At 35.1% G+C, this 71,723-nt stretch overlaps 7 protein-coding genes, 1 non-coding gene and 1 pseudogene across 11 annotated transcripts in view; 6 read left to right on the forward strand and 3 right to left on the reverse strand.

The window, feature by feature from the left end:
- Positions 1-19,096: 19,096 nt before the first annotated feature.
- Positions 19,097-34,498, forward strand: LOC114168817 (uncharacterized protein At4g15545-like). Its single transcript, XM_028053777.2, has 10 exons — positions 19,097-19,518; positions 20,972-21,040; positions 26,239-26,292; positions 26,409-26,472; positions 26,606-26,671; positions 32,117-32,374; positions 32,621-32,666; positions 32,757-32,835; positions 32,925-33,049; positions 34,267-34,498. Exons 1-9 carry the CDS (start codon positions 19,228-19,230, stop codon positions 33,021-33,023), a joined length of 1,026 nt encoding a protein of 341 aa, XP_027909578.1. The 5' UTR covers positions 19,097-19,227; the 3' UTR covers positions 33,024-33,049; positions 34,267-34,498.
- LOC146880930 (uncharacterized) lies at positions 27,528-28,925 on the forward strand (annotated as a pseudogene). The gene is made up of 2 exons (XR_014986473.1): positions 27,528-28,651; positions 28,888-28,925. The product of XR_014986473.1 is annotated as an uncharacterized LOC146880930 (transcript).
- Positions 34,499-42,813: 8,315 nt separating the features above from the next.
- On the forward strand, positions 42,814-44,035 carry LOC114170724 (protein EPIDERMAL PATTERNING FACTOR 1-like). Its single transcript, XM_028056271.2, has 3 exons — positions 42,814-43,026; positions 43,313-43,362; positions 43,481-44,035. Exons 1-3 carry the CDS (start codon positions 42,927-42,929, stop codon positions 43,676-43,678), a joined length of 348 nt encoding a protein of 115 aa, XP_027912072.1. The 5' UTR covers positions 42,814-42,926; the 3' UTR covers positions 43,679-44,035.
- Positions 44,036-45,613: 1,578 nt separating this feature from the next.
- LOC114169825 (cationic amino acid transporter 8, vacuolar) lies at positions 45,614-48,029 on the reverse strand. The gene has a single exon (XM_028055147.2). The coding sequence runs from the start codon at positions 47,949-47,951 to the stop codon at positions 46,173-46,175; it is 1,779 nt and encodes a 592-aa protein (XP_027910948.1). The 5' UTR covers positions 47,952-48,029; the 3' UTR covers positions 45,614-46,172.
- Positions 48,030-52,713: 4,684 nt separating this feature from the next.
- On the reverse strand, positions 52,714-53,904 carry LOC146880931 (uncharacterized). Its single transcript, XM_085668709.1, has one exon. The coding sequence runs from the start codon at positions 53,902-53,904 to the stop codon at positions 52,714-52,716; it is 1,191 nt and encodes a 396-aa protein (XP_085524835.1).
- Positions 53,905-54,198: 294 nt separating this feature from the next.
- Positions 54,199-55,324, reverse strand: LOC146880932 (uncharacterized). Its single transcript, XM_085669179.1, has 2 exons — positions 54,974-55,324; positions 54,199-54,828 (listed from the first exon to the last, which is right to left on the reverse strand). The coding sequence occupies exons 1-2, from the start codon at positions 55,322-55,324 to the stop codon at positions 54,199-54,201; spliced, it is 981 nt and encodes a 326-aa protein (XP_085525305.1).
- Positions 55,325-62,787: 7,463 nt separating this feature from the next.
- Positions 62,788-64,794, forward strand: LOC114170722 (uncharacterized). The gene is made up of 2 exons (XM_028056268.2): positions 62,788-63,124; positions 64,249-64,794. The coding sequence occupies exons 1-2, from the start codon at positions 62,859-62,861 to the stop codon at positions 64,682-64,684; spliced, it is 702 nt and encodes a 233-aa protein (XP_027912069.1). The 5' UTR covers positions 62,788-62,858; the 3' UTR covers positions 64,685-64,794.
- Positions 64,795-66,408: 1,614 nt separating this feature from the next.
- On the forward strand, positions 66,409-66,480 carry TRNAE-UUC (transfer RNA glutamic acid (anticodon UUC)). Its single transcript has one exon. It is a non-coding gene; the product is annotated as a tRNA-Glu (tRNA).
- A 2,208-nt stretch (positions 66,481-68,688) lies between these two features.
- The window catches only part of LOC114169048 (pentatricopeptide repeat-containing protein At5g27110-like), a 3,755-nt gene continuing 720 nt past the window's right edge, over positions 68,689-71,723 (forward strand). Inside the window, exons 1-2 of one of the 3 annotated variants that reach the window (XM_028054066.2) lie at positions 68,689-69,214; positions 69,320-71,723. The exon at positions 69,320-71,723 is cut by the window's right edge and continues 720 nt beyond it. In XM_028054066.2, coding sequence (XP_027909867.1) covers positions 69,195-69,214; positions 69,320-71,723 — 2,424 coding nt within the window. In that variant the 5' untranslated portion in view covers positions 68,689-69,194. The other 2 variants (XM_085668702.1, XM_085668701.1) reach the window with 2 other exon arrangements.

Here is a 71,723-nt window from a genome sequence, read left to right on the forward strand (position 1 = left end):
GCAACTGATTTGGCATACTCCCTAATTGATTCTAGACCAGCACACTACCACAAGCCTCACTTTTCTCAATCCTCATGACTCAATGCAAAACTACACGATCATGCCTCAATCAAGTTAATCAACCTTTTCGCCTCGTTGGCACTTTCGTAGTAAACCCATTACCTCTGAATCTTCCCTCTCAATCACTCTATAAAATTTATAATTTAACAAGTTACTCCATCATTAACAAATGATCCAATTTATCTCAAACTGAGGTCGTTACACAGTACCTTACAACACCATACCAACCCAAGCTACGTTGCCCCAAAATTTACTACTTCTATTCCTTTGGCCTAAAATTCATATTTGATAATCTCTATCTCACCCCGTATCTCATGATAACGCGCTAGCCCCTGTCTCCTCTTTATTCCATCAATAAGCCGATGTATTTCAACCCTGCAGCTGATTCATAATAGTTATACTCCCTACTTGCAACGCATGTTCCCTCAATTCTATCATGCTACGTTCACCTCCACCTTTGTTCCAATTCACTACACACATTAGTACCAATATATCGTTTCTACTATTTCGTCCATGATTTTCCAGTATTACTCACATAACTAAAACCCTCTCTTCATTTTACAATGTCAAGTATTATAGACAGCCCATGTGCCTTGTCACCGCCTGGCGGTAGGCTTACCACCGCCGGGCGGTGCATCAGAACCAGTCGAAGACTAGGTTTCTCTCTCTATCTGCAATCTTTTCCGCCATCACCAAGGTCCAGACCTATGTCTACGACACTCAAATACAACAATACACATACAATGGCTCCACTTCAGTTTGTAACTCAATTCATACATGTTCTTAACCTCTACCCTCATACGTACCATCATGAGCGACCCATCCCAATTGGGTCTAAATTCCACTATCATGCAATTCTAATCAGTTTTCATATCAACATCACACGCAATAAAGTCAGCAAGTTGGAATTTCAGAAATTGCAATGACTTTTCTCCCCAACAACATCAAAATCAGTCAAGCACTACAAGCACTGTCAAGCCGCCTGGCGGATATTCATCCCTGCCAGGCGGTTTAAGTTAGCAGAAGCCACAACCACACATAAATTGATGAACCGCCTGGCGGCACATGCAAGCCCGCCAGGCGATTTCTGGGCAGAACCCAGAAAACGCAACAAAACGATACATTCAAGGCAAAATCCATACTCTTATGATCCTACAAGGTATATTATGATGAATGTAATAAAAGGCACGCGAAAACAACTCCCCTTACCTGGAATTCGCGCTCCAAATTGAGATTCCCACTCTCCTTGCACACCTTTTCCCTTTGCTAAAAGAACCACTCTAATTCTTCTCTCGCTGGCCTCCTTCACGCACCAGAATTGTCCCTTCTCACTCTCAGAACTATTTGCACCTTTCACAGACTGATTTTTCCTCTCCTTCTCTCTTCTCTCCCACGCCTAATGTACCCTAATTATTCTCTATTTTACTAAAACGAATTTTATTAAATAAAAATATGGTTAAGGCCATTCAATGGTTATCACCCATTAATTTTTCAGCCCCCCCCCCCACATTGCCTCTCCAATATCTGCTAGGTTTCCCAATCCTTTCATATTCATGCTCAAAAGAAATTTAGCAAAAAGGAAACTATTTAGTTCTCAACAAGGTTTGAACCCACTCTCATGCACATACCAAGCCAAGGCCAAACCACTCAACCAACACATGTTTCATGATGACTCCCACAATTTTAAGGATTTATCATCATCCATACGCATTCAATATATAAACACACAAAAATGCATAATTTAAATAACACCCAAGTGGCACACATAGGACTTGAACCCAAGTCCTCACACACAAGAAGGTACTCTCAACCACTTGAGCTAGTACTTTTCCACGTCATAGTTCTCCACGTTTATTACTTTAAATATTCTCATTACCCGTCCTAATTAAATAATTAATTAAATAACTATTTAATTTTCCCGGGTCTTACATTAAGGACCATTTTTTTGTGGCTAAGCTCCCAAAGTTATATTCTGGATTCTTCCTTGATTGCCTTACAGGAGCTTAGTCATGAATTTTGGGGCTCAACTGCACCATTTTTAATTCTTCAAGAAATTGCTGCAAAATCATCAAAAATTCATCAATTTCTTATTTTCCTTCTTTTTAATACCTCATTCTATAATTATAAGCTACAATGGATTGTTTACTTAAAAAATATGATCAATTAAAGCATGATAAGTGTCATGTTTATATGAAAACTTTACACAGACACTTATCATCCATCAACTTTTAAATGTTGTTGCTTTGATTGGTGGAATTCTTTTGATTGATGTATTACTATTTGCTCCTTAGTTGCAATTTGTAGATGAATTTTTTTAAGATTATCTATTATAGATAGTGGTTCATTGGCAACCTCCCGAGTAGGCTTAGGAAAAGGTGGAAGAACTTATATCTAATCCTGTAGTTAGTTGATATGGTAATGATGAAGGTATTCCTAAACTCAAAGCAATAATAAAAAGGAAAATGGTATAATTTTTGTTGCTTTACCTATCAACCATATTCCTATATTTGGCTATTTGATGTCTTTTATTTAAGATTGATAGTTATTTTATCTGCATAGCAAAATAATTACTTTTGTTTTAGTAACATAATAATTCCCTTTTTGAATCATTTGTCATTGTTTTTTAGGTAGATTGTTATTAGATACAAATATATGTTGGTTTTTCTCTCATCTTTTTTACCCACTAATGCATCGCAAAACTTTTTCTTTGTTAAAAAAAACTCAACTTATGCATTAAGGTTTATGTTTTTATAGGACGAGGAAAATACAAAAGATCATGAGCGAAAGGGAAATAAGTAATTGTTATTGGAAAAAATTGATTATGCACTTGATATGTTCCTAATTTATGTGTTAACACTATTTCGTTGGATTCCTCTTAGAAGATATCACATGGTTTAGGCACCTAGTATGTTCATTAGAGGATAGGTTGTCATTGTGACTAGAAACTAAACAATAGGCCAAAATATGTATTATGTGATTTTATGTGACCCAATATAATGTAACAATTGACATGTCTGATTATTTCATGTATTCTTTCATCTTAATTGTTATATATGATGTGTGCGATCTGATAAGAAGATACATTCCACTTATAAAATGATTGAAATTGGAGTCCCGAAAGTTGATCACCATTTTATTTTACTACAAAGTATGGTGATCAATGTTGGATGAAAATGTTAAAATCCTTCTTGGGACAATCTAATAGCTATGGTTGATAGGTAAGCCGTGCCAAAGCAAAAATAATTAACAAAAAAAGCATCAAATTTAAGTTATTTATGGTCACAACAAACTTAAATTCGTAGGTTTTTTTATTTAGAAATATGTTAAGATTTAAGTTTTTTAGACAACAATAGACTTAACATTTAAGTCTATTGGTCAACAACAAATTTAAAATTTAAGTTTGTTGGTCCATAACAAACCTAAAATTTAAGTATGTTGAATCTAAGTCTTTTCTAAAACAGACTTAAAAGGCTTATTTTGTTGTAGTGGTTACAACTATTTTCATTTATAAGTTATTCATTTTGTCATGTCAATGAATGATCTTAAAAAAATGTGTGATTATTTTCTTTGTCAAGCAGAAAGATTCATGAAAATGCGGCTATTATGTCATGTCTTGGATGAAAATCATCATTCGAGCAAGAATTGGAGACGATTGGACAAATGTAATAATATATACCTTTCACATATTAGAAATCATATCAAACTTTAAATATTAATATCCATACATAATAAAGTTGTGTTGTTTTTTTCAACGATTCAAGAATCCATCACCCATAACAAATGACACAATGAAGAAAATAAAATAAGAGTGGACACCATATCTACTGGAACAATTGAGTTAGGACCTGCTATAACATTAGTTACTTTGATTGAAAATTATCTAGGACAAGATTTTGATTATGAAAATTTTAGTTGTGTTAATAGTTTTAGTTTTGATAGTTTTAGTGTTAATAGTTACATTGTGTTAATCGATTTAGTTTTGATATATAAACTATGATGGGAAATTTCATGAGCTATATGTTGTGCTGGGATATTATTTGCCATTTAGGTTTGGGTCAGTTGTAAATATAAGCGTGGTGGATCACTGCCTCACCTATGACACCCACAACCTATACGATGTCACTTTCCACACCCACACCATCCACACCCTTCTCACTATAATGAACCATTGAATGGTAATTAACATTACCATTAAGCCTCATTTTCGTTTTTGGTCCTTAACCTAGCATTAAGACACCATTAAAAGACCAATTCTAGGTTAGAAGAAGGGTTTTGCAAGGCTGTCATTGTGCTTAGAAAATAGAGTACGAAAATTGAGAGTTTAGTGAGGATTGAGTAAGGTAAGGAGCTGCATTGAGAGAGTCAAAGGAAGATCAAAGGGGAACTCACAACAATTCCAAATAAGCTAAGGAAACCAGGTTATGGGAGCTAGAACTCGTTAGTATTGTGGTTGAATTTATATTGCCTGATATACATATAACATGATATTGCATGATTCCCCCTGCTACGTTTAATTTTCTGGGTTTTTGGAAAAATTTCAGAAACGCCTGACGAGTATTCATAGCCGCCAGGCGATGCATGCTGGTTTTTGTGGTTTTCTGGGTTCCTATGAGGAATCGCCTGGCGGTGAAGCCATGTGTCGTAGGCGACACAAGCTGACCAACCTAATTTCTGGGTTTTTGATGAACTGCCTGTCAGTGATGAACACCCGCCAAGCGACGCAAACCAATTTTGGTTAGATTTTGATGTTCTTGATGTTTTGGGATAACTCTAATTAGAGGGAAAGCCAATTTTAATTGTTAAAGGATGATTTGATGTCAAGCGGCATTTAAATTCATGTAATTGGAGGTGTAATTGAATGGAACAGTGGGAAGATGATGTTAGGGTTGGAAATTGGGTTCTTGATGTCCTAAGGAAATTGATGGTTCAATTGTATTGGAAAGAGCGAATGGATGGGTTTGGGATGAGAATCCTTATAAATATAAGTGAATTCGAGTGAGGATTTGGTGAAATCTGCAATGGAGGAAGACCAAGGAGTGTTGGGGCTTTGCAGGTGCAAAGGGAGGATTTTTGGGTTCCTAGAACAACAGGAATCGCCTAGCGGCGCCCAATTGGTCGCTAGGCGCCATACCAGAGATGTGTGGTGTTCTGATTCACAAAAAAACGTTGTTTTTTGTATTTTTGTGGAACAGAAACCGCCCGACGCTGGCTTTGTACCGCCAAGCGCAAGGCTCCTAATTGTTGGGCGCTAGGCGTCACCATTTTTTCTAGTTTGTGCAATTTTCATAAAACTGCATTTTCCGGTTCGTTAACCGTCCGATTTAGGTGAAATTTTGACAGGTGGTCCATAACATGTAGTTCTTCACTTTGAACGGTGGAGATTTTATTTCGAGGTCATTAGCGAGAGATATATGTTATGCACGATTGTTGGTTTCATAGTTTATCTTGTAAGCGAATTGATCATATGTGCGTATAAAAGAGTTATGGAACGTTAAGGGGTACTACAGGGAGATATCATAGATAATGTAAATATTAAAATGCTGCCAGAACCATAAATGAATATATACATGTATTGGTTTGAGGTGGGGAACACATGAATGTTACCTAATTGTTTTAGAGCCCTTGGAAGGGAATAACTTTGTGGCAAATGGCTGAAATAATATGGTTGGAGTTGGGGATACCCTTACATGTATATGAAAGTAGCACATGGGTACAAGGAATTTTTATGGGAAAAGAGGTGGAAATTTTGTTGTAGCACTTACACGAACTTGGGAAAAATCAGGCTACAGAGGGATAACCAGTACAACTCGTTGTACTGATGTATCGCCTGGCGGAAGTTTTGGAACCGCCATGCGGTAGTTTCAAAACCAGTGGCTATTGGAATGCGTGGCACCTAGCGATGAGATGTGTCCCGCTAGGCGATAACTGCAGGCATGGGCATTAGAGGCGTGTTTGCGCTTAGCGATACATCTCACCCGCTAGGCGATCTGGAAGCAACAGCGCTTGACGCCTCGTGAGCAGCGCCAAGAGATCTGGTGGCAACAGAATGATGTGTCTTTACTGGTATTTGTTTGCATGGTCTACAAGGCTTCTTTGATACCTCAAATGTGGGTTTGTTGTTGTTCCTTGAGTTGTGCCTCGAAACGTATCCCTTGAGTTGAGCTCGAGATAGGGGTTAAGCACGTGACATTCCTCGAGTTGAGCTCGGGATGGCGGATGAACACGAGGAACCCTTGAGTTGATCTCAGGTTGGCGAGTGTGGCCGATGTGAGTGTGCTGGTTGTGGCCAGTACGGATGGGTCCAGATAGATTGCCCTCCTCAGTAGTTAGCTAACGAGTTTGGTAGTCTTAGGATGTTACGAACTATGTTCGTATTTGGGAACTCCACCTGCGTTACAGTGTATGATCCATAATAATGGTTTCCCGCACGTGTTCTATCGGTTGTGGCCGATAGGTATGACAGCAAGACACCTTGGGGTACTCACTAGAAGATGTAGAACATGATTGACATGGTTGTGGCCATGTGGTGTGGAATCAAGGGAAGGGATTCCTTTGGTGTGTTTGTGTGATATATATATATATATATATATATATATATATATATATATATATATATATATATATATATATATATGTGTGTGTGTGTGTGTGTTTATATTTATATGTTTATTTTGTTAGCTCACCCTATCTGCTTGTGTTTGGCGATGATCGTATACGCGGTATACGTGAACAGATGGTGTTGCAGGTGGATCTAGTGAGGCGTAGAGCCAGAGTGGGGCTAGTCTTGGGGCGATTTTCTCAGAGTTTTTACATTGTCTTTATGATTTCAAATAAGTTGTAATTATTAATATTACTAGACTATTTGATAATGGTAATAGTAATTATATTCAGGGATTTTGGAATTATTATTGAAGTAAATAAAATTTTGAAATTTCCCGTGTTTTTGGGAAATGGATTTACAATTAATGAGATTTTAATTTCTTATTTTATTTTATTATTTAAATCCGTAATATTCGGTATGGATGTTACAAAAGGCACCTTCAATCAACCATGAAATCCACAACAACCACCAACGAACTGGGGTTTTTGTTCTTTGTGAAATGAAGAGGAGAGATTGCTTTGCTGTGAAGAGAAAAGAAAAAGGGTAGCGACGATGGTATTACTAGGGTTAGAAAATGAGTGTTTTAACTCGTAGAAAATAATATAATGTTATGAGTCATGTATTTTTTATTTTTTTTTTCAAATCCATACCCGACCAGTAATACCTGTTTTACCCACTTTTATTTATCCACTTATACCCGCATTCATGAAAACCCAACTTGTCATCAATATTTTTTTTCAGTCTCTTCAGGTGTAGTTGGGCTAAGATATTTTGCTCACCCCTAAGGGTGTCAAAATGGGTCGGGCCCGACGGGCCGGTCCGCCAACTCGACAAAAAACTCATGGGCCGGGTCAAGAAAATCAACTTGTCAGCCCGAAACAACCCGGCCCGCCAAGCCCGTTGGCCCGTCGGGCCAGCCCGCAAGCCAAAATGGGCCAGCCTGAAGCCCGTTTAACTTACTCTAAAACAACACGTGCAATGCAGCTCTTGTGTTTTAATTTTGGTGCTCTCCTCCCGCACACAGTTCCATTCCATTCTCCATCCACTGCCCAGTTTCTCTCTCGCTCGAAATTAGTGCTCCCTGCACACGTTTCTCCTCCACTGTCACTGGCCAGGAGCACGAAGCTCATTCACCACGTCACGTTTCTCCTCCACCGTGACATCCACCACGTCGCCTCCCTACGTCTTCGCGTTTTCCTCCTCTACCCTTTCTAGGGTTTGCACACTTCAATTTTTTCCCAACCCAAACCGCGCAACCCCGTGATTTTGTCATACTTCACCTCTGCAACGAAGGAATTACAATGTTGCCCCCTAATTCTGTCATACTTCACCTCTACAACGAAGGAACTCCATTCACTGCCCGATTAGGTAATGTTGCTTCCTTCCTCATTTTTTTCTTTGCAGATTTGATTTACAAATGTGACTGCAGTGCTTTCTATTCAATTATTGTTCCTTCGTCTTTTGTATGCTAATTTTTGAACCCGATTTTATATAAGCCTAAAAATTTGATGTTTTGCTTCTCTGTGTACGAGTTAGCTCCCCCATTGGTTTGTGGTTGTGTCAAAACTGCACTGTTCAGTTATCTTTTCACTCTATAGGTTAACATTCTCTGTTTAATTTTACTTTGAAGTTTTGTGATTAATTATAGAGTTCAGGGTGGAGGAACAGAAACAAATCCCTTTTGAAAGGGTTGGTATTTTGTGTTGTGATAATTTAATTTCCTTTATAACAGGTCATTGTTGTCTTCTTCATTAAAGGAGAATTTTATTTGGTTATCTATTGGGATATTGTTCACTGAACTAATTCTGGAATAAAAATCCTTCAAATCTGATTTTGGACCTCCAATGATACATTTGGGAAAAAGCTGGCGGACTGGCCCGTCAGCCCGCGAACCCGCCAGCCCACGAGCCGGGTTCACCAACAGAACCCGTTTTTACCTTACGGGCCAGCTCGGCCTGCCCCGAAAAAAACGGGTCACCAACGGGCCGGGTCAAAACGGGCTGGGTTGGCCCGTTTTGCCACCCCTACTTGAAAGTTCTAAACTTATTAACATTTGGGTCTAATGCATTTTTCAAAAAAATGGGTCTACAATAATATGCGTTCTCTTTTTGCAACTAGAGTAAATTAAGACAATTGGATGACTAATATTCCTGGTCAACTCTTTCCACTACTAGACTTGAAATCTGCCATATTGTTAGCAAGTACCATATCTAAGCTGGAAAATCTTTTATTTCTTCCTTAACACTACTAGCATTAAGTTTATTTTTTAATTGCCTAATAATTTACACTAAGTTTACTAACATTTTTATGTTGAATAAAATATTTATATTACTTGTATCTTCTCTTACAAAAACTATGATAAGAGTGATTTTAAACCTAATCCTAAGTTTCCATAGTAAAATAAAATACCACTTTTCCTCATGAGATTAAAAGTAACAAAGAGCTTAATAATAAATTCAAGATGCAAAGTATGAGAAGTCCATAAGAGATTATAATTGATTGCGGGGAATAGAGAGCAAAAAATGAAAATGATTATGAAAAATAAATAAGAAAAGAAAAGAAACTAAATATTACAATGAAAATTAATAAATTAATTACTAAAATTTTAAGCTTTTTAAAAATGTCACAAATAAATTGTTGAAATTTAAAGTGTTAAAAATAAAATAGGTATGTTATAATTTTTTCCATAAATTAATTATTATTTTAGAAAAAATAAATTTTTTTCTTTTCTTCAGTAATATTTCTAGTCATCCTCACGAAATAGAGATACCATCAACATGAGAATGTGATGTTCATGATATTAAAATATAGGGATAAATATGTTTTTTGTCCTCAAACTTTTAATGGATTTTGTAATCAATCCCTGTGTAACTGGAGCCTATTTTAGTCTCCCAACTTTTGTAATGTTTGGTTTTAGTCCTTTATATGTGACGACGTTATCAGCTTGTTAATATGTTTAACGGTGTTTCAGAATGACCATTTATTTTTTGACACGTCATGAAACATGTGTCAATTGAAAATAATATACTTTATTTTTAATAAAAAATTAAATAAAAGAACTTAGAGTGGAGCATAACGGGAGTCTTTGATGGTGCTTTCGAAGATGGCCAAAGACGTGGAGAAAGAAAACTTGCCGCAACAGCTTTGGTGGTCATTTTGCGAAAACTCACACGAAGGTGGGCTTGTGAGAGGTGGTTTGTTTACGCGATCGGGTGTAGGTGATTTGAAAGGTGGGTAGTGTTATTGAATTGGAGATTTATGTGTTTTAGAGTTTAACATTTGGCCATGTTCTTAGGTGAGATGAAATGCCATGGTTGTCCAATAGGATTTGTTGGAGCTAGGAGAAAGAATAGTGAATCTACATTTTCATAAACATCTTCTGCATCCTCACATATGGGAAGTAAGATTTGTGGTTGTGGGTAAAAGTTGTTACTTCTCAAAGCAAGCACTGTGAAGAATAATGAGAGAAAGTTTTGGAGATGTCAGAACTCGGAAGTATGTATGCGAAATGTTTCGTTTGTGTGTGGTTTGTTTGTGTTATTTGTGTATTGTTTTTCATTGTAGATCGAAGGACGCTATAACTTTTTCCAAGGGATAGATGAAGTAGGACATGAATTTGAAGAAAAGGCAGGAACATAAGAAGAAATTGGACACAAGAGTGGATGAGTTGTTGAAAAAGAATGCAAAGCTGAAGAGAAAATTAACTATAGAAAGAAAAGTTGGACAAATTAAAATGTTTCTTTTCATTTTGTCCCGGGCATTTACATTCATGGTTTGTGCCATATTTGTGCTACAAAGAAATCGTAAGGGATAATGTGCGCCTAATCTCAGTGGAACTAAGTTGTATTTGTTGTCTGTAGCCATCCTTTCCTGATTTCCATTTGATCGTTTATGTAGAATAATCCTCCAATATGCACTGCACATTATGAATCCAATACTTTTTTTGAAGGATTTTATACTTTTTATTGAGAAGTTTTTTGTATTCAGAAAGACTCTATTGTTTGAAACTGTCAAGGGAATCCATCATACACTATTTGTGAATTAGCTAATGATGAACTGCGAATAAAACATTGAATATAGCCAATATCCTAAACGAATTTATTTGTTGTAATCATATGACTTATCCTAGTGCAAATTTTTAGTATTGGTTAAATTGTATAATACTCCTCTAATATGCAATGCACATTATAAGACCCAATACAAATTAATTTGCATCTATTTAACTGTATGAAATTTGAAGGTATTTTTTTTATGTAGTTTAAGTTTGGATTTAAAATTTCATTAAATACATATGCATTTAGTTTGGCATGTACGTGATAATCATTACTTTGGCATGTACTATGGGTTTCTTCTACATTAATGGGCATTATAGTAGACTAACATGTCTCACACCACATATGCCAAATTCTTATTAGATGATTTGATGTAAGAACAATGTGTGAAATAACTTTATGCGTTCGAGGGCAAGGCAAGTGTTGCTTCTAGCATCTATCCATTTTTGAATGAAAGGTGTATCATATGTCTGCATAATTGAAACCAAAAGAGAGAAACAAAATGAATCATTGTTCATAATTGGACAGGGAAAATATATGCATAATCTCCATTTTTGTTTCAAACTAAAAACCAATCAAAAGTATCATTGCACAGAAGAAGTTCTAGAACACTACATTTTAATTATTCCCTTTTGTGAAAACTAGTCAAAAGTTCTACACAAAATATACAATCACCACCGCCACTCAAGTTCTACACAAAAACCAATCTTACCTTAGCTGTTGACAAAAAATAAAAAGGCAATTCAACCTACCAAATTTAAAATACTTGAAGCTCGTGTTGGCTTTCCATAGCACACAAATCAATACCATATACACTTAATAAATTAATCATGCCCTTTAATAAAGTAACCTAAAGCAATGCCAACCATTAAATTAACATAAAGAGAAAGTCTTGTTTCATTCATATGGGTTATTCGCTTGTAGGATGGTTGGAACTCCCTTGAGAGCATTAAGGTTGTGTTCCTCTCACTAATTTAGGGTCAGTTGGCTTCTTACATGTATTTCCTCCTCTATTTAGTGTTGTTTTCCTTGCGACTTTTGAAGAAGCTGACAACTTCCCATTTGGCTGGGCAGAAGGCATGTTGGTCATTTGGATCTCTTGCGACTGCCACTAACAACTGCCTACCATAACTTGTTTTTAGGTGGCAGCTATCCAATCATATAAAGGGTCTACATCCATTCAAAAACCCTTTCTTGCACCCATCCAGACACATAGAAACTTCCAAAATGTGGCTACAAAGTTGGACAAGGTTGATTCAACTTGATTTTACATGTTGCGTTCTTGACAAACTTAATTTCTCTCCCATTTAAAATAGAATGCTCCATGATAGATTGTTTAAAGTCCTTCAATGAACAAAACTCCATACCTAATGTGAACTTAAATTCCTTACACATATCTTCAGCTTTGAACCTTGGAAATTTCTGCCCTCTATGACAACCATTATCACATCAATGTCCATATCAGAATCAAGCTCATCACTATTGTAATTGTCATCCATGATATGGTTATCAACACCAATGTCTATCTCAAAACAACCAGTACCAACATCTTTAGAAACTTTTTTCTTTCCTTTATTCTTCCAATTTTCCCACCTCTTTAACACATTTGCAAAATTTCTACGAGGGGTAGTATGCACTCTAAATCCATCATCATCATTTAAATCTCTCTTCTTCACTATCTTTTAGAAGTATATCTTCATTCTCACCACTACCCTAAAAACCCTATTCTTCATGTTCATTCTCACCATCTCCTTGAACACCCTCTTCTTCTTCATTCACATAACCATCCTCAACATCCCCTTTTTCATTCCCACCAGTCTCAACAACATGTTCTTCATTCATAATAGCCTCAGTACCCTAATCCTGCACATCCACATTTACTCCTTCACTAGTGGAGCCTTCAATCAATTCAACTACCTGTACAGAATTAACAACATGGTCAACATAAATGTCAACCTCCTCTTTAGTATTTTCTGCATACATAGCCAACTCCATTGCATGACTATTTAAAATCAAAGGCTTCAGTATTTTATCTGTACTTCCTATCTTCTTAATTGGCTTCCACCAAAGCTTCACTTCACCCACATATTTAAACTCTTGAACTATCCCCAAAGCTTCAAAATAAGATCACATATTTGGATCTATACCGCTCACCAAATGCTTCTCTCAACCTTCGTAACAGACCCCCCCCCCCCGCCCCTTAATCTTTACGAAGTTCCCCATGTGATGGAAGAGAACACTGAAACCCATGCCCTATATTTTTATACACAAATTGTTCATGGTCATGTAGAGATGTCAATTTGGCCCAACCCACAGGGCTTGGCCCTGACCCATGTGGGCTAGGGCTAAAAAAGCCCACAATGAAAAAAAGCCCCCCTCAAAGAAGCCCAAAAGGCCAAAAACTCCACAAAAGCCCTATGGGTTAGGGCCAACCCATGGGCTTTCATCTTCAACACAAAAAATATATTATTTTTTAAAATATATTATTATCTGTGGGACAGGCCCAACGAACTAGACAAGCACAACGACCCAAATAGGCCAGACGACTCGAACGGGCCAGAAGAATCAGATGGGCCCGATGACCTGGACGAGCAAATGACTAAGACGGGCCCGATGACCCAAACGGGCCCGACGACTCAAACGGGTCCGACGACCAGGACGAGCCTAACGACCCAGACGTACCTGACGACCCAGAAGGGCCTGACTACCCAGACGAGTTCGACGACCTGGACGGACCTGACGACCCGGACGGGCCCGACGACCAAAATAGGCTGACAACCTGGACAGACCACACGAGCCGAACGAACCTAACAGCCCGAACAGGCCCAACAACCCAAACAGACTCGATGACCGGGACCAGCCTGACGACCAGGACGAGCCCCATGACCTAGACGAACCCAACGACCTGGACGAACTCGATGACCCAAATGGGCCCAAACATCCAAATGGATACAACGATCTGGACAGACCCAACGACCCGAACGGGCCCGATGACCCAGACGGTCCTGACTACCTAGACGGGCCCAATGATCTGGACGGGCCCGACGAACCTGACGGGCCCAATGACCTGAATGTACCTGACTACCTGAACGGAGTAGCTGACCTGGATGAGCCCGACAACCAAGACGGGCCCGACGACCCGGACAGACCCAAAAACCAGGATGGACCGATGATTCAGACGAACCCGATGACCAAGATAGGTCATCGTATTCGTCTGGGTCGTCGGGCCTGTTTGGGTAGTCTTACCGTCTAGGTCGTCGAGCCCGTCTTAGTCGTCGGGTTTGTTTGGGTCATTGGGTCATCCGAGTCGTCTGGTTCGTTGGGACCGTTCGAGTGGTCAAGCCTGTTCAGGTCATTGAGCTAGTCTCAATCATCGGGTTCATCGGGGTCATTAGGCTTGTTTAGGTAGTTGGGCACGTCTTGGGTTTTGTGCCCATCTAGGTCGTCAGACCTGTCCAGGTCGTCGGGCCCGTCCAGGTCGTTGGGTCCGTTTGGGTTGTTGGGCCCGTCTGGGTTGTCGGTCCGTTTGGGTGATCGGGCCCATCCGAGTCGTCGGGCTTGTCTGGGTCGATGGGCCCGTTTGGGTAGTCGAGCCCGTCTGGATCATCAGGCTCGTTCTGGTCGTCGGGCCCGTCTGGGTTGTCGGTCCGTTTGGGTGATCGGGTCCATCCGAGTCGTCGGGCTTGTCCGGGTCGATGAGCTCGTTTGGGTAGTCGAGCCCGTCTGGATCATCGGGCTCGTTCTGGTCGTCGGGCCCGTCCTAGTCGTTAGGCCCGTCGAGGTCTTTGAGTCGTCTTGGTAGTCAGGCCCATCTAGGTCGTCAGACACGTCTAGGTCTTCAAACTCGTCTAGTTTGTTGGGCTGATTTGGGTCTTCGAGCCTTAGGGCCCGTCCAGGTCGGTGAGCCCGTCTGGGGCTTCGGACCTCCGGGTGATTGGACATGTTTGGCTCATCGGGCCTGTTTGTGTCTTCGAACCCGTCCGGCTCGCTTGACTTGATCTTTGACTTTGATTTGATGTACTATTGTTTGGGGGGGCCTAACCCACCTTAGCCCTAGCCCTAACCCACTAGAGAGGGGGATTTGGGGGCTAAGGCTTTTTTTTGACCCCTTCATTTGGGACCCCCCTAAAAGGGGATTTTATGAAGAGTGGGTCAAGGTTGGCCCATGGGCTAGGAGCCAAATTGACGCCTCTATAGTCATGAACAATCCTTAATGGGAACGAAACATGGAATCATATTCTAAAGCACACAAAAGATCAAGATACGATTTCAAGGGATATGATTTTGTTCACCGATAAAAACCCTACAACTTTCAATCAAAATAAAGATAGAAAGCCAAATCTTACTTGGACAGTAATCACGATTTCAAGGGATTGTAGTATTTTGACCACTATTCTTCACCAACACACTCTTTCACAACAATGGCCTTTCGTCAATACCCTTCGCTTTTGTTATTTTAATTCTAAATTCTAATTCTAATTCTATTTTTAGGGTTATTAGGTTTTTCAAATTGAGATTTTAATTAAATAAACGCAAATTATAATTCCAACACATGTGTATGACGTGTAAAAAATTAGAGTACAACATGGAACGTTGTTGTACAGGTTAACAAGCTACTAACGTTGTTACAGATAAAGGACTAAAACCAAACATTACAGAAGTTGGAGGATTATTGGCTACAATTTCACACATGGACTATTTCAAAATCCATTAAAAGTTTGAGGACAAAAAACATATTTATCCCTAAAATATATTTACAAATAATTTTTTTATTCCTTTTTTGTTAATTTTTAAATTACTTGAAGCGATTCAATGTTTTTTTTTATCAAAATTAGCATTATGATTATGCTAATTACATCAATAAAGCAAAACATCCTTATTGACAACTTTAATTTTAATGAAAAATTATTTATCCATTTCAAGAAATTTAACGAAAAGGATCAAATTGCACCATTTTTTTTAATATTGGGATCAAATTGAAACTTAAAAAAACTAGAAAACCAATTTGACACTTTTGAATAAAAACAAAGACAAAAAAGTAATTAAACCTATAGTTGTCAAAACGGGTAACCTGGCCCGACCCGGCTCGACCCATCACGGGTTGATGATTTAGTGAGCCAACCCAACCCGGCTCACTTTTTAGCGAGCCAAAAAAATTCGAACTTGGCCCGGCCCACCACGGGTTGGCAGGTTAAAAGGGTTGGCTCACGGGTTCACTTAATTAAAAAAAAATACAAAATAATTTATGTGTTGGATAAAAAAACAACCTAACATGACCCAAATATAAAGGCCAACTTAATAAAAAAAACTTAATAAAAAAAATAAGGTTAAATTACCTTTTTAGACCCTCTATTTGTGACAAAATTTCAGTTTGGTCCTCAAGTTTTTCGTTATCTCAATTTGGTCCTCATTTTCTTAAAAATGACTCAATTTGGTCCTCACCGTTAACTTTGACCAGACAATGTTAAAGTCAATGCCACGTGTCAATTCCTGGTTTTTTTGAATTTTTTAATATTTTTGTAATATTTGTTTTAAAATTTTTAATTTTTTTTTTAAATTTTTAAAATTTTTTTTAAAATTTTTTTAAAATTTTTAATTTTTTAATTTTTGACATGTGTCACTTCACCGTTGTGCCACATGTCAAAGTGACTCAATTTCGTCCTTATATTTGTTTTTAGTTTCAATTTAGTCCCCATTTTTGTAAAAATGATATTGTTCCACCTTAGATTGAGACTGAATTTAATTTATGATGATATTCTTAATAAAATTGACATTTTTATTAAATATTTGTAGAAATATTTTTAAATAAGTTTTTTTTAGTTTTATTATTAAACAAAGTTAAACCCCAAACTTAATTTCGAAAATTAACAATTTTGTCATCATATATAAAGGCATCAAGTGTATCATATCATTATAATTTTGTAAATAAATTTTATTTACTACAATATAATAATTTAATGTAATTGCGAAGAACCTTTTTTATTACCTATATATTGAAGTTCAAAAGATGAAAGAGTTATGTTAAAATTGTTAATTTTTGAAATTAAGTTTGGGGTTTAACTTTATTTAATAATAAAAAAAACTTATTTAAAAATATTTCTACAAATATTTAATACAAATATTTAATAAAAATATCAATTTTATTAAGAATATCATCATAAGTTTTATACAAAGATTAAATTGAGTCTCAATCTAATGAGGGACAATATTGTTTTATTTTTACAAAATTTGGGACTAAATTGAAACTAAAAACAAATATAGGGACCAATCACTTTGACACGTGGCATAACAGTGAAGTGATAAGTGTCAAAAAAAATTTAAAATTTTAATTTTTTTTTAAAAAATAAATAAATAAAATTAAAATTAAAAAATATTAAAAAATTCAAAAAACAGAGAATTGATACGTCGCATTGACTTAACCACCGTCTGGTCAAAGTTAACGGTGATGACCAAATTGACTCATTTTTAAGAAGATAAAGACCAAATTGAGATAACGAAAAACTTGAGGACCAAACTAAAATTTCATGACAAATAAAGGGACCAAAATGGTAATTTAACCAAAAAATAAAAAACACTTGTGTGATCTTTTTATATGCGGGTTGGTGAGTCAACCCGGCTTACCACAGATTCAACCCGGGTGAGTCAAGTTTTAGATGAGTCGGGTAAAAAATCAACCCGTATTAAAATTTGTAAAAAAATTTCAACCTAAACCAGTCCGATCTCGTGTTCCAACCTCTAATTAAACCTAGTTGAAATGAAGTAAAATTTTATTTTAACATCATCACGTGACTAAACAAAAAAATAGTTACTCAACTAAAATATCATGTTAATAAAGAAATACAGACTACAAAATCAAGTTCTAAACCAGTTTATTTAAATTTGAAATAAGTGTTATTTGACGTAATTTTTCTTAAATAATTAAAATCTATAAATGATATAAATATACTTTGATAATATTATAATTTAAATTAAGAACACTTCTATATACATTATGTTTTAATTAATAATTATAATATAATAATTTAATAAACATATTTTGAAAAGAAAAATTGGCGGTTATATCTGAAGTTTGAATTAATTCATAAAAAAATGGGGGAAGTAACCAGAAGAAGGAAAAGGCAAAAAATTTAAAAACTGGGCAAAAGGCCGTTTTGGAGGGAAACGAACTCAAAATTAAAACGAAGACAAGGACACTCAGAAAAACTCAAAACGCACACATAGCCCATCAAAAGAAAAAGACACCAGCTGTCTTATTTTGTTTTAAATTTTTAAATTTAAACTATCCCACTTTTTCAAATTTAAAATAAAATAAATATTTTAATCTATCGTCACAACATCGAGACGCATAATTATTAACATGAATATAATATAAAAATGCAAACAAAATAGAAAAAAAAAGAAAGAAATTTGATAGTATATTGTTTCAAACCAAAAATAAAGGTGATTACAAAATCCCTTTATTTTATTTACAAAAATTCAATTTAAGCACTAATTTAAAAATTGAAGATTTGATTATAAAATTTGAAAAGATAAAAGAATAAATGTCGGATATATTAATACTGTGGTAAGGGAAAAAAAAACAGTTTATTGGACGACATGAACGATTGCTTTCCACCAGAAGGTCAAAAACATATTTGTAATAATCTATATGTCTATATACATAATTTTCAGGTAAATTATTTTATTATCTTTAGCAAAATTTAAATTTTAACATTAAAAAAAAATGAAACACGACTATATAAGACTAATAAAAAACAGAAAAAAATATTATTATTATAATTATAAAAATATTAGAGAAACGATAATTATTTTATTATAATTATAAAAAAATAATTTATTTTAATTTAAAAAATATATAATCTAAGAATTAATTAAAAAACAAATGGGACCATTAAAAATAAATTCTTTATATTCAAATATAGATATTGAAAAAAAAAATTAAGAAAACTAAGAATATGATTGCGATAATGGGTGCTTTTCTAGTAACACAACTCAATTTTTAATTTAACATATATGTGTATAATTTAATTTATTAAAATAAAATAAGAATATACTTTTCATAACTACGAAAATATTCTACTTACACAGTTTTATTTTTTTTAACAAATTTATATTGTTATATGAAAAGATGTATATATTTCTAATTTACTTTCTACTAAATATAAATAACTTTTTTTTATTCGATGAAATTTATTTATTACTACCCTATCTCTCACTGTCTAATTTCTCTCTCTAAATTAACCCTTACAAGTATCTTTTTTAAATCATTATTGAAAAATTAAAATTTTCTTTTTAGTTTTCAAAGAAAACAATAAAAGAAAAGTAAGGATATCTAAAGAAGGAATAAAGAAATGGAATAATAATAATAATTGCTTAGTTCATTGTTGAATGACGAGGGTTGGGGCCACCGATTTGAGAATATTTTAGTTTTCCCTCGTTCATTCCAGCTCTGCGACAACCTCAACCTCCACCAAACCCTTTCTGTGGAATTGCGGTTGCGAGAGGGTTGAGGGCATGTCGCAGAGCACGGCGGGTTCAGTGAGCAATGCGGTGGATTTCGACCTCCCCGACGAGATTCTCGCCGTCATCCCAACCGACCCTTACCAGCAGCTCGATCTGGCTCGCAAGATAACCTCCATGGCCATCGCTTCCCGTGTCTCTGCTCTCGAAGCCGACACCTCTCGCCTCCGCAGCAAGCTTCAAGAGAAGGACCGAATCATCCACGACCTCGAAGAACGCCTCTCCTCTCTCACTCGCGCCTGCAACCAATCGGACTCCACTCTCAACAACGCCCTCAACGATAACGTTCGCTTCTTGTTATCCCTTTTCACTTCGCATATTTTTAGTTTTTAAATTAATTACAGATTATTATGTGCATTGTTTATGGTCTTAATAATACATGTATAAACCTCTATATTTTTTTGGTTGTCAGCTCTGGTATACCGCGTTGACCGTGTCCATGAAGAAAAACAAAATGACCTTATTTTTCGAAGGGGAAATTTCGTAACTTATGGTGGGGTGTGTTTTGAGACTACTTGATCTGGTAGTTTTGAGACTCTCTCACCTAATGAATTAGTCTTTGGGGGTGTTATGAACAAAACAAGATAATCCTTTTTTTTTTTTTTTGTTTTCAAAGGGAAAATGTTCGTAAGTTATGGTGAGGTGTGTTAGAGTCACAGGTTGAGTATGTGAGCTACTGGATCACTCAAGCTTGAGCTCTCCCACCTCGTGGATTAGTTTTGTGGGCTGAGATGAAAATCTCATATTAATTACAGATATAGCTAAATTATAGTATATTAGTGGGTACAAATGTTATTGAGTTATGCTTAAAAATCTACTTTATAAAATAGTATCGCAGAGTAATTTAACGGAATTAGTTGGAACTACTGTGCCATATGCGGTTCTGTGCTTAGGTCTAACAATTTAGGGTCACATTATGGACCATCAGACTGAAAACAACTTATAATCTATGGTCTATTTTTCATATTTTCTCTCAAATGTTTGTACACGTCGTTGTGCTATGTACTCAGATGTGTTCAAATAAGCTCTTCCAGATGTAGACTTAGCAAAAGCTTGAGAAAGGAAACGTGTGTGAGTGATATTTACTGTAGAACCAGCTCTTACTATGAAAATTGGTTTTACATTAACTGGGGGTGTACTGATTAAATTTAAAGCATTAATCTTTTGTTTTTAAAAGACTGACGGGGTTAAACATGAAAGATTGTTTGTTCTAAGCGAACTGAACTAAAGGTAGTGGGTTTTTTATTTTGAGGCAAAAATTATTATTTCAGATTATATTGGTATACCTGTGTGCATAAAACTGGCTTCTTTTGTACCCTGTGAACAATGGTGACCATCTATTATGTAAAATTGGCTTCTTTTGTACCCTCAAGAGATAAGCATTGAGAAGAGTGGAGGCAGATGAAAGGAGGAATGGATGTAGTGGATGTGGGATGGTTATTGTAGATTGTTGGTGCTGGTTGGTTATCGTAAATTGTTGTGTTTAGTAGTTTGCAGTGGAAGGGAAAAATTATTTCTTTTCTAGTGTTCTAGTGTCATCCTTTAGTAATAGATGTCAGATAATATACTTTTAAGTAACTAAATATATGGTGAGAGGAAGAGAGGATGAATGATAAACTTGGCTTTGACTCTCTTGCTTAGTGCGCATTTGTGTGTTTGAATAATTTGCACAGGTTAATATGATTGTGTTGTTTAGAGTTGATGATGAGTGATTATGTCTTCTGTTTATTGGTTGTAGATAAAGCTTACGAAGGAGAGAGATCAATTGGCAGCAACGGTGAAGAAGCTAAGTCGAGACTTTGCCAAGGTGAATATTTATTTGATTTTGGTCATTTTAACTTTTTTTTTTTCTGTATGTATATCATTTCTGTCTATGCTCTTCAGAAAATTTTAACTGCTGCCATTGTTTGTGCTAGAACTATGTGCGGTTTCCTGATCCCTTCCTATGTTTTACATTTCTGTGAGATGGTGAAACGTTATTGGGGGTTTGTTTCAAGTATCAATCAAGAAAATAGTTAAGCAATATTAGCTTCTTGGTTGTGATTTTTCCTGCCTCAATATTTTGTTTCAATTGTATCATTATGTGTTACATAGTGTTAGAAAACCAGAAAAATTACACAAGTATCTGAAAGCTCAAGCGCAGAAATAAAATATGTTAAGATATATGCATACAGTGCCTGGTGCCTGTGGCTCATCTTAGGTAAGTTTTCTGTCCACCCCTAGGCTCTAGCCCACCAACAAAATGTCTCCACCTGTTATCTCCCTGCCTTTATTGACTATCAACAATCCGAATATTCCCTCAATCAATTCAATGTACCGGACATAACAAACTGCCAGCTTATCCCATATGTTTAACAAACTCACCCTTTCCCTTACTCTCTGATAGGTGCCGGTGGATGGACAAAGTAAAAAACAGAAACAATGTATTAATTTAGGAAACTTCAGTTCTGAATTAGTGAGTTCAAAGTCTTGAATTCTATTGGAGTGAGAAATTGCAGAATATAATACAAGTTCTAGACAATTCAAGAGTGCCTAGTCTCACCCACAAGTCATAAATAATTTTCCCCATACATCATCTGCCTCCTTCTATCTTCCACTCATGCTCTCTTATCTTCCCTCTGATACCCACCACATACACATTTACTTTAGCTACCTCCTACTCGACAACTGCCCTTGGCATTTATTTTAAATATTTGTCCTTTTGGTTATGATTAGGTGTGGTGCTGCTCACTGTCCTGCATTTCTTTCTTGGACCTTCTCACATAAACTTCAGTGACACAAGGCCTTTATATCTACGTTTACTCTTCCTCCTTTAAAATCCACCTTGTCCTCAAGGTGAAATTCTGGTAATTGCTCCTGGAACTCATCCAATGAATTCCCATGAATTTTCACAAGCTGGAAGGTGCTTCCATTTGACAAAAATCTATATATTCCCTTGGTCATTCAATCACGTAGTTTGTACTTCTTTTGGTTGGACTTGATGCTCCCAATATCTTATTAGGAATGGAGGAAGAGGTTAAGTTGTACCTGGTTGCTGCTACAAATATTTTCGTTAGAGACATGGAGTACGAGATGGACATCACTCCCTTCAGGCATTTCAGTTTTGTATGTTGTAGGACCTATACTTTCCATCACTTGATAAGGGCCATGGAACTTTGGCTGGATAAGGATGTACTAGCAAGTTAGTTGGTGATAGGTTTGATACAACTTACAAAAGAAGGAAAAAAGAAGGTAGTTAGTACAAGTGCAATTACATAACTATAATAGAGTATTATAAATAGTCTTATTTGGAGGTGAGAAGGGAGTTTTATTGAGAAAGGAAGTTAGGAGAGAAAGGTTTTCTCGAAAGACCTTTGGTTTGTGTGCATTGTTGTTACCTGTTCTTACTATGTTGTTAGAACAATTTGTTCATAATAAATCATACAAAAACTGTCTTGTATGTTTTTGTTATTCTGGGCACCTATCAATTGGTATTCAGAGCTTCTTTCTTGGTCCTATGGTAGCTGTGCAGGGGCATGGTGAATACAAGAACGGAATCAAGATTGGATAGGCTGGAAAAGATAGTGCAAGAAATGGTTCAAGATTATGACAAAGCAAAAAGGGAACGTCATTAGAGGTTCCAACGGCTAGAAAATTTGATTAGCAGACTTATGATGGTGGTGGAGAAGATGTCGAGTGGGCTTATGAAAACACCTATTGTACTGTCCATGCTTATGAAAATGATCCTGGTAGTTACCTAGCAATAGGGTAGATAATCTATGCGGCAACAAATACTACATATGCTCTCATAGAAGTAGGGCTTGTGCTTCAGTTCTTGAAGAAATCTTGCAAGGGCCTTCATAGACTAATTGGTGAAGTCTGTGAGTAGAAAGGGATCATTCTTATGCCAATCAAGCTTTGGTCTCAAATTGATGATTTTTTTGTCTCAACAAGAAAGGCTCCTTCTGTAGGGAGAGTTGTGGGTCTTGTTTACCATGGCTATTTTACAATTCTTCTCTTTAAGAATATCTCAAGTAACAATTACACTAACTCTTCAATAAGAGGATGCAAGCACTAAGGATGATTGCAGGATGTACAAAAGATGATGAAATTGCCCCGGTGTTTAAGACTGTCCTAACCTCTATGGCTATGCCCAGTTTAAACACTCTTTGTTTTCATTAATGTCTAGTCCCACGCTCGAGATGTATGTATCTTGGCGTGAGGGTGTGTGTTGGAAGTTCCACATCGACTAGAGATAAAGCAAATTTATAGTAAGTGGGTCCAAATCTCACCTTACAAGCAAGTTGATTTTGTAGGGTTGGGTTAGGCTTAAAGTTCACTTTTTAATATGATATCAGAGTCATGAGTGAGAGCCTTCGCTAGAGATCATAGATCAACCAAATATAACAGAAAAACATCAAACACTGAACATGGAGACTAAAACACTTTTTGAGAAAGAGGCTCAACTACTGGCTACTGTGACCTCCTCCTTGGTTGATTTGAAAATTAATCTCCATGACAGTTTTGTAGAAACGGAGTCTGACGCAATTGGCACACAATAATTTGAAATAGAAAATGCCTATTGTACTGTCCATGCTTATGAAAACAATCTTGGCAGCAACCTAGCAACAAGGTCGACAACAAATACAACAAATGCTCTCGTAGCAGAAGGGCATGTGCTTCAGTTCTTCAAGAGATCTTGGAAGGGCCTTCATAGACTCATTGATGAAGTCAGTGAGCAAAAAGGGATCATTCTTATGCCAATCAAGCTTCTGTCTCAAGTTGATGATTTTCTTGTGCCAACAAGAAAGGCTCCTTCTATATGGAGAACTACGGGTCTTGTTTACCATGGCTAATTTACAATTCTTCTCTTTAAGAATTTCTCAAGTAACAATTACACTAACTTCTTCAATAAGAGGATGCATGCACTGAGGATGATTGCAAGATGTACAAAAGATGATGAAACTTCCTGATGTTTAAGTTGGGCATGGCCACAGAGGTTACAACAATCTTAGGATCTTGCAGGGATTTGTGTCATGGCATCATAGAATGCTTTTTAGAGGAGAAAAGAGAGGAAAAGACATTGGGTTGGTTGCAAACTATATGTTGGATATAATATCATGGACAAACATGAGTGTATATATAAATGGATCTACGACTGCCTTATACTTACCAATTCTTCAGTATTCTACCATGATAGTGTTAGGTTAGAAGTTAAACCACTCTATGCTGCAATTATAAAGGTTGCAAAATGTGAGTATCTGCAATTTTTCATGTACTATGGAAGTTTAGAAGATGTAGGGAAGCTGAAAAGAGCTAAGTTCCCGCACTGCTTTTGGTAGCATGGATTCTCAAACAAAGGACAAGTTCACCTATCGCCTTACAGTTTGATTCTAGTGTTTGGGGACCAACTGAAGATAGTTGAGCAACTTGCTAATTACCATGACAACATCACCAAGAAGAGACTTGCAAGATCAATCCTAGAGTCGATCAGGTTAGCCCAAGGTGGAGTATTTAAGAGGGCCAATCAACAAAAACATACGACCACTTGCGTAGCACCGGTGGCCACAACCTCCCACAAGAACGCCTCAAACAAACCAGCATTGGTATTAGCATAGATTTATGAAAGTCAAGGCTTCTACTAACATTGTTGACAGGTCGTCTGATGTTTTCTTGGACCTTGATTCAACTCGTGTTTTCTTAGCTAGTTATGAAGTCTCTTTCATTTCTCAGTTCAATAGTGTTCTTTAGTTAGTTATAGCATATTTTGGAAACAGCTAGTCGCACAGTTATTGTTTGTAATTCATTACATTATTGTTATATAAACACACACCTCGGTATGAGGGAGGTGTGTTGGAACTCTCACATTGACTAGGGATAACTGCCCCAATCTAAGCCATTGGTCAACCTTTCTGCATTAAAACTGCCCCAATCCTGTCCTTAATGCGTCTGTCTCTATCTCGAAAGTCTTCTCAAAATGTGGAACCTTCAGCACTGTATTGTAGTAGTCTTAGCCTCCTTTAGTTGCCCTTTGAGCTTTTTTCCCCAAGCAAAGTTTATTTTCTTAAGTTGTTGGGTGAGAGGCCAACTATTTTCCTTAATTCTTCACAAACTTTTTGTGGTATCCCATTAACCAAAGAAACCCTCTTAATCCCTTTACACCTCTCTCTCGGTGTATATATATATTGTTTTGTTAGCTCAGCTGCAATGCCTTCTCTTGAAACCATCTGTCCCAAGTACTAACTTCTCTGTGCTAAAAAACACCTTTTTTTTTTTTATAGCGAACAACATATGTTCTGTCGAATATCTCTATCTCTAGCTGTGAAGTATGTCCCTTTTTCAAAAGAGAAGTGTTATTTTACAACTCATTTTGGTATAATGGGAGGTCTTTCAAACTTACCTGTTCGGATTTTTTCCTCTGTGTATATTTATTTTTCGATTAAATTACATTGTTGCTTGGAATTATGTTCAAATTACACTACCCTTCTCTCCATTCTTAAAATTACTCCTTCCCCGTGAAGCAGGTGTTATACTTTGATTCTATTTCGTACAATTGAACCTTTGAGTGTGGTAAGAAACTACAAATAAGTTTTCCACAGTCTTTTCTCTTCTCTCCACTAATTTCAATATCATGGACAACTAATTTTGAATACCATATTACTGATTTTAGGACTTAAGAAGAAGAAATGAATTGTAAGCTTTAAGGAGAGGAGTGCAACTTTCTTAACAAAAGGAAGAAAGTGTAATTAAAGTAGCTTTAAGGAGAGGAGAGTTTGTACATTTTTTTATTCACTAATAGGCTTTGTATGTCTTTTTCTTTATGTCATGATTTCTAACTCAATGATTGGTTAGGACAAATGTGTTTCCGTGTATATACAAAATTGCATTTATTTTACTCTATTGCATGCTTGTTTTTCATTGTAAGAGTACATATGTTGACTTGATTGTCAAAATGATTTTACTTTATATCTTTCCCCCTTACTTTTATGTAGATCTCACATCTTTTCTTTTTTTTCTATGTTCTAGTTGGAGACTTTTAAAAAACAATTGATGCTGTCTCTAACTGATGACCATGCACCGGTAAGACATCAGTGCACTAACCTAGCTATACTTATAATGGTTATACTTGCTTTTGTTGCTGAAAATTACCTGTTTTATTATTTTCCTAAATAAGGTTGTCTTTGCTCTTGTTACAGCATGCTGAAACCATAGATATTGGAACCTGTGATCAATCAGTTCCAAAGGCATATCCTGATAAGGGTACTCTCTATTCTCTACCTCATTGATTATTTAATTATCAATTTTGAACTTATCTCTTCCTGGTGGTGTGAAATGTCATAAAAGTGTTTGTTGGAAGTTATTTACTTGTATTTCTTTTATGTATTGCTTGCAGATGATGATGGTTATGCGGCACATCAGTCATACAATGGCCCTGCAGATGTGGGTAAAACAAATGAAGGTAGATGAATTTTCCAAAGATCATTGATTCCAAACATGATAATGTTGTTGCTCAATTGTTAGAATTAACACTATTTCTTAATATAGGTATGCTATGATTCATATGAAATTATGTATGAAAGTGAACTTTAGTAGCATTGGGAAATGAATTCTCTTCCACTTCCTTGAGTATTGACTTAAGATTAAACAGTGAAAATATATTTTGAGTGCTTAAGAGACCTTTCTCATGTTCCTCATATTTTTATATATGAAAAATAGATACAAGAGACTGATTCATCATCATAGCTATAACTAGGTGCAGGAAGGTATCCAACACTCAACCCCCTAACTTACACATTAAGATTGCCTAGGTGCAGTCATTATTTCTACATATTGTTTGGCATCCTTGGCATGCTTATTTAAAGTTCTTGTATAATGAATGTTGAGATGTAATATTTTATTTATCATGTATAGGATCCCTTCTTTAGGATTAGGGTTAGGACTGGGCCTTGACTCTTTGTATTTTGCTTATTATTTTCTTATATAAACAGTAGTAAAACAGTAACAGTGACAAGTTTTCAGTGTTTCATTTATCTGAAATCTCTTCAAGATGGTATCAAGAGCCAGAACATGAGTCTGGTTCATCTTCACTGTTTGTCACAGCGACTGTCATCGTCCGCCATCTTCCGCCACTGTTCGCTGCCGTTCGCCGTGCCGTCCGCTGTTGCTGCCGTTGATGCCGACGAGTATACTCCGGCGAAGTCAGGGTTAGGTGCGCCTCGAGGAGCGCAACCCATCCTTGCAAGTCACGTCCCCAGAAACCTCCGCACGCGCCGCCTCTCTCCGGTGACCTTCAAGCGCGTGTACACCACGCGCCGCCTTCTCGGTGCCTGAATCGCGCCGCGCCACCGTCGTTCGTCTCGCCGGAGCCTCCTGGTCTTATATCTGCTTTTGGTTCTCTGTTTCGGTGACCATATCTTGAACCTAGGGTTTCTTCTCAAAAGTTAAGTTTTTTTTATGGCTACTACGGGTGGAATGTCTCCCTCTCTATCAGCTACTCCGATTATTACCTCTGCGAAACTGAACTGGAAAAATTACTCCTTTTGGTCAGCTTCGGTGGAGTTGTGGTTTCTTGGTCAAGGATATCATGATCATCTTGGAAAAGAGGTCTCTACTATTTTAGAGGAAGAGAAACCTAAGTGGTAGAAATTGGATTTTCAGTTGTGTGCTGTTTTATGGCAATCAGTTGAGCAAGGGGTCTTAGACATTTTGAGACCTTACAAGACATGCTTCTCATTTTGGAAAAGGGCACAAGATATTTTTGCTAACGACATTCAACGCCTCTTTGATGCAACTCAAAGAGTAGCCTCACTCAAACAAATCAATCATGATATGGTTTCTCATATAGGAAAGGCTAGGGCTGCAGTAGAAGAATTGAAGAGTTTTTTTGTGGCTGATTCATTAGAAGATATTAACAAAAAACTTGATAGGTTTTACATGGTCTTAATTCTGAGGAGCCTGCACTCGACTTTTGATCATGTGCGTGATCAAGTTTTAGCTGGTGATCAAATCCCTTCGATGGACAACTTAGTTACTAGACTTCTTCGTGTACCTACATTGGTCAAAGATGAAAGTTCAACAGATGTTTTTGAAACATCAGCAATGGTAGCACCACGAGGAAGAGGAGGAGGTCGGAGCAACCGTGGAGGACGTGGTGGTCGAAGTGGGCGTCCTCAATGCTCATATTGTAATAGAATGGGCCATACCCAAGACAAGTGTTATTCCTTACATGGTTTTCCCGATAAAGCTGCTCATGTGTCCAAGTCTGATCATTCAGAATCTAGAATTTCTGATGAAGAGTAATAAGAATTCTTGAGGTACAAATTTGAGAAATTCAACAATCCTGGCCCATCCTTTTCAATGTCAACTGCATGTATCTCTCAATCTGTGGAAGGTCTTAGTCCATGGATTCTTGACTCAGGTGCCTCAGATCATGTCTCTGGTAACATTTCCTCATTTTCCTCCATTTCCTCTCCCAAAAGTCCTCATCTTATTATTGTTGCAAGTGGATCCAAAGTGGCATCTCAAGGAATTGGCAAAGTTTCTTTATCACCTTCACTAAATTTAAACTCTGTTTTGTACATTCCTCATTGTCCTTACAATTTAATCTCTTTGAGTCAATTGACTCGTTCCTTAAATTGTTCTGTAACCTTTACTGCTAATTCCTTTGCTATACAGGAACATGGTACGGGTCGTCCGATTGGAGAAGGACATGAGTCACGGGGACTTTATTTCCTAAAACCAAGCTCCTCAGTATCTTGTTTTGCAACTTCATCCCCAAAACTTTTGCATGATCATTTAGGTCACCCAAGTTTGTCCAAGTTGAAGATGATGGTTCCGAGTCTCAAACACATTCAAGCCTTAGATTGTGAATCGTGTCAGTTAGGAAAGCATGTTAGATCTTCCTTCCCTAAAAAGTCTGAGACACGATGTAATTTTGCTTTTTCTACTGTTCATTATGATGTTTGGGGACCAAGTCGTGTCACTTCTTTTGGTTTTAACTATTTTGTAACGTTCATTGATGAATTCTCTCGATGTACTTGGGTTTATCTAATGAAAGAAAGATCGGAACTTTTATCCATATTTGTGTCCTTCTTTAATGAAATTAAGAACCAATTTGGGAAGACAATTAAAATTCTCAGCAGTGATAATGCTAAGGAATATTTTTCTGCTGCGTTTTCCTCATTTTTATCTTCCCAAGGAATTTTACATCAGTCAACATGTCCTCATACTCCACAACAAAATGGCATAGCCGAAAGAAAAAATAGACACCTTATCGAAACTGCATGCTCTCTCATGTTGAATACCAATGTTCCTATTCATCATTGGGGAGATGCAGTCCTCACTGCTTGTTTTCTAATCAATAGGATGCCTTCTTCTTCTATTGACAATAAAATTCCTCACTCGATAATTTTTCCAAATGATCCTTTGTATCGTGTCTCTCCATGTGTGTTTGGATGTACTTGTTTTGTTCATAATGTCTCTCCAGGTCTTGATAAACTTTCTGCAAAGGCTATTAAGTGTGTTTTTTTAGGATATTCTCGCCTTCAGAAAGGGTATAAATGTTATTCTCCCTCAACCAAAAGGTATTATATGTCTGCTTATGTTACATTCTTTGAGGACACACCTTTTTTCTTGTCCTCCATGGAGGAGAGTTCATCTGTTCAACAAGTCCTTCCTTTACCATCCTGTGATCCCTTGGTTATTCCTGAAACTCAACCTCAAAATGCCAATGACATTGTTCAACCACCTCTTCTCACATATCAACGTCGCACTCCAGTGACTCCTTCCTTGCCTGAAGACCCCTGTGACTCAAATCCTTCTCCACCAGATTCTCGAATCATGGATCCTTCATCCTTTTCATCTTCTCTTGACTCCGATCACACTTGGCCTATTGCCCTTCGGAAAGGTATTCGCTCTACTCGTAATCCACATCCTATTTATAATTTTGAGTTATCATCGTTTGTCTCCTCCATATTTCTCTTTTGTTTCCTCCTTGTCTACCATTAAGGTTCCTAAGAATGTTGATGAGGCACTTGGTCATCTTGGATGACGACAAGCCATGATTGATGAAATGCAGGCACTTGAACACAGTGGGACTTGGGAACTTGTCTCTCTTCCTCCTGGTAAGAAGTCTGTGGGCTGTAGATGGGTCTATGCTATTAAGGTTAGTCCGACTGGTGCTGTAGACCGACTCAAAGCCTGTCACGTCGCTAAGGGGTATACTCAAGTTTACGGCCTTGACTATTGTGATACTTTTTTTCCTGTGGCTAAAATCAGTTCTGTTCGTCTTTTCCTTGCTATGGCTGCCATTCGCCAATGGCCTCTGTATCAGTTGGACATTAAAAATGCCTTTCTTCATGGTGATCTGGAAGAGGAGATATACATGGAGCAACCTCCTAGGTTTGTTGCTCAGGGGGAGTCTGGGTTAGTTTGTAAGTTACATCGTTCTCTCTATGGCTTGAAGCAATCTCCTCGAGCTTGGTTTGGTAAATTTAGTCGTGTTTTGCAGAATTTTGGATTGAAACGTTGTGAAGCGGATCATTCAGTATTTTATGGTCATACTTCTCCTGACAAATGTGTTTATCTTATGGTTTATGTTGATGATATTGTTATCACAGGAAATGATATCACTAGAATTGCTCAATTGAAGAACCATTTGTTTAGCCACTTTCAGACCAAAGATTTGGGTCGTCTTAAATATTTTCTTGGTATTGAAGTGGCGCAATCAAAAGAAGGTGTCATCATTGCACAGAGAAAATATGCTCTTGATATTTTGGAAGAAAGAGGTCTGACAAATTGCAAGCCCATTGATAGTCCTATAGATTCAAATCAAAAATTAACAAGAGATCAAGGTGAACTTTTCTCAGATCCAGAGAGATATAGAAGGTTGGTTGGAAAACTCATCTACCTTACTATAACAAGACCTGATCTTTCTTATCTAGTGGGAGTTGTTAGTAAATTTATGCAAAATCCCCACATTGATCATTGGAATGCTGTGATTCGCATTCTCAGATATGTAAAAGGGAACCCAGGACAAGGATTGTTGTATGAGAACAAGGGAAGTACTCAAGTTGAAGCATATTGTGATGCAGATTGGGCTGGTTGTCCAATTGATAGAAGATCTACCACAGGGTATTGTGTATTCCTTGGAGGGAACCTTGTATCTTGGAAAAGTAAGAAACAAAGTGTTGTTGCTCGATCTAGTGCAGAGGCGGAATATCGATCTATGGCTCTAGCTACATGTGAACTAGTATGGATTAAACAACTCCTTCAAGAATTGAAATTTTGTGAAAATGAGCAGATGAAGTTATATTGTGACAACCAAGCAGCCCTTCACATTGCCTCCAATCCGGTGTTTCATGAGAGAACAAAGCATATAGAAATTGATTGTCATTTTGTTAGAGAGAAATTACTATCCAAGGATCTTGTACAGAGTTTGTCGGCTCTAATGAACAACTTGTAGACATTCTGACTAAATCTTTAAGAGGGCCTAGAATTCAATTTATATGTTCCAAGCTTGGAGCATATGATCTATATGCTCCAGCTTGAGGGGGAGTGAGGGGGAGTGTTGAGATGTAATATTTTATTTATCATGTATGGGATCCCTTCTTTAGGATTAGGGTTAGGATTGAGCCTTGACTCTTTGTATTCTGCTTATTATTTTCTTATATAAATAGTAGTAAAACAGTAACAGTGACAAGTTTTCACTGTTTCATTTATCTGAAATCTCGTCAAGAGTGAAGACTGAAAGTTATTTAATCAAACGAAAAAGGTGGAAAAAGACTGTTGTACTGGAAAATTAAGAATTTGGACTTTTCTATCTAAAACAATTTAATTTAACTGGAAAATGTTTAATATTACATGCAGGATAATTCCCTTTTGTTCTGTTTTTTTGTTCCTATAGCTTCCAGGTATTCAGGGCAAAGGTTTTCCTTGACCCCATATATCACACCACGTCTTACACCAACTGGAACTCCAAAGGTTATTTCAACGGCTGGGTCTCCTAGAGGGTATTCTGCTGCTGGATCACCCAAGAAAACTTCTGGTGTGACCTCTCCAACCAAACTTCCATATGATGGGCGTGCATCTCTCTCTTCATGGTATCCATCCAGTCAGCAGTCATCAGCAGCAAATTCTCCACCTCGGGGACGAGCAGTTCCAGGTTTAGATAATTTGTTGTTAATCTGATCTGCTGTCCCATCTCACTAATTCTGGTCCTTGAAGCTTGTGATGTTTCTTTGCTCTTAGCACCTTTTACTGCAGTTCTTGATTAAAATGTAATCCATCTTATGCTGCTGGTTATGGCTTTGTTCCATCTGAAGCATTAGATGGCCTGGTGTTTCTTCAATGTGTTTCAGTATTACAATATTCTCAGTTGTTTACTCATAATGTGTAAAAAATTGTTCAGGTCGCACTCCAAAGATTGATGGAAAGGAGTTTTTTCGTCAGGCAAGGTGAGTTCTTTCTCCATGTATTCTTAAACTATCCCTCTTCAATTTGTTTTAGAAGCTTAGTTTGTTGATTCAATGTATCACGTTTTTCAGGAGTCGTCTTTCATATGAGCAGTTCAGTGCATTCCTTGCCAACATAAAGGAATTAAATGCTCAGAAGCAAACACGGGAGGTAAATAAATACTGAATATTTGTAGTGTTGGATTTGGAACTGAAACTTTTCTAAGTAATCATTGCTCCACTTGTTCTCTGTTCCTGTAGGAAACTTTAAGAAAAGCAGATGAGATATTTGGGTCAGACAACAAAGATCTTTATTTATCTTTTCAAGGATTGCTCAACCGAAATGCACGCCAGTACTGAAAGCAGCATTGCTGGGTATTGTACGAGTAAGTATCCAAATCGTTGGCTATACTTTTTGTCCTTGTTTTTCTGCCACTATTTCTGCATCTTTTCTGTTTTGAATTGTGGATGAAGTTGCACCTGTTGTTTGCATGCTATTAATAAGGGGACAAAACTTGCATACTGTACTATTGGTACAGTTGGTGTTGTTTTTCAATCATATTGGAAATTCACTTTGGAATTTTTCGTTTTATTAAATACATCATATATTACCAAGAAGAGACTTCAAATTTGGTAGGAGAATAACATCAATTGTAACTATAGTGGAGTATATAAGTTTTGTCCTTAATAAGGCAGTATTTACTGTCTTAAAAAATCTACATTGTGTTGTATGCTATTTTGCTACTGCTGCCTTTGATAATGGGATTTCACAAAAATGACCTGATATATTGAAGTTCATTCCTTGGAATCACATTAGCCACAACCCCATTCTCAATTTTGGGATTTTTAAATATGTAGCTGTTGAGTGAATAAAAGACTTGATCTGATATTAAAATCTTGAGAATCTAACAAACACCCAAGCACTCGTGGAACCTACCCGTTAAAAGCTACTTATTAATAGTGAGAATTAAACACTAACAATATTTATTTGATGTGAGATTTAGGCATCTCATAATATCCAACCCTATCATAGTGAAGGGGGAGTTCTTTTCCCTCAAAATTTGGCTTCAGTGATAGATGCCCCATTTTGGTAAAAAAAAAAAAACCCGCATTTTCCTTGATTTGGTGGGTTATGAGAAAATATAGATGGAAAGCTGTATTTGTGTGATAATGTGATCAACTGTTACCAATTTCATTTAGATTTGTTTGTTTATTTACAAAAAAAAATGTTTTTTTAGTAAAATAAGCAGATTTCTGCTTCTTTAAAAAACAAGCTTTTATCTGCTTATTGAATAGAAGTTATTTTTTCCAAAGTTGCTTTTTTGATATACACTTATTTGTATATTAAAGAATCTTCCAAGCTTACTAGTAAAGAGATGCATTGAGCTCTATAGCCTTTTACAATCTGGTATATGAGCATTAAATTAAGGGAAAGCAAACATTTCCATTGTCATAATTTTTCACCACTCATTTCATTGACTCAATTTTATGCCTCGATTAATGATCAATATTAAGCTCTTGATATAATAACCAGAATACCGTCTAATAATGTATTATGATTGTTCAACTGCAGTGATCAATTGTTTAATTGACTGTTTTTCAGGTTACTGACCCAATAATAATAATCAAAATCAACCAAGGAAGCACTGATCTGAGCCATTGAATTCGAGAATATATACTTCATCTAGGCCTTATGTTTGTGTTTTTTATTCCCCGTTGCTTGTGTATATACAAACTCGTCATTTTTCTAAATGGCATGCACATATAGTTAAAATGCTGAGTGGAATATTGCAAGATTTTGCTTTATGGAAAAAGTGCGATGGGAAATTTTCTAAGATGATCTGCAAATGCAAATAATCTGAATGTTTTGTGACCAACGAAGCAAGGTCAGTTTGGTGGCGAAAAAGGAATAAGAGGATGACAAAATTATTAGATAAAATTATTATAAGGGGTCTCATTGTTAATATTTCTAATTTTCTGTTAGGTAGAGAGGAAGTAAATATAGAGTTTAGAAAAGAGAGTTGTGACTAGAAGTTTTCTGAATGAAAAAGAAATAGAAAAAGTAACAAAAGAAAAGAAAATAAAGAGAGGCTTGTTGGTTGATAAACTTTTATACCTCCTTCAAGTTTAATGGTGTTAGAACCAAAGATGTCGAGTCTCATGATAACAATGATTATTGAAGATATTTTCTATGCTTTTGAATCTAAAAAGTCAAATTACTAGAATCTTTTAAGCCTTGAATTCGGATTTTAAACAATTTGAGTATTTGGATGTGTTTTGGAAGTGATTTAGTTTCATCAAGGTCAAGAATTTAAAAGTCTCACCAAAGTTAGGCATAGTGTTGAAGCAATAGGAAACACCAAGTTAACAATTAAAACTCACTCATGTTAGGCAATTCTTCACTTTAATTAAGTCAAATGTTTGCTTAATTTAGTGAAGTTAAGCAACAAATCTCTATCAAACAAAGGAATTGTATTTTGTTTATGATCCTGCGAGATTTATTTATTTATTTTTTCTTCTTACGAATCATATATTTTAATATTTTGGTTCTTATTGTATGATTTTTATAGCATTTTTTCTTTGTAGCTATGTTTCTTTTTTCATTTTGAATTAATCAATTTTAAAAATATCTGATAGAGAGTATGAATATATCATCACCATATTATAAAGATATTTTTTTTAGAAAGATTAAAATAACATAACAAGAAAAATATAAACTGATAACAAACAAATATGTATATATATATATATATATATATATATATATATATATATATATAATGTTATTTAAAAACACATTAATCATATAAATATTTTTTAATAGATTAATTAATGTAAATAAAATAATTATTACAATTATATCTAAAATTATTATTTTATTGTAACTATTAATTGGTATTTAACTCATAATTATTAATAATTTAAATTACAATACTATTATATTTATATTTTTAAAATAATATAATACAAACAAATTAATATTTTAAATTATTTTTGTTTTAATTGAAATTATAAAAATCGGATATGCGACTCTCTAACATGTTGAAGACTTTTTTCTTCCTACACCCTATAATTGTCACCTGCAATACATAGTAAAGGTAAAAGAACCAAAATACCCTTGAATTATAATTTTACTCTATCCCTTCTTACTTTCACTTTCACTTTGTTGCATCATTTTGGGTTTGCACGAGCCGTTATCCACCACCGGGCCATTTTTTTTTCTGTATCTCCATTTTGTCTTCCTGCACCCCCTAACTTTTATCCCTGAGTTCATTAAAACCCCAAATTGGTTTTTGTGTCCCACTTCTCCACTTTTCTCTTCAACAAAAAACGGTGTAGTAGAAGCATTGCAACATGGATGACGCCATCCATCAGAAGCTTTATTCCCACCTCCACCTCCACCAAGTTGTTTATACCCATGCAAATTATGAGTACTATGTTGATACCTCCACATGGCTTGTTCTGAAAAGAGTTCCTCATTCTCTCAAAATCTTGATAATTTCCGTGATATCTTGGCATAAGTGGAACCCTTGCAGCTCTAGTTATTCTCTTCGATGCATTGCCATCATCAACACAAAAATAAATAAATAAACCTCTTAGATGGAGGTGAATGTGCACTTCCAAAGCTTAAATAGGAGAAGAGAAGTTCAATAACTCAAGAACATAAAACAAGAAACAAAACATAAACAATTATCGAATCGAAAAAGACATAAACAGGATGAAAGATGGTACAAGATGGAAAATAGAAGAGGGGAAGGGAGCTCAATAGGATGGCACACCACTTAGGGGGCATTAACACCCACTAACTCAAGGCAAAGAGAAGATGACACTCATAAAAGAAAGCACTCTCACAAATCAGGTCAAATATAGAGTATATAACTTCAAAATATCCAACCCTTACAATGGTCTAGGAGAGCTCCTTTTATAGGTGTGGAGAAGGGTCTCTTTACAAAAATACAAAGTACAGACTAAAGGTGCAATAACACAAAACTTAGTTTCTAGAAGTTAGGTCAAAAAGGAGGTGTCTTAAAAAGGATAGAACCCTAATTTGTCCTTCCTGCCTTCATATGTGGCACCCTTAACCTACTAGAAGAGAAGGTCAACCTTGCCTCCCAAGCCTCTCCAAAATGTGCCCCATTTGTTTGACTCTAAGGTGATGCTTTCCTCCACTCTAAGTAGTGCTATACTATTCCAAGTTAGTAGTAGTTTGTCCTACAAAACAAACAAACAAAAAATTCAACATGCCAACTTAAGTCAAGTCAATTAAGGTTAATAAGTCAACCAAAGTCAAGTCAACATAAAACTAAGCAAAAGAAAGGTGAATAAACTCTCTTTCTAAACATGTTTATTCTCCCTAAGCATATGCCATGTGCCTCCATCTTTGGTAGGGGTTAGGGGTTCATCATCCCCCCTTCTTTGAGAGAATTTGACCACAAATTATTGAAGCCCTTCTTGATTGAGTTTAACTTCATTTGAGGAAGTAATTTCTTCTTCCCTCCATGAGATTTTTCCCAATCTTTACCCTTGAAACAACCCTTGGCTTTGAGCAAGTTATCCTTCATCTCTTAATGATCACACTTATATCCTTCCTTTTTGGTGTGGAAAGGGGAGGAGTTTATAAAGAGAATGACTAACTTGCTTTAGGTTCTTTTTGTGGACAAGTAGCACTTTGGTTAAAGCTTGTCCTTTTTCTTTTTCTTCTTTTCCTTTTCTCTTTTCTTTTTCATTTTATTTTGGTCCTCATTAACCTCTTGTGATGATAGTGGTACTAAAGTGACATTTTTTCCCATGAGAGTGCAAAGTGTATTTGTTAGTATGACCATCATGTAAGGTGTGTTTATCAAATTTTCACGGGCTACCTAACAAAATATGTGTGACCTCCATGGGAACAACATGATATAGAACCTCATCCTTGTAGCTTCCTAGGGAGAAGTTAATCAGAACTTGTTTATTGACATTTATTTCTCCCTCCTTACTTCTAGGTAAGCTTATAGGGCTTGGCATGAGGAATGGTTTCTAAGCCAAGTTTTCCACCACCTTTGTGCTAGCCACATTTGTTCTACTTCCTCCATCAATAATTGAAGAGTAAACCATATTACTAACGAGACATCTAGTACAGAAAATGTTTTCTCTTTGAGTTGGTTCAAGCGCTCAGAAACTTTGAATAAATTATGCCTCACTATCAAAAGGTCTCCTTCACAAGGTTCAGTTTCAATTTTACTTGAGGAAGAAGAGTCTTCTATTGAAGGAGAAGGGGGAGATGAGTGTTCACTCCCTACCTCACCACTTGGCTTTAAGGTCATGGTCCTCGTGGTTGGGCAATTCAAAGCAATGTGCCCATATCTTAAACACTTAAAACATTTAATGGAACTTGACCTTTAAGAATTGAAATGGTGAGTATGACCACTTGGTAACTTATTTCTAATCGGTGTTTCTTGGTGAGACTTGGAGGGGATTTATCATGTTTCTCTTTATCTTTTTTTTTGTAAGTGACTATAGTAGTAGTTGGGTGAGTAACTCATCCTTACCCTATCTTTTCTTTTCAATTGAGTTTCAATCTTTAGGGTAACATGTAAAACATCTCCAAGAGTGGAGTACTCATATAACTCCAGTAGATCTTATATGTCTCTCCTTAGACTAAAGGTGCAATAACACAAAACTTGATTTTTAAAAGCTAGGTAAAAAGGGGGGTGTCTTGAAGAGGACAAAACCCTAACTTGGACTCCAGGCCTTCAACGTGACACCCTTGACTTTGACTCCAAGGTGATGCTCTCCTCCAATCCAAGTAGTGTTACACTCCTCCAAGTTGGTCTTGGCTTGTCCTACAAAACAAACAAACAAAAGAGTCAATATGTCAACTTAAGTCTACTCAACTAAGGTCAACAAGTTAACCAAAGTCAAGTCAACATAAGTCAACTTAAGAAAAGTCAACATTAAACTAAACAAAAGAAAGTTGAAGAGACCCCCTTCTAACCATATTTATTCTTCCTAAGCATGTGCCATGTGCCTCTATCTTTGGTAAGGATTAAGGGCTTATAGAAAAAGTTGCGGGAAGAAAAGGTCTTACCATCGTTGCTTGCTGCCTTGTGCACCATGTTGCATTGGCATCGTTTGAGTCAATATTGTCATCATGCATTGCCACTGTTAGACCATTTTATTGTTACCCACACTATTTCATTATTGCTTCTGCCAAAGAACACTTGAGTTAGATTTATTTTACATTCTAGAATGTATTTTTTAGGAATATTTTGGATTAATTATTTCGCAAGGTTGTCACATTTTGATTTATGGAATTAGGGGTTGTTTGAGAAAGTTCAATATCATATAGTTTTGATTAATGGTTAAAAATAATCAAGTATAAAATATGATCTTGTTTCGTTTGAAAGACAATAGTTTATTTCAATAATAGAACATGCAAGATGCAAGTGTTTTGTTTAATAAACAATATGATGTTATGGAATCTTGTTTTTATATTTGATATAGTATAAATGTGTTTGAATGATAAACACATAAAAGTAAACAAGCATCATACTATATGAAAACATGTAAATGTTTATGCTATGTTGCAAAGAATGTCTATTACTTTTTATTGCCTTACTTTTTATTATCTGCAAAAGTGATTTGATAGCGAAGGATAAGTCACCTTAGAAAATCTTTTCGACAAATAGTAAAATTGTTTTTTTTTTCAACAATTTCCTGTATTACACATTGTTAAGTTTGGAAGAACTATCTACTTTGTATGACATTACATTTTAGACAAGTTCAAGGAGAAAAGAATTATTATTGCATGAAGTGCATTTAATACATTTTTCAATATCATTATGATAAAGAAAAAAAACATTCAAAAGAGTTGAAACGCTCAAGGACAAAAATGGTTTCACAATAAATACTTTCTTCATAACTATATGAAATCACTAAAAAAGGAAGAGAGAGAGATTGTGTTGAAAAATGCCAAAACTCTACCCAATTTTTTGTGTCTACTAAAGAGTTTCATAAAGAACATTGTTTGCACTCAGTTAACAAGAAGAAAGAACAACAATCTTGAATATATAAACAAATGGTTGTCCTCTCTAGCGAACAATCTTGTGATCCTTCGATCATTATTCTCAAAATCTACTTATTTTAGCAATTTTTTTATCAACAAAAAAGAATTAAAATATAGGAAGCACTTGGGGTGCTTCAACCTATATACAGATCAAAAAAATTAAAATTCTATTAAGATGTTACTCTATTATTACACGAATATAGTGTCAAAACAAGTACACTAAGCTAGAGCTATTCTTATTAAAAAAATTATTTGATTGAAATAGAAGCGAAAATGTTTGATTAGTCTTTTCATAATGAAGATTTTCACAACAATACATTATTAGGGATGAAAATGAAGTAAAGATGTTCCCAAATAACTATTTCCATTCTATCTTATCTGCATTTATTGATTTACCCGTGAACCTTTCTAGCTACTAACTATATCATCTTCTTCCAACATTATTGCTATCATGTTTCAGGTTATGTGAGTTCATTTGGGTTCTAGAAGTTTTATATATATATATATATATATATATATATATATATATATATATATATATATATATATATATATATATATATATATATATATATTAAAAAATATAAATTTAAAGTAGATTAAAAAATCTTGAAATTAATTTGTTGTGAAACTAAATTTGAAATCCAATATATATTTGAATGGGCATTGAAAAAGAGAGATATTTATTGATGCATGAATTAAAAAGGTCATAAGAAGTTTGAAGTGAAGCAGTGAATTATGGTACAAGAAAATGGGTTCATTTATTTCGAAACCATGATCTCACGTTTAACTCAGTTACTACTTTAACTGCTTTCACGTCTGCATCTCTTCCTTCTTATTTAATTCTCTGTCCCCACTTCATTGCTTCACACCAAAATCAATAATAAAATTAAACTAAGTGAGAAATAAAAAATATATATTTTTTAAATATGATAAATAATGTGCTGGATTCTACACATCTTTTCAAATTATTTATCTGCTTTTTTTTAGCTTCTATAAACACACCCAATTTTATTTCCAATCATTCCTTAATTTCTTCTATCATTCATGTTTATAAAGTTGATTATCAATAAAAGTATTGTTTTAATTATAAACATAAACTACTTAAAATTGGTAATAATTATTTATATAAATATTCTTTTAAATTTTAAGCCATTTATATTTTGATATTACTAATTATCGGTATTTTAAATTTGGAGTTTCATGACGATTTGATTTTGTTAAAAACAACTGAGTTGAATAAAAAAAATGTATATTTAAATTATTTATAATTTTGATTTCATAACAATATGAAATTGTTATCCTAAATAGAATGTTATACTTATGAAATTTATGATAAAAAATATTTTTAATTTTTTTATAAACAGTATCATTGTCGTACATTATAATTAATTTTCACTACTCCTACTAGTGAATTTGTACAATAACTCAGAGAGCTGAAATAATGCATAATTAAAAAAAAAAAAAAAAAGCAACGCACCGACATAAATGTATGTCCAATGGTCAATATATAATAAAATAAAAAAAATGTAGTTATGTTTCTTTTAATTTTTGAAATGGGAAATAATAATTAATTGAGATCTATTAATAAAAATAAAATTTAATGATGATTTACTATAACCATCTTTGTTTACTCTACATAATAATTTGAATATAGTAGATGATATAATAAAAGTGGTAATTATATACATTCAAGATAAAATTTCAAACACTTATATTTTCATGTGTCTATTGAGAAGTTTCAAACACTTAAATAAATAAAATTTGGACTTCCTTTTTATTTTCAACTATAGTAAAAAAAAACTTACTTTTATGAATAAATTTTATTACAAATTAAATTAAATTAAAAACATAAAGTTACATAAATGTTGTTCTTATGTAAACAATTTCACTCGTAATTTTGGGTAATCAATAGTATTGGTAATATATATATATATATATATATATATATATATATATATATATATATATATATATATATATTAAGAAACTCAAACAAAATAACAACAATTAAAATAAAATAAAATTATTGATATAAAAATCAAGCAATATTTTCTAAAACTAAAACTAAGAGATTAAAAAATATGTGAGTATTAATTATAATAAGTGAAACATATTCTTTCATGAATGTAATGATTTTCAAAATATCACCTTTTATGAGTTAAATATGTTTTCACTTTCTAAACTTTGACATCTTTATTTTAAATTTTAATATATTTTGATTCCAAATTTAAAAATAATTAATTCAATCTTTTTAACACAATTATTTTAAATTATTTTGACATATCAAATATATTTTAGATTGTCATTTGAATCATTTACATTAATCAACACATCTTCATTTTAATTTCGGTAAGAAACATCATTTAGCAAATTTTAAAAAATTAATGTAATTAGATTAAAACGTATGTTTATTATTTTTTTAAATTTAAAAATAAAAATCTATTAAAATTTGAAATATAAACAAATTTTAATTTTACATCAATTTTTTTTATTAACTATTTAATTTTTAAACTGTGGCGTTAATGAGAGATAATGAAAGAGATAAATGATGTAATTCAAATGACAACAATAAATACATTCTAATGCATCATTATCATTAAAATCTTAACATAACACTGAGGTGATATCCAGAATTAAATTATTAATGTCACTTAAATTAAATTAAGTGTTCACTGCAAATAAATACAATTTTTTTATTAATTTCTATTTATAAGACAGAAAGGATATTATAAGAAAAAAAAAAAAAGGGTACAAGAGGCTCTGCAATTATCCATGGGTCCATTTCATGCTCAAGAACCTTCCTATAGTATAATTGTGTATCTTTTTATGGCAACATGTGAAGGTAATTCATAAATATGAAATGTCTCATCAAAATAATATACTTTCTTTTTATATGGATATGTATTCAATTTTTATATAATAACAAAAATAATAAAATCATTAAATTATAAAACATTTCATATAAAATAATTATAAAAATAAATCTATATTTTAGGAGAGTAAGAAACCTTGTGAAAACTTCAGAAGAGGCGTGGATCATGTGAAATGCAGCAGGTGTACCTGATAGTACATTTAAATGGACTTTTATGCATCTTCTTGTATATAATTCTACATTCACATCAACAATTTTCTCCCAAAAATTTTCATCATCTTCTTCCTATCACTTTCATGCATTCATTCTACTCATCAAAATAGTTTTCGTAGTTTCACAGAATATGAGCATTTTCTCAATTGAGGCCTTCAAGTTTTTCTTTCTACTTTCCTTCTTCATTTCACTTTCTAATGGGAAGAGTCTTGGGATGATCCCAAATCATGGTTAGTAATAATCTCTACTTTACTTAATGTTGCAGAACTTCATGCACACATCACATGCTCCAATAATGTATCACTAAAACCTTAAAGCCTTAAAGACAGCACAATGTTTTGAATCTTTTGTGTCAATAACATGCAGCTAAAAAACTTCTCAGTGAACTCTGCATCTGGTATGAAATTGAAAATTTCTAGACGGAGTGTTATATTTTAGTCATAAAAGTGTTATGTTGCTGCTTCAAATGATAATCTAGTGCAGAACATTCATGTGTGTTTTTATTTTTCTTATCAGTTAAGTCTATCAGCTTGCACCAGAAAGCAGCAGCAGCAACTACTGAAGAGGTTTGTTTCCAATAATTTCATTTCACTATTCATAGAATCCAACCATATTTAGCTATGTTTGAATAAACTTGTCCATGGACACTTCTAGTAATTATCTATGAATAATTTTTGTTTATAGAATGGAGCAAAGAAAGACATGAGAATGGAACTGTATCCAACAGGGTCTGCTTTGCCAGATTGTTCTGATGCATGTGGTTCTTGTTTTCCTTGCAAGAGGGTGATAGTGAGCTACAAGTGCATGGTTGCAGAGTCTTGCCCTGTAGTTTATAGGTGTATGTGTAAAGGGAAATATTACCATGTACCATCCAATGGTTGAGACCATGAATTTGTGTGATCGAAGTTAAAGTTCTGGAAAAATCTGTGACAGAAAATTTAACAATTTAGTTTAGAGTAGAGTAGTGTAGTGTAGGTTGGTTAGAGTCTAGTTTTGTCTTTATTAAAGACATGACAACTTTGTCAGCAAAGTAATGAATGTGCCAAAAATGAAACATGATCCATGTTATAAGGAAATGTTTGGTTACTTCTGAGTGCTGCAGTTTATGTTTGTTTACTTCTGGGTACTGCAGTTTTTTCTGATATATATGGAAGTACAAAGTTGTAGTAACAGAACCGATTTTAATTTTCCTATGAGCATATTTTACATCATATTTTACTTGAAATATGAATATTTTAATTTTTGTATGAATTTTTCTATTTATACTAGCAATTTCTAATTTTTCAATTTGAATGGATGAAAGTATAATGTTAAAAAAATAATTTTATGCAGAAACATAAAATTCAATACAATAATTTATTTCACAGTGAAACATTTTTATATTTATTCTGAAAGGAGTCGGTTTTCACACTGTACAAATAAAAGTTTCACCTTTTTAATGATTTTTGTTGAATTTAAATGCTAATTAAACTTATTAGTTGTATAAAGTGACTCTTCTTAGCTAATTATTTGTATATATTTATGCAAATAATATGACCAATTGATAATGCAATGTTTAAATTTGAATAAAAAGTTTAAGCATAAATAAAAATAATCTGGGATTATAACATCGAATGTAAAGTAAACAACAATAAGAATGTTGGACTGAAAATAAAAACATAAATATGAAAAATTAATTAAGAGTGTGAATAAATTAATGAACAAGTGGAAAAGAAATATAAGATAAATTTCAATGGTTATTTCTTTAAAATGAAAACTTACATATTAACACATTTTTATGTACTCTATTATCAAATATTCACTTGTCTTTTCTTTTTAAGGCATAAACACCAAAAGGTGTCCATTTCTAAAGCAGGAACATCATCTAAAAGTCTCCATAAATATTCTTTGCCAAAACTGTCGCCATAATCTTGATATTGGCATGACTAGCCAGTTGAAGAAAGAAAATGAAATTTTAAAGTGGGTATTGTCAATCTCCCTGGGAATTAATGTAGAATAGCACTAGTTTTTGTACTCTGTTAGTAAAGTGAAAATTTATACTGTGCATGGTCAATCTCATGAACAAAGTGACTATGTAGCTATTTACCATGAACACTAAGTTCACTTCTCTAAATAGGTGAAACACCAAGATTTAATGAACAAGTAAAATAGTACTCTTTGGAATTGTTCACCCAACTCACAACTCAATCTGTCAAATTAAAACAAACCAAAGTATGTAAGGACAAAATGGTGAAACATGGAAATCTCTGCAATTAATAGCAGAGTAACTTACAGCTGTTAAACATGACGTTAGGACAACAAATTCATTGAATGTTTCAAAATCAACGAGTATAGAAATGTATATAAAAGGGAATATAAACGTCTCTACGGTTTAAGACAAGTTAATGCCACAAGACCCATTTCATGTCCTGCAACAATTAAGACCACTGTTAATTATAAGTACAGAACAAAATGAAGCTTTTTGTACCTTCGTCTAAAACTAGAAAGTTTAAATCAAAATTTGTCATTGAAAAAGGATAAAGATTTGGGTAAGTCTTGCAAGGAATCATAATCCTGGTTGCATTCTTTTGCAAAGCTTTATGATATTTAGTGACAAATTGAAAGTCACGGTTAATTACAAGTAGCTACGGTTCTGAGAGATAAGATAGGCCTTGTTCAATGCCCCTGCAGATGACAGAGGACTGAACCTACTTTTCATGATTCACAAAATCCAAATAGAAATCAATTCTAAGTTTAATGGGCATGAAAATAGTGTAAACAAAATGCACCATGCCTATACCAAATAGTAGCTGAGTAAGATTCCATTCTGAGTACTCATAACAAGAAGTCGTTCATCCCTCTCAATAACTTCATGATGTTACTATGCTGCACTGCAGAAGTAGCACAAATCTCAGTTTTGAACTTAGAGTTTCCTTGATGAGATTATGCAGAATAACAAAAAAATAGGGACATGTGAAATGAAAACAGAGGGAAGCAATCATTTGGGAGGCAATCAAGACAGAGATGATTTCCTCTTTAGCTTTTTCTTTATCCCTTTCTATTTTTAGCATACTCTTAGGTAGAGTAAATACAAGTTTACACGCTCTAGTTTATTTTGGTTTCCTCTTAACCGAATCAAATCCTTTCATAATAGTGCTTGACACAAGGCTCAAGGTCAGAAAGAGGTTCGGAACAAACCGTCTTGGATTGCATGGGAATTTGATGTTACATTCAAAGCATCTTTAATCCCACTGTTCTATTCTGAGCTTCTTCCAACATCATAACATAGTTCCCAAATAATTAAGAATCATAACTTCTGTCTCCTTCACACGTTGTAAACACAAAAATCACAGACTAATAATATTACAAAGCAGTAGGATCTGTTCTTGCAAGGTCGCTATAGTACAACCACCTCTTCATCAGTAGCATCTTGCACTCCCTCATCATTATTCTTTCCTTCTTGAGTGTTACCTTTATTCTGATGTTCGACATCATAAGTTGCATGGACAGCGACAAAAAAATAGTACACAAACATGACAGCAGTGCAAATGATGAACCTCCAGAAAGCCTCAGTGCCCAAAGAGCCCATGAGAAAGAGGTTGGTGGCAACGGACAAAGAGGGGAGCCAGGGAACCAAGGGCACCCCCCACACTTTGGGAGCTCTCTGCTTGGGAAGCAAACTCATAGCCAAAGTTCCCAAAAACCAAACACCAGCAGCAACCGTGTAACCGATCCAACCGAGTATCCGTGAGTGCCAAAGCGCAGCCCCAACAGCAGAAGAACCAATAATCACAAACAAGCAGATCAGAACTCTGGCTAACTCACCCCTGCCAGTGCTCTCCCTGGAATAGTACCTTCTCACAAGCAGCGCAACAGCCATAAGCATGAAAATGAAGAGCGTGCTGATGGAGAAAACACTAGAGAGAACATCCAAGCTAGAGAAAAGAGCTATGACAGAGCTACAAAGAGTGGTCAAGAGAGTGGCATTCACAGGGGTTCCTGTTTTGGGGTGAACGAGGGCGAAGAAAGGTGGGATCATGTGCGACCTTGCAATCTGAGTGGTGTACCTAGATTGACCCATGGACCCAACAAGCAAGCTTGTGGTCATCCCCTTCAACGCACAAATGCTCACAAGGTACTTCGCCCAACTCATCCCAATCTGAACAAAGGCCACAGAGTAAGCAGCGTCAGGGTCAATCTCAGTGTACTTCACCATGCTCACAAGAGACAAAGCCATCAAGCAGTAGATAACCGTAATCATGCTCATTGACCCAACCAGACCAATGGGGATATCCCTCGAAGGCTTCTTCGTCTCTTCAGCCATCGTCGCCACCATGTCGAAACCGCTGTAGGACCAGTACACCACGGCGGCGGAGTTGAACACGCCGGCCACGCCGAAAGGGGTAAATGGCGACAAGTTCGACGCCTTTCCGTGGACGAACCCGATTATAATTATGAACACGATCACAAATGTGGTGATCAGGGAACTCAGCCAGGTTAAGATTGAGGTATTGCGGGTACCGCTAACGGCAATGCCGTTGGTGATGAGAAGAACCGCCACGGCTAACGGATCGAGCAGGTCGAACCCGGGTTTGAACCCGGGGATCCGGATCCGGAAGAAGTCCGGGTCGGATTTCACCATGGAGGCGAAGTAGGAGGACCAGGAGCGGCCGAGCCCGGCAGCGCCGACGAGAGCCTCCAGCAGGATGTTGCCGGCGGCGACGAAGGCGAGGAAGTCGCCAAGCTCGATGCGGAGGAAGGAGAAGGAGCCGCCGGCGACTGGAACGTCGACAGCGAACTCGGTGTAGCAGAGGGCGGAGAGGAGAGCGGAGAAGCCGGAGGCGGCGTAGGAGAGGACGATGGCGGGGCCGGCGTGGAGGCGGGCCTCCTGGCCGGTGACGACGAAGATGCCGGAGCCGACCACTGAACCGAACGCCAACCAGGTGAGGTCCCACCAGGTGAGGCAGCGGTTCATGAGGTGCTCGCTGGCGCGGGGGAGCACGAGCAGCTCGTGCGAGTCGCTCGAGCGGTTCAGAAGACGGTCCCTGAGGCGCGGACACGTTTCAGCCAACGCCGCGCGGTAGGATTTCCCGCTCTCGAATGACTTCTCCGGGAAGAAGTCCCGCTTGCTCCACCGCCAGTAGCTTCGGTTCTCCGGCGCCGACGACGGTTCCATGGGCACTGTCAGAGGAGCACAATTTCAACTTTGCTGACTTTTCACCACACTCAGACGACTTTTCTTATAATAATAAAAAATAAAATTAATCATTGAATTGCTAACTAAATTCTGAAAAGTATGTATAGAAATATCTCCATTGAATAGTAACAAATTCATTTTAATAATTTTATTTCCATCATAATCTTTCTTTTCTGAACAACGTAATTAAATAAATGAATGAAATTAAAATATTACACTAAACATTCGTTTTTCGTTTAAATCCTAATTTTAATTTTGAGAATTTGATATATATTTAATTAGAACGTAGATTTATTAAATTTTAAGAATTATATTATAATATAAAATATTATAGATTATGTAATTATAAAACAAATATTATAATGTTGATGATTGACAATAAAATCATAAAAATATAAGATACATGATAGATATAATATATGATAAACTTGTTATTTTATGTTATTCACATTTTTTTTTCTCTATTTATAATAAAATTTAACGGAACATAAAGTCAAATGACTTTACATAAATTTTTATGAAAATAAATATATATAATTATTGATCCAAAATTTTTTTATTTTTAAATATAAATATAAGAGAGTTACGGACTCGAGTGCGGAATTTAAGCGAATATTTATAGTAGATAAAAAATATTTATAATTTATACAAATTCTTTCTTGAAATATTAAAATCAACTAATGGAAAAAATTTAAGAATTGATATATATCCATATTTATGAATGTGTTAAAATGCTCATCTTAGCTCAATAATATAGTGTAAAAGTTTTTCTTCCAAATAATGACAGTATAAAAGAATGGATATTCATTCCTAAAGGAACCTGAACTCAATTATATGTTAGATACATCGAGACCAGCATCCACACATTTTGTCAACTTTTTCTTATCAATTCTTCTAATTTTCTTCAATTAAAGTAATAGTTCTACTCCTTTAAAATTAACTAAATTATGAAATTGTAATATTTTAATAAATGAATTTTATATGAATTGAAATAAGTTAAGAATATTAAAATGAATATATTTTTAATAAATTTTATATAAAATATTGGAATGCTGTAGTAATAATAGATTGTTAAGAAATGGTTAGATTAGAGAAAAGCTAAATATTTTTCGTATTAGTAGTAATAAGCAAAAGTATTTTTTAAATACAAGATAAAATAATATAAAATGTTTTTAAATTGAAGTTATAATACAAATTAGTATTTTAATGATTATTTGCACTAGTATAAAAAAATGGATGTGATGATAAATAAATATTAATTTAAAATATGAATGTTACATTAAAATTAATTTAGAGGAAATAAATTATTTTGTATGATGATTATTACAATAAAATATTTTTTTGTAAATTGAAACTGTGTAATGTATTCTCATCAGATTGTTTGTCTTTTATTAGTGGTATTTATTTTATTTATGATAGCTTTATTAATTATATAAATGTGAATTAATTTATATGAAAGTTTAAATGATTTTGTGAAAGAGAAAAATTGTGAAACTTTATATTTTATTTGGTAATAGTTTCATTGCAAATGTTAAAGATTTATTAAGCATTGATGATTATTTTTACGATGAGAATGACATTTGTGATATATTTGATTAGATCATGGAAATGGAAATTGTTGATAGTATGAATATTATTGCCAACTCAAATCTAATAATTGATTTTCATTCTATTTATGATTGTTCAACAAAATGGGTTACTAATGAATTCATTAAACTTTCATGAAAATGTAAAGGATGATCTATCAACACTTGTGTATGTTGTAAGAAGTCAAATCAAAAATAGATTTTGTTATATCTGTTAGCTATAACAATTATATTGTTCTGTATAAATATGTTTTCTGCTATTCAATTCATAATAGAAATATATCTCATTCAGTCTCATATATTTGTTCCTCACACTTTCTCTGTTCTACTTCCATACGTTTCCAACTCTGATTTCAATATGGTATTAGGAGCATAGGTTCGCCTGTGTGGTAGAAGGAACGAAATTGTTCGATCATGTAAGAAAGAGTATTGGTGTGGTGTGTGGCCATAAAGGTAGCACAATCTTCAAGGATACCAAGAAAGGGTGAAGGTGTCAAGACTTGTGCAGAGTTCTAAGGAGTTTCAGAATCAAGATGACCGGGGTGGAAGCATCATACAGGGAGGTTTGCCAATCTTTGATGGTAAGGTGTTTGGTGATTAGAAGATAAAAATGAAGGTTGTGTTTCAGTTCCAGGACATGGTAGACGTGATTGAAACTGGCCCTGAAGAGCTTAGCAGTAAAGCTACAGAGGAAGACAAAAAGAATTATAAACTGCAACAGAAATTGGACGGCAAAGCAAGGTTCGTGTTGTACCAATGTGTAAATTCACAAATCTTTAACAAGATTTCACAAGCTAAGACAACAAAAGAGGCTTGGTAAATGTTGATTAAGACGTATGGTGATGGTGATAAGCATAAGAAAGTGAAGCTGCAAGCATTGAAGAGGAAGTTTGAATTTTTGATGATGGAAGAAAGCGAGACAGTAGCTCAATACCTGGACAAGGTTCAAGAACTAGTGAATGCGATGAAATCTTGTGGTGATAAAGTATCAGAACAACACATGATACACAAGGTATTAAGGTCACTTCCTCCTAAATTTGATCACTTAGTGATAACTATTGAGGAAACAAAGAATCTTGAAACATTTCAGATCGAGGAACTCCAACATTCTCGGGAAGCACACGAATATAGAATGGATGATTGAAAGCACTATCAAGAACAAGTGTTACAACCCAAAACAAATTCCAAAGGTTTCAAGAAAGGAGGAAAGCACTAGAAGAAGCAAGAATAGAAATTTGAAGATGAGTCCAATGTTGGAAAAGATCAGAAAAGACAAGAAAAAGATGACAAGGAGTGGAAGAAGAAATTGAAGTGTCATAACTATCAGAAGCTTGGACACTTCGCTCGTGAATGTTGGTATGGTGAAGGTGCTAAGAACAGGCCAAAGAACAAAGCTAATTTGGCTCAGGACGAGGATTCTTCTGATTCAGATGTTGTGATGCTTATGGCCAAAACCAATAGCACGGATTCAGAGGAAAAATCTTCCTGGTATCTAGATTCGGGGTGCTCCACGCATTTAGGTTTGGTGATGATAGTTGCCTAAATTCAAAAGGCATTGGTTGTGTGGTGTTACGGGATTCATCTGACAGAGAAGTGGTAATTGATGGTGTTCTGTATGTACCAAGTTTAAAAACAAAGCTGCTTAGTCTTGGGCAATTGTTGCAGAAAGGTTTTATCATGGAAATGAAGGAGAATGGTCTAAATGTTTACGATTAATCAAAAAGATTGGTTGTTCATGCAGATCTATCTAAGAATAGAACCTTTCGTATTGCAATGAATACTCCAAAACATCAGTGCTTTGCCACAACAGTGAACAAAGATGAGTGGATATGGCACAACAGATTTGGGCATCTGAATTTTCAGACTTGTTTGATCTAAGCGAGAAGAAGATAGTCAAGGGGCTTCCACCAATCAAGATTCCAGAAGAGGTGAGTAGAGAATGCATACAATGCAAACAGACCAGGCCCAAGTTCCAAATTTTTCATCCCTACGAAAGCCACTGAGAAGCTAGGAGTAGTCTACTCAGATGTTTTCGGTCCAATGCAACTGGAAACTCCTAGTAGGAACAGGTACATTCTCACGTTCATAGATGATTTCACTAGGAAAATATGGATCTATCTAATTAAAAGGAAGAGTGAGGTTTTGTCGATGTTTAGAAAGTTCAAAAGCATGGTGGAACAACAGAGTGGGAGTAACATCAAGATCCTAAGGTCTGATGGAGGAGGGGAATATGCAGCAACAAAATTCAGTGGGTTTTGTGAAAGAGAAGGCATTGTTCATGAGTTCACTCCTCCCTATACTCTTCAACATAATGGGACTGTAGAAAGAAGAAACATAACCTTACTTAACATGGTTAGGTGTATTCTGAAAACTAAGAAAGTGCCAAGTTTCTTATGGGGTGAGGCAGCAAATGTAGCGACATATGTGTTGAACAAATCACCAACGAGAAGACTGAAGTTGATGACACTTGAGGAAGCTTGGACATGTGTCAAACCTGACGTTTCACATCTTAGGATTTTTGGGTCCCTATGCTACAAACACGTTCTTGATCCTTTCATAAGGAAGTTGGATGATAAGAGCACACCCTAAGGCTTTGTTCACTTGTAAAGATGGATTTGAGGGAGAGGGAGATGATGGATTTGGATGAATTTGAGAGTAAATGGTGTGTTGTTTTTTTGAAGGGATTTAAAGGTGATTAGGAGTGAATTTAGTAGTAAAGTTTGTGAGAGTTAGTGAGTGATTTGATTGATATGATAGATTAAAAAAAAAATTAATATATTTAAAAGGAGAGTTTACCATTTTGCCCTTATGTAAAAAATAGTATAAATTTGTGTTTGTATGAGTTTAATAAATTTTTAAATTTTGTATTTAATGATACACTTTAAATAAATAATTTACAAAAATTAATAAGATAAATTATTTATACTCATACTATTGAAATAAATTTTATCAAGCAATTGTGAAATTCATTTGATTTGAAAGTTAAAAATTAGTATGGAACACCAACACTTTACAATTCATGTCATTTGAAGAGCAATAATATTTATAAGTGACAATTAAGTCGGTTTAAAAAGATGAACATAATCAAATACAGATAAATGTACTGAAATTGAAATGAGAAGAGTCTTACGATACAATGATGCGACAAAATTATGTTAATCATCTAATTTGTGAAGAATTAAGTTGACATTGAAATTCACTTCTGCCATTTGCCGATTCATATCAAGAGTCAAGTTTGATAAATTATCTTCTATCCGTTGAACACGTCCTTGCATATCTTCTATTCCTTGCATTCTATTTTGCAAGTCTTGGACCCCATCCCACATTTGATGGATGATTTCAGAATTAGAGTGGAAGGGAGGATCTTCAAAATCACCATCAGAGTGGTTGGTTCCATGAACAGGGTGGTCATGCACAACATTTTGTGGTTGTAGTTGCCCTTCATCATCATTATTTGCATGATCATGCTGCCAAACACCATTGACATTAACAATATTCAATCTCTTCAAAGAACGTGTGGAAAAATGTTGTCTCTTCCCGATGGTTGTATTTGCATCTGGAGAAAAATCTACTCCACTGTATTGCATAATCTGGGTGATCAACACACCGTACGGAAGAGGAGTATCACTAGCCTTGCACTTAAGCATGTGTTGCATTATATGATGAGGCCAATTAATGGATATGTTATTCTTAAGCAACCACATCATTAAAATGTCTTCCTGCAACAGTTTAGCAAAATTAGTCATACGTGGTGTCAAAATATGCACTACCACATAATGTAGTAGTCTGTCATTTACGTTAATAGAACCGACAGTCCTGCCACGTTCACCCTGCATGTCCGGTCTCAACATGGAAGCCAATGCCATGTCTCGGTCGAAATGGATATCTTCTGGTATATCTGTAAAGCTTATCTTTCGACCTTCATACTTCAAATGGGCAATATTGTACCAATCTTCGGGTTTAAGTTTGATTCTCTTCTTGTTAACCTCACTTTGTAGGTATCCGTTGGCTGAGATCCTCAAGTTTGAGTAGAAAACTTTTATGAGATCCGGATAGAATGGTCGGTCCATAGCTACAAAGTCAACAAGGCCTTGAAATACCAGATGATGATGGAAATAAAGACCGGATGTAGTAAAGGAATCATAATCCATTATTTTGGGGTCGACAATTCTTCTTATGTAAAATTCATGTGCATAGTGTTCCATTTGATGAACATGGCTGAAGAAACGTCGTTGATCTAAGACATCAACGACAATATGTCTTTTTGGTGGTGGAGGTTCCGTGTTTGTTGCACATTCTTTGTCTTTTCCACTTTTAGATCTTCTTTTGGATGATGATGACGCCATTAAATAATGTCTTCAGATCATAAAGAAGAAAGAAAAATACAGTCATACATAAGAAATCAAATTATAGCACACAATAAACATGTGGTACTTAATCATAAGAAATTAGATCATTACATACATCCATAATGAATAAGTCTTTCATACAATCAAAATATGATAACATAGTGCAAACTCTAACAAGGTAAATGAAAACATAATTGAAGTCTAAAATAGTTCAAATTCATGACAAAATGATAACATTAAAAGATGGTAATTGATTCCAAAGTCACATTGTCTTTGGATCAAACACGGATGTCAATTACTCCCCATCATCATGTTCCATAGTTTATTCCATCGGAGATTGGTGGGCATTCCCATTAACCTTTTCGTAGCCAAAGGGTTGGTGCAAAGGAAATCATAGCACTGCTCCATAACTTTAGGCTCCGGTATATTCATTCCGCTAAGCATTTCCCAGATATCACTCTCGGTGTATTGGAATGTTCCATTGCGACGCATCATCCCCACTTGCTCTATCAGAATATCATTGCGCTTTTCAAATGCTATGACTTGTCTTTCCGCCATCATGGAAATTTTCTCAAAATGAGAGTTCCCAGACCCCATTACATCCATAAATCCATCAAGCCTCGTAGTAAGCTTGTCAAATTGGGAGTCCAATACATCCACCATGGGGGCTTTGCGCTTCGACCCCCGTGATGTTGACGTCCCGCCAGAGGGGACTGATGGCAGTGATTGAGTCGGGCCAGGACTATACTCATCCATTTGAGGGGGTGAAGGTGGAAGGTGGTAATCAACTCCTTCAAAGGTAGGTGCATCAGGTATGTACTCATTCTCATCATTGAGATCAACCTCCAAACGAGTTTGTTGCCTTTTGCGTTGTGCTTGTCTTGCCATGCGGACTCCACCACCAGTTGCTCTATCGGCTGCCTACAGTTCCTCCATCAAATCGTAGTGTCTAATGTTAGTGACCCTCCATTTCGCCGCAGATGGTTTGGCCTGCATTGATAAGTTCTTGTGTGTGTTAAAATAATTTGTGTATGTCATTGAAAACACATGCTAAGTATTTAATTACCTTGACCAAGTCTTCCCAAACTTCGGCTTCTGCTTCAAACCGCTTGGTTGATGAACTCCATGCAAATCCACTAAGTGAACTGAACAAATCATGAACCTCACGCCATTTCTCCTTGACCACTTTTTGCCTATTCTTGACATTATTTTTGGTCACTGAGACAAACCCCAATTGGTTCAGATGACTCACGATATTGTTGTATGCTTGGGTTGTCCAGCTACCATCAACCCTGTTCCCCAATCGGGCTTCTTCTAGCATCGCTGTCAATAGCTTTTCATCCATGTCTTCAGTCCATTTTGTAAATTCCCGTGATCCGGTGCCGGAATCGATACCAACACTTTTTCCCTTGTTCATGTTCTCACCTAAATAAAAAACAGTACTAATTATATGAAATTAAATAAATTTGATATACAAACCAAAATTTTTTCCATTAAATAAAGCAAAGTCATTCAACATAATTAAGTACACGTAACTAACAATTATTGTAATCTCGCCACATTTGTTCAGCTAATTCATCCCTAAAATTACACCCAAGACGATAATCATCTTCACGTGTGTGAACAATATTGGTCTCTACATGGTTTTCCATAATCTCTCGGTCAACCTCATCAATTAGCGCATCGTCATTGTCTACACCACGAAGGAAGTTGTGAAGGATGCAACAAGCTAATACAATGTCAGTCATTGTCTCCAAAGAATAATGAGGTTCACTTCCACTTGCTATAATGGGGAATCTTTTCTTCAAAACACCAAATGTTCTTTCAATGACGTTCCGTAGTGATGAATGGCGATGGTTAAACAGTTCACGTGGATTTTGTGGCCCTCTTCGTGTAAATTCTTTAAGGTGATATCTTACACCTCTGTACGGAGTCATTATTGCTCTTTTAAGCATGAATCCAGCATCCCCAAGATAGTACTTTTCTACACGAATGATAACACTTTAGATTTCTCGGACACACAAGTACATGAATAAGAAACAAAGACTAACCTTCAGGTATGATCAAGGGGTCATCTCGAACTAGAGCATCTTTCAAAATTCTTGAATCAGATGCTGTCCCTTCCCAACCAGCTAAGACATAAGTGAATCTCATATCGAAATCACATGCAGCAAAAACATTTTGTGTTGGCCAATCCTTCCTCCTTCGGAACCTTGCGGAATCAGATCTTGGGACCTTAACTCGGACATGAGTTCCATCTATTGCCCCTAGACAATCCTATTTCATAGCTAGAAAGTTAAACAAAATTCCCTTTTTGTTGACGTTCTTATTCAAATAAGATAACAAAGAAATTGGAATTTTACCTTGAAGTATGGGAAAAACCGACTATTGTTGGCCAAGTTTGGATGCACATCATTTCCGGATGGCTGAATTAAAAACTCGGACTCCAAGCTCAAAATTGCATCCAATACATTATGGAAATGTTTGCTAACAGTTGACCCAGAACGATGGAAGAAAAATGCAACACTTCTATTCTTAACGTTATGCCCAATTATGTGCAGAAATTTTGCAACTTGTTCCTCCACGGTTGACCGTATTGCATCTTTCACTAACCCAGTTGACCTTAGTCGTTGACATAGGTTAATAAATGCCTCTGGTCCCATACGAATAATGTCACGACATCGATTAGTGTGCACCAGGTAAGACATCAATTGCTCTCTGCGACGGTCTTTGTTGGGGACGTATTCCGTAATAGTAGTGCTATGATTCGAATATATAGTCAATATATTCAACGCATGTGTAACAATGCATAACATTGTTACTGCAGCAATTGCTGTACGCACTTGTAATTGTCGATGTAAATGTGTAACTATATTGAAGTCCACACCTACAACATCATCGACTACATCCTCGCCATCCAAATATGAAAGTTCTAGTTCTTCTTCCATATTACCTTGAACAAATTTAACCACTATGACATACATATAATACACATAAGCATCAACCATTTCCATATTATTATTTGAAAAAATATAAAAATAAGATCAAATTTATACAAAAGATTTCTTTTTCACGACAATAATTCAATGAAAAATAAATAGGCATACCAATTGCATCAATAATCCACAAATAACAAATATAAATACATATAAATCCATATAAATCCATAACAATAATAATCCATATATAACCACCACACAAATATAACAAAGAAAGCTTTCAAAATCTACGTACCTTTTACTTCAAAGAAGAAACAAAGTTATCAACACCAACACTCCAACACCTACATCAACCAAATTAACCAAATTGATATCAGAATTTTCGAGTTAATAAAAACCATTGTAGTCCACCAACCACAAACTACCTTACCAGTCAAAGTTTTCACACACAAAACCGAAACATGAACCAGGGTTTGAGATCCGGGAACTAATTTCACAACCACGCACAGCCTCCAATATCTCTCAACTAACCTCCTATTCTTCACAACCACGCACAACCTACGTGCCACCTCCAGCAAGGTGCAGAGTCATTCACCATCCCACGGACTGCACCATCCCACACACTACACCACCTGCAACCAAAGAAATTAAGCAGAACAGTGAGGGTGGGAGAGAGCATGCAAAAATCAGTTCCCATCAGCACCAGGAACACTACCAGTACATCAGTTCCCATCATGTAGCTTCTTGTTGGAGAGAGCATGCAAAAATGACTACACCATCATCGAACACCACCTGCAGAAAATGAACACAGTTCATACACCCACAACAAAACACTTGGACTATGGATCGGAAATGATGGATCCATGGCACTCTTCCATGAACGACGAACTTGTCCAAGCCATTCTCCTTTTGGAATCCACTCTCCCACGAGCCAACAAGTTCTCCAATGCGCCAACTCCACCAACGATGATTCTTGGATCCGGATCTGCACCATCATGGATCGATTCCGCCTCTTGTTGGATCGATTCCAACTTCTCTGGATCGGTTCCTCACATGTTGGGATCGGATCTGGTCACTGCGGATCGGTTCCAAGCTGTTGCAGAACCTTCAGCCACCGTCTCTTTCAGCCCTTGCTTCGACGACATCCCTTCCAGGCCACCAACAACCTGTAGCAGCCACCGTTTCCTTCCGCCGTTGCTTCCACCACATCCCTTCCAGGCCACCAAAAACCTCCAGCAGCCACCGTCTCTTCCGCGCTTCGATTTGGCACCCCTTTGGTCTTTTTCTCCGCTCTCTTTCGCACTGCCAGCGGCACCAAACAAATATAATCAACAAAAAAAACTCACCTCACATGACAGAAGCCACAACACCGTCTGCGTCATGCGAAAAACCAACTCTGCCTTCTCCCCTCTTCCAACTTATACACCGCACCAACCACACACACCAACCTTCTAACTTATTCAATTGCTATTTAATGGTCGCTGCAGTCAAACAAATTCAAACACAGATTGTATAGTCACAACATGTCAGGAATCCCGTCAGGAATCTCACGAATCTGTTGTGTTTTTCTCACGAATCTTTGCTTTTTTCTGAATGCAGTTGAACCTCCACTGTACATGCAAAACACGTGAAACATTTATGACGAGGGTAAATACGTCTTTTATTACCACTCTCCTTCAAATCTTTGGTTCAGAAGCGGGATGCCAAAATCCATGAATCCTTCAAATCCTCTCACATACCTGCCTTCAAATCATAGCAAGCGAACACCGTAAATCACCGCTGATCCATTCCTCTATTTTTGTTGCAACAGTAAATACATGCATGCGAACACAGCCTAAGTGTTGATTGGCTACCATGAGACAGGTGGCTACAAACTGTATGACCCCAATTCAGAGCACGTGTCCACCAGCAGAGATGTGTTTATTGATGAGTGATCTAGTTGGGACTGAAGGTGGCAATCACAAAAGCCAACAACACATCGAAGATAGTCTTAGAAGATTCAATAGAGCAAGACACAACTAATTTGGCCTTGAGAAAATCAGGACAAAGATCACGACTTTCGTCATATCTTCGAGACTACGATGTTACTCATGATACTATCGTAACATCTGACGAGAATTTAGTAAATTTTGCACTAATTACTGAATCAGAACCGATCACATTTGAGGAGACAGCCAGGGATGGACATTGGTGGAGAGCTATGGAGGAGGAGATTGACTTTATTAAGAGGAACAACACCTAGGAGTTGGTAGAGCTACCACTAAATAAGAAGCTTATTGCTCTCAAATGGATCTATAAGGTCAAGGTAAATGTTGTTAGTGAAATTGTGAGGCATAAGGCCAGGCTCGTGGCCAAAGGTTTTTCTACAAAAGGCTGGGATAGACTGTGGAGAGGTCTATGCACCAATTGCTAGAATTGAAACTATCAGATTGGTAGTGGCCTTGACAACAAACGAAGACTGGAGTTTGCATCAATTGGATGTAAAATCTGTGTTTTTGAATGGCCCCTTAGAAGAAGAAGTGTATGTTCAGTAGCCCATTGGCTTCATACAGGAGAATGATAAGCACAAAGTATATAAGCTAAAGAAGGCTTTATATGGGTTAAAAGAAGCTCCAAGAGCTTGGAACAAACAAATTGACAAGTTTCTCGAGGGAATTGGATCCATGAAGTGCATATAAGAAAATGAAGTGTATGTGAAAAGGATTGAAGTCAGCAGAATGACCTCTTTATTACAAGCAGCAATGAGGAGTGCATCGAGTCATGCAAAGCTGAGTTGATGAAGGAGTTTGAGATGAATGACCTTGGAAAGTTGAGCTATTTTCTTGGTATTGAGTTCACACAAACAACTTCTGGAGTGGTCATGCACCAAACAAAGTACGCTCGTGACCTATTGAAGAAGTTCAGTATGGAGTAGAGCAATTCTGCAATCACACCTGCTGAAATTGGTGTGAAATTGGAGCACAATCTTGAGGAAGAAGGGGTAGACTCTACAGTATATAGAAGCATTGTAGGAAGCCTGAGATATCTGTGTAACACTCGCCCATATCTGAGTTTCAGTGTTGGAGTTGTTAGTAGATACATGCAAGTCCCCAAAGTTTCACATTTGTTAGCCGTGAAGCGTATTATGAGGAATCTGCACGAGACTGAGCATTTTGGGGTGCTTCTATCGAAAGGAAATGAATAGTTGATTGGATACTCAGATGTAGAATGGTGCGGTGACAAAACTGATAGAAGGAGCACTGTTGGCTCTGTTTTCTTCTTGGGAAAGGCACCTATCTCTTGGAGCTCTACCAAGGAACCGGTAGTGGCACTCTCATCATGTGAAGCTGAATATATTGCAGCATCCGAAGTTGCTTGCCAAGCAATCTAGCTGTGTTCTCTGTTGAAAGAATTGGGAATAGATCAAAGGTGTAAGCTAAGGTTACTGGTTGACAATCAATCAGCCATAAACTGGGCAAAACACCCTGTCTCTCACGGAAAAAGCAAGCACATCGAAATGAGGTTTCATTTTATTAGAGAATAAGTATCAAATGAGAAGCTAATAGTGGAGCATTGCAAGTCAGAGGTACAATTTGTTGATATTCTGACGAAAGCCTTGAAGCACGCTAGGTTCAAGTTTCTGAGGAAAAGTATTGGTGTTGCAAACTTATCTAGTTTGGTTTGAGGGGGGGATGTTGTAAGAAGTCAAACCAAAAATAGATTTTGTTATATCTGTTAACTATAAAAATTACACTTTTTTGTATAAATACGTTTTTTGCTCTTCAATTCATAATAGAAATATATCTCATTCAGTCTCATATATTTGTTCCTCACACTCTCTCTGTTTTACTTCCAATCATTATTACGTTACCAACTCTGATTTCAATAGTGTCTACCATTTTAACCCACTTAAAATCAAGTATGAAATACACAATCAACTATAAAAAGGCATGGTTGGCAAGCATAGAGTCGTAACAAAGGTTTATGTCAACTAAGAGGAGTCTTATCAAAAGTTGTAGTGCTATTTAATAATACATAATTCCACAATAATATAAACTGATTTTTTTTCATGGTAAATTAATCAACAATTTTTTTTCATGGTATCTTATCACCACCAATGTTTTGTGAACAATGTCTTCTTTAATGTGGATTGAATTTAATGTGTTAATTATGCTATGTCTGATTTAAATCATTGCTTCAAGAATGCACACAACTCATACTTATTTGTCACTCAATTATTATTTAGATACAAATTGAATCATAAAAAAATGAAGAAGTCATTACGTAAAATTCACCCTCCACCCTAAACAAAGAAAATAACCCTTTGATACGATTTTACTTAATCAATGTCCATGCAAATAATACACAACTAATCGATGTACATGTTTCGCAATTGCATAAGCGAGAAACATAAAATTACACAAAACTCAAACATTGTATATTAGGAAAAGATCGATGGATAAAATTAGGGGTGGCAAAACGGACAACCTGACCCGTTTTGATTTGGCCCGCCCTTGGTCTGCCAAAAACGGGTCGGACCGAGTTGGTCCACCACTAGCAAACAAGTTGGATACTACAACCCGCTCCGCTTCAGAGGAGGATGACCCGTCACTTTTTTTTTCTTTTAATTTTTATTTATTTTTTTTTCTTTTAATTTTTGTACATATATAAATTTGTTTGTATAATATAAAAAAATTATTATTTTTTAATTATTTTAAATTTTAAATATAAAATAATTATAAGAAAGGAATTAATGGACTAGATAGACGGGACTATAGTGGGTTGGTAAGTTGTAAACTCCAACCTGATCCATCCTTTTTTTATGGGTTGATTCGGTAAACCTAGTCCACTTTGACATGTCTAGATAAAATAAAAAAATATTAAAAAAAAAGGTAAAAAAGGATAAAATGCGGTGATTTTATAAAAAATACTTAAAAACATTAACACATGTCAAGAATTTAAGTGAAAATAAATGGATAAAATCAATTATAGTTTGTTTTCATATTGTTAGCAGATTATAGTTTTGTATTCTAATTCCATTTGTTTTCCACTTATGTCCCTTAAACTTACAAAATATAATTACCATACTTTTAGTTAGAAATTTATGTATCTCTGTATTTAATGTTTTATACCTATAATAATAATAATCGTAAACTTTTATTAACAAAAACTTATGCCAAAAATTAATATTAGTTACTGTAATTAATAATAAAAAAACTATTAATTTAAATTTGAAAAATTTTACATTTATAATATACATTATAATGTAATAAAAAATTTATATTTTTATTATTTATGAGATTTTATATCAATCATTAGTGATTATATCTTTTTCTTTAAGAAATTATTTTTCATAACACCAATTAATATTAATTTACATTATACTCTGCTATTCATTATTTAAATTAATTTTAATTTAATTACTTAAACATATAATATAATTTTTCAATTAGTTTTTTTATAGATTGTTTTTTAAACCATCCATTTTAAAAATATTTCTGTACAAAATAAAATGGAAAAGTAGACTACAATTCAGTTCCCCAATTCTAACAATTCTTTTTTTCTTTTTTTGTGATGGTGGAACATTCATGGTGCACGTGGAACATTCGTCAGATAAATATATTAATCAATTCTTACAGTGAATTACTTATAAAAAAATCAATTTAGTAAAATTGTAACATAATTTTTGGATTAACTGAGACATAACAAAACTTACAATTTTTTTCTACAACTTTAATTATCAGATTTTTTAAAATCTATAAATTTTTTAATTCATTTTTAGTAAGAAGACAAAAAATGTTATAAAAAAAATTAATTAAGGTGTGAAAAAAATAAAATTTTAACTTAAATTATAAAAGAAATTAAATCATGAACCAAGAAAAAAAAAAAAAGGATAAGAAGAAAATTGATGCTCTTTTTTTGTGTGTGGCTTCTAATAGTCACAGAGAGGGTTTCATAAAAATATGTGGATTTATATTAGCCATAGAATTTCACATTTTATCCTTTGCTCATTAGCGTTCTGCAACTTGCGCCATGGCTGCTGCTGCTACTACCATCGCATGCAAGGTTTCAGTGCTTTTGAGCCTCTTCTCAGTTTGGTTTGTGTGTGTAAGTTCCGATTCTCTTCCGAATGTAGGGGCACTTCCCCCAACATGCCAGCGCATAGAATGTCCCAGCTATGATCTCATTCAAGTCGGAAATGGCTACGAAATCCGCCGCTACAATTCACCCGTTTGGATTTCCAACGCCCCCATTCAAGACATTTCTCTTGTTGAAGCCACAAGAACCGCCTTCTTCAGGTAATTGTATCTTCATTTGTATCACAATATAAATAATATTATCATGTTATGTATGTGAAAGTGAGTTTAAGGTCATCACACTACATATTTGTGGGTAATGGCCTTAGCTTATCGTTACTATAGGTTTTTGATAGATTTTGATATCGTATTAGGAACTGAGTGTAATTCATCTTCGCAAACGAATTTGGAAGATTCTTGTGTGGATGGATATATTGAAGACTTAATCAAACTTGTTTTCTTTTAAGTTTTGGGTTTAGAGTTGTGGTTTGATTTTTTTTTTTTTTTATGATTTTTATGATGACTGATTGGTGTAATTGTTTCTAGTTCAATGAACTCGTATGAAGTTTATATGTTGATTAATGTTTTAATGAAGTTGTTATATTGATTTGTGTTTTGAAATTTTAAAACATGTTGCACAAACTTTTCCATTTTAACTTGTAAGGGAGAAAAAAAATTAATTTATCCGTTAAGATTAATTTGTAAGTTAAAAGTAAAAATTTGAAAAAAATAATATAAATTAATTTATATGTAAACTAATTTTAGCTTATTGAGAACTCCATTTCATTTATCTTCTTGTTTTTCAATCCTAGAAGTGTTTACTTAGAAAAACTTATCCTAAGATACCCTTAAAATTGAGTATGGCATATTTGATTGAATACATTACATCTAGTTCATTGTGTATTATGTTAATATAGTTCTGCTTTAGATTTATTTGAACTTAGCTATTGCATATTTGGTTGAATACAGTAAACTAGTTCATGGTTTTGGGTGTGACTACCTCTTGAACCGAGTCAACCTAAAGAACTAAAGCTTCCGGGAATATCTTGAATTCCTACTAGGAAGCCAAAAATCTTAACTACAGTGATTGCAAAACAAAAATGCTGTTGATGAGGGGTTACCAGGACTGCAGGAAAATTGCATATAACAGGCTGTGATTGCATCAGAGATTTTAAAATTGCAAATTTGAAGCCACAATTATGATATCAGATAACAATTTAAAACCATGAATTTGATCATAAGTTTTTCTACACTGCATAAGGTTTTTTCAGTGAGTGCTTATGGCAGAGGATAGTCCTATCCAAGGAGCTAATTAAATTTGAGTAACCCTCTTTTTGTTTGCTCAGGCTATTTGATTATATTCAGGGAAAGAACAACTACAAGCAGAAAATTGAGATGACAGCACCTGTGATCTCTGAAGTATCACCCAGTGATGGACCTTTCTGTGAGTCCTCATTTGTTGTGAGCTTCTATGTGCCGAAAGAGAACCAAGCAAACCCGCCCACTGCAAAGGGCCTTCAGGTTCAAAGATGGAAGACTGTGTATGTAGCAGTTAGACAGTTTGGTGGATTTGTGAAAGATTATGATGTTGGGGAGCAAGCTGCAGCCTTGAAGGCTAGTATTGCTGGAACCAAGTGGGGTGCTGCAGTTGAGAAGAGCAAGAGTGCTGCTCATACCTCTGTTTACACTGTTGCACAGTACAATGCCCCTTTTGAATATGATAATAGAGTGAATGAGATATGGTTCTTGTTTGACATTGAAGATGGACAACAAACCATGTGAAAATGTATACCAGACATCAGCTTTCAACATGAAAGCAATATGCAGAGTGCAGACTGTTGTGTGAGGAGACCTTTAATGGATGAATAAAGTGTTTCACATTTAGCTAAAAACACTGTTTTCTGATTGACTTGCTTTTGGTTCATCATAGCTATAACTCTTGTTAACTTTTCAACATGAAAGCAATATGCAGAGTGCAGACTGATGTGTGAGGAGACCTTTAATGGATGAATAAAGTGTTTCTCATTTAGCTAAAACACTGTTTTCTGATTGACTTGCTTTTGGGTTCATCATAGCTATAACACTTGAAAACTTTTTATCATGAATTGATGAGGGTGTTGAAATGGGCATGTGGTACATATATAATTTTACTTTGTTTGAAAAATCTGCACTCAAATGCAATCTGAATGCCATTCTCTCTGAGTACCATATACATAGTGTGAATGATATTTACAGTAACTTCAATTTTGAGTACTATAAGGTGCATTTTATAAACTTCACTGCAAATAGTGTAAATTAGAAAATGAGCATTGATTGATAAGAAAAATGTCAATAAATGGCCGAAGATATTTGCATGATTTCGTCAAATCAGCGTTCAAAAACAAAGTGTTGCTCACATTTTTTGTTTGAATTAGGGACAAATTTACTTCCCCTCCTTGGCTTCAAAGTAGATTGATAAGTTTAGATTCAAAGTAGTATATGACATTATCCGTTTTTATTTTGTTATCAAGTTTAGACGAAATTTGAAATGGTTTTCTTTAGACTAAAATAAAGGAGCAAACTTGTATTACTCCAAAACAGATTGCGAATTTGAGGCCAGTAGCTTTGAATTAACGTTCGTTCAACACAACCGTCGCAAATGTTCACAATAGAAACATACTTATTTTTTTAGTTTGTGAAATAGTTCAATATTTTTTTTAAGAGAGAATAAAAAGCAGAAGTCACAAATTTTTTGAAATCCAGAAGAGATAAACACTTAATATGAAACTTAATATGAATCTAACAAAAGATGAAAGATGTCTCTCTTGAATCATTTACGTGGTATACATGTCATTTACGTGGTCAATATATTCATAATTTGTTGTACATACTTGCAAAATATTAAAATTAAAGAAAAGAAGTAACATTACACATCTAATTTTTATCCAGAACTTTCTCAAAAAAAATAGGAAATCATAGAATTATAAGCTTTTTAAATCTGTTTTTTCAGAATATAAAAAGTTAAAATTGTAAACATTTTATGAGAGAAAATTAAAATATATTTATAAAACACATCTAAAAAACAACATAATCTAATATGTTTATAGATTTTTTTTTATCAATAAAATTAAATAAGACAATTGAGTTATTCTAGTTCTTACATAAAAGAACATGAAGGGAAAAAGTTGTAACCATTTATATAGACATATCCTTACATAAAAAAAGTTATAACCTTTTCTATAATGAATTTAAATTGTTAATACGAAATATTTACAGAAAAAATCTGTTAAATCTGAAATAAAAATGCATAGTCAACATTTTATTTTATAATAAAAGTATTATAATTTTGTTTAGTTAAACAAACGAAAAAGACATTGTTATACTTTGACGTGGAATCTTTTCCATGTCTAATAAGTAGGATTATACTATTGTGGCATTTATTAATTAAATGTTATCAAGTCACTTTTAGAGTATTGAAGCGAAATGTGATCTTAACTTTAAATTTACCCTTATTATTATCAAGCAATTCCGTTGTCGTCCAGCGGTTAGGATATCTGGCTTTCACCCAGGAGACCCGGGTTCGATTCCCGGCAACGGAAATTTTTAGTTTTTAGCATTTTGATTTTTACTGAATAAATTTTTAATCAGAAGCAGCGTTATTTCATCCAACAGTTCTGGTCTAGTTCTTTTAACTTATATAATTACAAATATTTATATTTTATTAAAAGTTTATATTAAATATTTTATTTAAAATTGTTATTGTCTTTAAATAATTATTAATTAAAGTGTTTTATTAATAATGATGATTAGAAAGAAAATGAAATATCTTAAATAAATGATATCTTTATTTTAAAATACATTCCCAACCATCAAGAAGGTTGCACCCATGCCAATAAATGCCTCGTCCGCAATGGCACATCCTTGTAACACAGCACTATGACCTAAAATCTAAAATCACAGTGTCAAAAACCCTATATAGAGTTCACACTAAATCAATGCCCAAGTCATTCACGAAATATCCATAAGGAAAACGATCCGTGTCGAATTGTAAAATGTTAGTGTGGTTTAATTTGATTGTTTTATTTATTTTGATTAAAATTGAATCAAACTAAATTTGGCAACTTTACAACCACAATAATAAAAGTTATTTAACCTATTGAAGTATTTTAACCTAGATGAAGAAACATGTCCAAGACAAGAATAGCAAAAATTGAAACTAGATGATGGGAATTTAAATAAAAAAAAGATAATTACTGATTTGGTACTCCAATTTTTTTGATTAAGTTCAATTTGGTCCTCATATTTTTTGTTTGTTCAATTATCTAAAAGATTCAATTTGATCATTTTCGTTAAGTTAAAATTAACACTATGTCTTTACAGGACACGTGGGACACATGTCAAATTGTGAAATTTTAAATTTAAAAAAAAATTAATTTGTTTGAAAAAAAATTAAAATCTGCCACGTGTCAGTTTATCATCGTGCCACGTGGCAGCTTAGAATCATGACACATGGTAGTGATAATAGTTTTTTTCAATTTAGTCCTCTATTTAAATTTTTGGTTAAATTTAGTACCCAAATTTTTAAAATGATTTAATTTCATCCTCTCCAATTTGAGATCAAATTAGTAAATAAGTTTAATTACAACTTACATATACATGTTACAATCACTTTTTCTAATATATACATCAAATCATTCCACCTAAATACTTAAATTATTTTATTTTTTACATTTTTTACCTTTATAATTTTTTACACATGAAATTTTTTACACTTGTATTAACATGTATATATAAGTTATAATTAAACTTAGTTACTAATTTGGTCTCAAATTGAAAAGGACGAAATTGGATCATTTTAAAAAAATTAGAGTACTAAATTGAACCCAAAATTTAAATAGAAAACTAAATTGAAAACAACTATTATCACTGTCACGTGTCATGATTGTAAGCTGTCACGTAACACGATGATAAACTAACACGATTTTAAATTTTTTGAAAAAAAATTAAATTTTAAAAAATTTAAAATTTCATGGCTTAACACACGTCTTGTATGGACATTAACTCTAACTTAATAGAGAGAACCAAATTAAATCTTTTTAGATAATTGAGGTACTAAATTGAACAAATAAAAAATATGGAAACCAAATTAAACTTAACCAAAAAATTGGGATATCATATGAGTAATTATACCTAAAAGAAATGATAAATCAACTGTGGAAGTTGCAACTGTTGGAACCTTTAGCTCATGAAGTATATATCTGAAACCTACTCAGTGAACCTCTAGGATTGAGGATCTTGCACATAACAATTAGTGGGAAAAAAAAAAAAAAAACTAAGTAACTAAATACATAATTGGCACTAGTGAAGAGATATATGGTGATTCCAGACTCGTTATAGATACATTTGACGCAGAAAGTTTTTACTCCATGGTAGGTTCATGCATAGGCATAAAAAAAGAAAACTTTTAATATTAGGTGTAAGATAACCGGCGTAGAAAGATCTGGTTCACAGTCGGGTTCTTCTATTCTCATTTCATTCAATTGAGATAAAATTACAACTTTAATAAATTGAATCTAAAAAATAATATTTTGTAATTGGATGAAAATGTTTAAAGAAACACAAAGGAAAATAATTTCAGTTGAGTATACACCATCTTATTGCGGTTTTTATTTAATTTATCTGTTTAAAATAGAATGTTATAGATTGATTTAATGCAAATTAGGTGTTTTGTAGTTTTGTAGTATAGTTTCTTTGAATTGTGCATCTCATTTAGTTTTAGGCTATAATTTTCGTTAATTACAACTTTTACGATTTGTGTGGCTTGTTAATATTTCTGTCTTGATTAATCAACACTCGTTCAAGGTATAGTTCTGAATTTTAATATTTCATACTTGTTCTTGTGATCATAGTAGTGTAGAACAAATATGACTGAAAAAGCAACACTCGTTCAAGGTATATTTTTTCGGATTCGATCCCAAGTCAATCCCCTGGTTACGTTAAGGGAAAAACTTGGATTCTTTTTGTTGACCTTAAATTTTCATTAAAGTTGGGTTTCCAGAGCAACCATTAAAGAAATAGAATTAACGAAACAGTGACACTTTCCTTGAGAAACTAACACTTTCAATGGTTTAACTAGTGGACCAATTTCCCACTGGCAGAACTCTTTCACGAAAAAGTTTCCCAACTTCCCTTTTGAAAGAATTCGTTTAAGACGTGAAATGGAAGAGATTTTGTTCACCACCTTGTCTTCACGCTTTCACATTACAGTTGATTCAGTGGCAAAATCAAAACCTGTTGAATAAAGGATACAAAAATGTGGAGTTGGAAAGATAGGTGAACAATCCAAAGCCTGTTCTCAAAAATGGTTATTCCCTGTTTTTCCCCTACTAATTCCACTCAAACCAAGCATGTTGTCACCGGGATTTATTTGTTTTTCAGAACCCAATTCTCAAATTGGACCATCAAACCAATGTTGACAAGAACACAACATTTCCGTTCGCAAGCATCGCTTGAATTCCAGAAAAATAGAGGATTTTGCTTCCAAGACTGCGTCTTCCTCTTGCAGCACCTGAGGGACCACAAAGACGTAAACTGTGGCAGAATTCTTCACTCTCTTGTAGTTAAAAGTGCCCTCTTCATGGATGTCTTTATACAAAACAATATGATCAGATTTTATGGAGATATTGGAGAAGTTCATAATGCACGTAAGTTGTTTGATGAAATTCCTCAGCCGAGTTTGGTTTCTTGGACAAGCTTGGTCTCTTGTTATGTTCACGCGGGGCAACATGAAATGGGCCTGAGCTTGTTTCGTGGCTTGTGTCGATCTGGGGTGCGCCCCAATGAATTTGGTTTCTCTGTGGCACTCAAGGCTTGCAAGGAGATGTGTGATGCTGTGATGGGAAAGCTCATTCATGGGTTGGTTATCAAAAGTGGCTTTGATTCGCATAGGTTTTGCAGTGCTTTGATTCTTCACATGTATGCTGATTGTGGGGATATTAAGAATTCGAGGAAGGTTTTTGATGGGGTTTGTTATGGTGAAAGGTGTGAGGCACTGTGGAATACTTTGCTGAATGCTTATGTGAAGGTGTCTGATGTGGAGGGTTCTCTAAAGCTGTTTCATGAGATGGGGCACTCTTCTGTGTCGCGGAACCACTTTACTTACACAACCATTGTTAAACTCTGTGCCGATGTTTTGGATGTTGAACTTGGAAGGTCTCTTCATGGCCAGATTGTGAAGATTGGGATTGAAAACGATGTTGTCGTGGGTGGAACTCTTATTGACTGCTATGTTAAACTGCAATTATTAGATGAAGCTCGTAAAATATTTCAAGTTCTCGATGAAAAGGATAACGTGGCAGTATGTGCTTTACTTGCTGGGTTTAATCAAGTCGGAAAATGTAAGGAAGGACTTGCATTATATGTTGATTTTCTTTCTGGAGGTAACAAACCAGACCCATTTACTTGCGCTAGTGCTGTCAGTTTGTGCTCAAATTTGGAGACACAGCTTTCTGGTAGTCAAATTCACTGTGGTGTCATCAAACTTGGCTTCATGTTGGATTCATATCTTGGCAGTGCATTTATCAACATGTATGGAAATTTTGGGATGGTGTCTGACGCTTATAGATGTTTTCTTGAAGTTTGCAATAAAAATGAAATATGTGTAAATGCCATGATGAACACTTTAATTTTCAACTCATATGATTTAAAAGCTATAGAGCTGTTTTGTGGGATGAGGGAAGTTGGTATTGCACAAAACAGTTCTTCAATCAGTTATGTTCTGCGAGCTTGTGGGAACCTTTTTATGCTTAAAGACGGACGGTCTTTTCATTCTCTAGTGATTAAAATTCCTTTTGAAGATGACTGTAGATTGGGCTTAGAAAATGCTCTTCTTGAGATGTATATTAGATGTAGAGCTATTAATGATGCAAAATTGGTTTTCAAAAACATGCCGATACGAAATGAGTTTTCCTGGACTACTATCATATCTGGATGTGGTGAATCAGGGCACTTCGTAGAAGCCCTGGGGATCTTCTGCGATATGCTTCTATATTCAAAACCTAGTCAGTTCACATTAGTTAGTGTTATTCAGACTTGCACAGAAATAAAGGCAATACATGTAGGAAAACAAGTCCAATCCTATATCATGAAAGTAGGATTTGAATATCATCCGTTTGTGGGAAGTGCCCTGATTAATCTGTATGCAGTATTTAAACATGAAACTTTGAGCGCTTTACAGGTCTTCTTGTCCATGAAAGAGAAAGATCTTATCTCTTGGAGTGCCATGTTAACGGCATGGGTTCAAAATGGTTATCATGAAGAAGCACTTAAGCATTTTGCAGAATTCCAAACTGTTCCCATTTTTCAGGTTGACGAGTCTATCTTATCCAGCTGTATTTCAGCTGCTGCTGGCTTAGCAGCATTGGACATAGGCAAATGTTTCCATTCCTGGGTTATCAAAGTTGGCCTCGAGGTTGATTTTCATGTGGCTTCTTCCATTACTGACATGTATAGTAAATGTGGAAACATCAAGGATGCCTGCAAGTTTTTCAATACTATCAGTGACCATAATTTAGTAACCTTGACGGCTATGATATATGGTTATGCTTATCACGGGTTTGGTAGAGAAGCTATTGACCTGTTTAACCGAGCTAAAGAAGCTGGGTTGGAACCTGATGGTGTCACCTTCACTGGTGTTTTAGCTGCTTGTAGTCACGCTGGACTGGTGGAGGAAGGTTGTGAATATTTTAGGTACATGAGAAGTAAATACAACAGTGAATTAACTATAAATCATTATGCCTGCATGGTTGATCTTCTTGGTCGGGCAGCAAAATTGGAAGAAGCA

This window comes from Vigna unguiculata, chromosome 11 (assembly GCF_037176805.1).
Source record: "Vigna unguiculata cultivar grain cowpea cultivar isolate G323 ecotype 2 chromosome 11, ASM3717680v1, whole genome shotgun sequence".
NCBI classification, from domain to species: domain Eukaryota; kingdom Viridiplantae; phylum Streptophyta; class Magnoliopsida; order Fabales; family Fabaceae; genus Vigna; species Vigna unguiculata.

What these genes read in the sequence shown, in the direction of transcription:
- LOC146880931 (XM_085668709.1), bottom strand. Translation starts at nt 53,904, where the DNA reads ATGGCGTCATCATCATCCAAAAGAAGATCTAAAAGTGGAAAAGACAAA.
- LOC114170722 (XM_028056268.2), top strand. Translation starts at nt 62,859, where the DNA reads ATGGCTGCTGCTGCTACTACCATCGCATGCAAGGTTTCAGTGCTTTTG. An exon ending in ACAAGAACCGCCTTCTTCAG is followed by an intron (nt 63,125 to 64,248) that starts GTAATTGTATCT and finishes TTGTTTGCTCAG; the next exon opens with GCTATTTGATTATATTCAGG.
- LOC146880932 (XM_085669179.1), bottom strand. Translation starts at nt 55,324, where the DNA reads ATGAACAAGGGAAAAAGTGTTGGTATCGATTCCGGCACCGGATCACGG. An exon ending in TTTGGGAAGACTTGGTCAAG is followed by an intron (nt 54,829 to 54,973) that starts GTAATTAAATAC and finishes GAGGAACTGTAG; the next exon opens with GCAGCCGATAGAGCAACTGG.
- LOC114169825 (XM_028055147.2), bottom strand. Translation starts at nt 47,951, where the DNA reads ATGGAACCGTCGTCGGCGCCGGAGAACCGAAGCTACTGGCGGTGGAGC.
- LOC114168817 (XM_028053777.2), top strand. Translation starts at nt 19,228, where the DNA reads ATGTCGCAGAGCACGGCGGGTTCAGTGAGCAATGCGGTGGATTTCGAC. An exon ending in AAAGGCATATCCTGATAAGG is followed by an intron (nt 26,473 to 26,605) that starts GTACTCTCTATT and finishes TATTGCTTGCAG; the next exon opens with ATGATGATGGTTATGCGGCA. An exon ending in TCGGGGACGAGCAGTTCCAG is followed by an intron (nt 32,375 to 32,620) that starts GTTTAGATAATT and finishes AAAATTGTTCAG; the next exon opens with GTCGCACTCCAAAGATTGAT.
- LOC114170724 (XM_028056271.2), top strand. Translation starts at nt 42,927, where the DNA reads ATGAGCATTTTCTCAATTGAGGCCTTCAAGTTTTTCTTTCTACTTTCC. An exon ending in TGGGATGATCCCAAATCATG is followed by an intron (nt 43,027 to 43,312) that starts GTTAGTAATAAT and finishes TTTTCTTATCAG; the next exon opens with TTAAGTCTATCAGCTTGCAC. An exon ending in CAGCAGCAACTACTGAAGAG is followed by an intron (nt 43,363 to 43,480) that starts GTTTGTTTCCAA and finishes TTTTGTTTATAG; the next exon opens with AATGGAGCAAAGAAAGACAT.